This window comes from Toxorhynchites rutilus, chromosome 1, assembly GCF_029784135.1.
Source record: "Toxorhynchites rutilus septentrionalis strain SRP chromosome 1, ASM2978413v1, whole genome shotgun sequence".
NCBI lineage: Eukaryota > Metazoa > Arthropoda > Insecta > Diptera > Culicidae > Toxorhynchites > Toxorhynchites rutilus.
In genome coordinates, this window is record NC_073744.1 from 97,145,345 (window position 1) to 97,217,433 (window position 72,089).

At 43.4% G+C, this 72,089-nt stretch overlaps 5 protein-coding genes across 5 annotated transcripts; 4 read left to right on the top strand and 1 right to left on the bottom strand.

Annotated features, from left to right (window-relative positions):
- Positions 1–36,833: 36,833 nt before the first annotated feature.
- Positions 36,834–37,454, top strand: LOC129761218 (uncharacterized). The gene has a single exon (XM_055758933.1). It carries the CDS (start codon positions 36,834–36,836, stop codon positions 37,452–37,454), a length of 621 nt encoding a protein of 206 aa, XP_055614908.1.
- Positions 37,455–37,486: 32 nt separating this feature from the next.
- LOC129761219 (uncharacterized protein K02A2.6-like) lies at positions 37,487–38,247 on the top strand. Its single transcript, XM_055758934.1, has 2 exons — positions 37,487–38,120; positions 38,174–38,247. Exons 1-2 carry the CDS (start codon positions 37,487–37,489, stop codon positions 38,245–38,247), a joined length of 708 nt encoding a protein of 235 aa, XP_055614909.1.
- A 365-nt stretch (positions 38,248–38,612) lies between these two features.
- On the top strand, positions 38,613–40,658 carry LOC129761220 (uncharacterized protein K02A2.6-like). The gene has a single exon (XM_055758936.1). It carries the CDS (start codon positions 38,613–38,615, stop codon positions 40,656–40,658), a length of 2,046 nt encoding a protein of 681 aa, XP_055614911.1.
- Positions 40,659–47,244: 6,586 nt separating this feature from the next.
- On the top strand, positions 47,245–48,337 carry LOC129762974 (LSM12 homolog A-like). The gene is made up of 5 exons (XM_055761616.1): positions 47,245–47,529; positions 47,656–47,789; positions 47,842–47,961; positions 48,016–48,135; positions 48,193–48,337. The coding sequence occupies exons 1-5, from the start codon at positions 47,406–47,408 to the stop codon at positions 48,262–48,264; spliced, it is 570 nt and encodes a 189-aa protein (XP_055617591.1). The 5' UTR covers positions 47,245–47,405; the 3' UTR covers positions 48,265–48,337.
- A 10,505-nt stretch (positions 48,338–58,842) lies between these two features.
- LOC129761221 (uncharacterized protein K02A2.6-like) lies at positions 58,843–62,934 on the bottom strand. The gene has a single exon (XM_055758937.1). It carries the CDS (start codon positions 62,932–62,934, stop codon positions 58,843–58,845), a length of 4,092 nt encoding a protein of 1,363 aa, XP_055614912.1.
- Positions 62,935–72,089: the final 9,155 nt, after the last annotated feature.

Here is a 72,089-nt window from a genome sequence, read left to right on the forward strand (position 1 = left end):
ATTTCTCAATAGATCGCAAAGGTTTTTGCATCAATTGATAGGAAATATTTCTACGCATCTATCATAACGAATAACATTTCATTTTTCTTGAGATAAATAATTGAATAATTGTGAAATATCAAGCATTGTTAAAATGCACTATGTGCCCATTTTTGATTGGTCCATTTTTTGCTCCTCAAATCGTACCGACCAAAACGGGCAACCAGAGCAGCAGCGAAATAGAATGAAGCACGATTGGAAAGGAAAAAGAAAAAAAGAACGAAACATTGGTCGCAGTCTCACACATGCGTAATTCTCGAGCCAGCCAGTCAGCTTAAAAATCCCCGCTCCGCTGCCGTAACGATCATTCTCATTCAAACCGTACACCACATCGGTTCGCATCACAACACATCAACAAACCAACCCAAGCAGCCATGTCTGGACATGGTAAAGGAGGAAAAGTGAAGGGAAAGGCAAAATCCCGCTCGAACCGTGTTGATCTGGAGTTCCCCGCAAGGGTAGCTAGGCCGAGCGCGTTAGTACCAGTGCACCAGTCCACCTAGCCGGCGTTATATAGTTTCGGCCGCCGAAGTGATCGAGTTAGCTGGCAAAGCTGCTCGCGACGATAAGAAACCCCGCATTCGGAACAGAACACATTCGGTTCGGTGGACATCAAGACAACAGGCAGTTGCAGCGAGTGGCGAGTGGCAAACGCAATCGCAAAACGGCATCAGGTAGCAGAAGAAAAAAGTTTGTTCTTTATACAAACTGCTTTGGTGGCATATCCAGAACAAGGCGGCATCGAGGGCGTTCGAAATGGTTTTTTTTTCAAAACCACGAGTACTAAGTTTTCTAAATTGGAACCATTCCATAAAACAAGGCGCTTTTCAGGGCCATTAAACCTTCAAAAAAGAGTTTAGGAAATACAGTTCAATGCTTTCTAAAACATTATCCAAAATAATAATAAAACTGTTGTTGCGTAACTCCACTTTTTTCGGACTCCGAATAGCGAAACTCAATTTTGTTTTTAGAGCTTTCTTTCAGCTATAATTTAATTTCAGCATTTTCATAAACAATAAAGTACATTGATTAATTTACGCAAACTTACATTATTTAGTCTATTCGTGGCTTCGCACAACAACTCTAGTTTTTTATAATATTATTATATCCTCGGACTGCTTGCTTCGGATTTTCGCGAAAGAATGAGTGGAATGTTTCGTTTGCTGTAATGGTTGGCTGCGCTGAATTATTTCTGGAAGTTTCAAAACAAGCCACTACGTTGCTAGGTTATTCTATGCACATCAGTGCCACAGTTGACACTCAATGATGAGGGGTATTTTCAGAGGTGCTGTCCTGAATATTCTTCGGCCCGTATTGCTCGCAGTTTACTTCAGCTGTACGTTTTACTTCCAGGACTGCCAGTTTAACAACCGGTCGTTGGATTATTTTAGATGAAGTCTTCACCTCAACTCGCCGAACACGTCCGTCCCTTCCAGGAAAGACACGTAACACCTGTCCTCGTATCCTCCTGATCGCTATAGATCTCAATAGGAGCCCCCCTCCGTGCTATAAATCGCCGAATTGCCATTTTGCATGCCTCTGTTGTTAAGCTGGATACAACTTCTAGATGAACGGCTCTTACCGTCAAGCAGGTGAATAGTGCTACCCAACGTTTTACTTCTCTGCGGCCTTGCTTGATAAGCAGTGGTCCAAAGTAATCGAGACCTACGTAACTGAATGCTCTGATGTACGGATAAGTTCTCGCAGTTGGTAGCGGGGCCACACGCGGAGTCTTGGGCACCGCCTTGTAAACTCTACACCACATGCATTGTTTTCTTGCCTTTTTGAATGCAGCTCGTAGTTCCGACACATGATATTTCTGACGCATTTCGTTAAACGCCGTCTCGTGATTTTCGTGATGAAACTGTCGATGGTACCAATCTATCACCAGGTATGTTCCGTAATGATCCTTGGGAAGTATAACCGGACATGCATAGTTAAACATAATTTCTATTGATTTCCAAACTCTGCTTTCCATGCGCAGTACATCATCTTCATCCAAAAAGGGACACAATTTATACAACTTACTGGTTTTGGGAACTTGAGGTCGCAAATGGAGTGCTGCATTCCGGTGTTGACTCAATATAGCAATTTCTTCTTTGTATGATTCATTTTGTATAGACCGCCAAATAATGATCTCTGCCTTTTTGAGCTCATCTCGACTGATGCAATTAATCGATGCAGATTGTACTGTATTTCGTGGTATTTTGTGTATAAATCGATAAACGAAAGCCACTGTCCGCAATAGTCTTTTCCATTTCGAAAATCGTTCGAACTGCAGCAATTTAGACTCTGTTACCTCTTGATGAATTTGAATAGAACGGAGTTCTTCATCCGTTTCTGGTAATGTACATTTTTCTTCTGGCCACTCACTATGATGTTTTTTTTATCCCATTTATTTATTTCTTAGGCTCATTAGCATTTTATCAGTAACAGAGCCGGGTTTTTATCGTGTACATGTACATATGTTTATGTTCCTATAAATTGTAAATTACACATTAGTAGTAGTAGCCATTTAGGCGTGAGGTTTTTCTGTTCCATTACATTATGGTAAATTACACTGTAGTAACTATGATGATATAAAAATGGCGGACCAGTGAACCAACGGCTGCTCACGTCAAAAGAGGGACCTTTTCCCCATTTAGTTGCTTCATCAGCGACATTCAATCGAGTCGGGACCCATCGCCATTCATCCACGCTGGATGTTTCAAATATTTCTGCTATCCTGAAGGTTACTAATTGCCGATATTTACGTTTGTCAGACCTGAGCCAAGCCAGTACTGTGCTGGAATCACTCCAAAAAAATCTTCGTTTAATCTGTAGTGTGTGATTCTTCTCTACGGAAAGCGCTAGTCTTGCTCCTAAAACAGCAGCCTGTAATTCTAGACGTGGTATTGATAAAGGTTTTAAAGGAGCAACTTTGGTTTTGGATGATACCAGAACACAACGGATCTCATTTTTATCAATAATCCGGAAATATGCTGCACACGCATATGCTTCCTCGCTTGCATCCACAAAAACATGAAGCTCTAACGTATCGTAGGAATTGGGATCATAATCTGGGAAATAGCAGCGTGGTATCCGGATCTGGTCAAGTTGGTGCAAAGTTTCTATCCATCTTTTCCATTGTTGAAACAATACGTTGGAAATTTTTTCATCCCAGTCTGTTTTGTCTCTCCAAACATTCTGGATTAATATTTTGCCATGGATGACGAAGACAGACACGAGTCCAAGAGGATCAAAAATACTCATGACATACTGAAGCAACTGTCGTTTTGTTGGTGGCACACCACTTCTAATAATTGATTGAAGGTCCTCATTTAAATGTCCCGAGAAAGTGAAATCGTCTTTGTCGGGATGCCAAACCATTCCTAAAACTCGATGACTATTCATATGTTTATCGTCACAGAAAGATTTCATTGTCTCATCTTGAACCTCTCCTAATTGTGCCAGAACATCCTTGGAATTTGATAACCAATGACGAAGATCAAACCCCGCATGAGCGTGTATTTCTCGCACTTGCTCCGCCCGTTCCATTGCTTGTTGGATAGTATCCATACTGTCCAAGTAATTGTCCACATATTGGTTATACACAATAGAAATATTTTATCGAATTGTTTAGCGTTTAGATTTTTTATGTACTGAGCTATACATGGCGAACAGCTTGAGCCGAATATAGCGACATCTACAATAAATACATCGAGAGGATCATCTGGATGATTGCGCCACAAAAATCTTTGCACCTGTTTGTCTTCGGAACGGATTCCAATTTGCAGGAACATTTCTCTCACATCCGCACTGATTGCTACTTGACGCTGGCGATAACGGCAGAGAACAGAGGGAAGAGACGTTAGAAGATCTGGTCCTGTGAGCAGAACGGAATTGAGTGACATGCCTTGTACTGCAGCTGCAGCATCCCAAACCACTCTGATTTTATCGAGTTTTCTTGGATTTAAAACTATGCCTAGTGGTAAATACCACACGCGTTCTGGATTCGTGTTCTTAAGCTCATCGAATGTCGCTTTATGAATATAATCTTTATTCTGGTAATCTTCGATCTGCTTTCTCACACGTTCGTATAAGTCGGGTTGGGAAATCATTCGACGCTGTAAACATCGTAATCGGCGTTCAGCCATTGGTCTGCTGTTCGGAAATTGCACGTGATCATACTTCCATAGTAATCCAGTTTGGTATTTTCCCGTTGGAAGACGCACAGTTGTGCTATCTAAAATTTTTCGAGCGCGTTTATCATCTTCGTTTTCTAGTTGGGGAGTAATTGAAACTCCAACGTTTTCGATTGTAAAAAATTGTTTAACCAAATCATGGAGTTCATTATTAGGCTCGCAAACGCAGATGTGAAGTTGTTGGTGGACATCAGATGTAATTGGTCCACCAATTTTCCCGTAGACTGTCCATCCTAGTCTACTTTAGTAGCAACCGGTTCATTTATTTTCCCCTCTCTACTTCTCAACGGCACTTTCAAATGAGTATTATCGAGACCAATGAGAATGCTTGGAACTGCATTTTTGTAACTACGTACTGGTAACCCACGGAGGTACGGAAACTGATCACATAATTGTTCAAAGTTCAACGTCTGATTCGGGAGCCGTAAGTTGTTAACTGTATAAACGCGATTTAATCTATATTGTGTTGCATTCATATCGCACCCCGAAATATTAAGGTTAACGATCTGGGAATATTCTTCGGTTCTTTCTATATCGTTTGTCCATCTCAGGCAGAGAGGACGATTCTCACCAGCGAGACCTAATTTTTCCGCTATTCGTGCTTCCATAATCGTCGTTGAAGATCCTTCATCTAAAAATGCGAAGGTGTATAGAGATTTTCCATTCGCATAAAGGATTATAGGAATTATTCGAAAAAACAGGAAGTGGGTTATATCTATGGTATAACCGCAAGGGTGACGTAGGACTATCGTTGATTTAGAGATCATTTGTTTGAAGTTGAATCTGAATTCATTCTGAATGAATGAATATTTGGAGAACTTCGAAAACGAGAGCGTTACGTTGGAGCCACAAGGTTTTATGCATCCAATAATGGATACGGAAATATCCTACTGATGGGGAAGAATAATCTTCAGAAGCTATCCTGTTAATTGCGATTGATTGAAAAATCACAAAACCAAATGTATTTGGTCACAGTGTTACATGGATAGAAAACATTCAATTAAACTCTTTCACATGAATATATTTTGAAAATTCCCAAAGGAACTGGCAGATTATTTTCAGTAACGATTAGATATTTCCACATTTTCCTCGATACTGGAAGCCCACCAGTGGTTAATGCCAACTCGATAACCACCTGTTAATAGCACTTGATTGAAACATATTTGGTCACAGTGTAACATGGATAGAAAACATTCAATTAAACTCTTTCACATGAATATATTTTGAAAATTCCCAGAGGAACTGGCAGATTATTTTCCAGCAATGATTAGAACTCTTCCGGAACTTTCCCGATGCTGAATGGCATCCTAACGGAAAGCGTTCTGCGCGTGTATGTGTCGATCCTTCGCCGTCCACCTCCTCCAGCACGTTAGGCAACGATGTTGTCTTGTCGATGTTCTCACGAAAAATGAATGTGTCTCACCACCAGAATATCGCTTAAGTATGCTTTTTGTGTGTGATTGAATCGAGAGAAGGTGTGGTTTACGATGGCAATTTGGAAGGCAAACTAGAGGGGAATGAACTCTCTGAGCTCGGAACTTTCGGCGACTGAGCAATAATCGATTGCGGGCGCATACAATATTGGATACGGAAATATCCTACTGATGGGGAAGAATAATCTTCTGAAGCTATCCTGTTAATTGCGATTGATTGAAAAACCACAAAACCAAATGTATTTGGTCACAGTGTTACATGGATAGAAAACATTCAATTAAACTCTTTCACATGAATATATTTTGAAAATTCCCAAAGGAACTGGCAGATTATTTTCAGTAACGATTAGATATTTCCACATTTTCCTCGATACTGGAAGCCCACCAGTGGTTAATGCCAACTCGATAACCACCTGTTAATAGCACTTGATTGAAACATATTTGGTCACAGTGTAACATGGATAGAAAACATTCAATTAAACTCTTTCACATGAATATATTTTGAAAATTCCCAGAGGAACTGGCAGATTATTTTCCAGCAACGATTAGAACTCTTCCGGAACTTTCCCGATGCTGAATGGCATCCTAACGGAAAGCGTTCTGCGCGTGTATGTGTCGATCCTTCGCCGTCCACCTCCTCCAGCACGTTAGGCAACGATGTTGTCTTGTCGATGTTCTCACGAAAAATGAATGTGTCTCACCACCAGAATATCGCTTAAGTATGCTTTTTGTGTGTGATTGAATCGAGAGAAGGTGTGGTTTACGATGGCAATTTGGAAGGCAAACTAGAGGGGAATGAACTCTCTGAGCTCGGAACTTTCGGCGACTGAGCAATAATCGATTGCGGGCGCATACAATATTGGATACGGAAATATCCTACTGATGGGGAAGAATAATCTTCTGAAGCTCTCCTGTTAATTGCGATTGATTGAAAAACCTCAAAACCAAATGTATTTGGTCACAGTGTTACATGGATAGAAAACATTCAATTAAACTCTTTCACATGAATATATTTTGAAAATTCCCAAAGGAACTGGCAGATTATTTTCAGTAACGATTAGATATTTCCACATTTTCCTCGATACTGGAAGCCCACCAGTGGTTAATGCCAACTCGATAACCACCTGTTAATAGCACTTGATTGAAACATATTTGGTCACAGTGTAACATGGATAGAAAACATTCAATTAAACTCTTTCACATGAATATATTTTGAAAATTCCCAGAGGAACTGGCAGACTATTTTCCACCAATGATTAGAACTCTTCCGGAACTTTCCCGATGCTGAATGGCATCCTAACGGAAAGCGTTCTGCGCGTGTATGTGTCGATCCTTCGCCGTCCACCTCCTCCAGCACGTTAGGCAACGATGTTGTCTTGTCGATGTTCTCACGAAAAATGAATGTGTCTCACCACCAGAATATCGCTTAAGTATGCTTTTTGTGTGTGATTGAATCGAGAGAAGGTGTGGTTTACGATGGCAATTTGGAAGGCAAACTAGAGGGGAATGAACTCTCTGAGCTCGGAACTTTCGGCGACTGAGCAATAATCGATTGCGGGCGCATACAATATTGGATACGGAAATATCCTACTGATGGGGAAGAATAATCTTCTGAAGCTATCCTGTTAATTGCGATTGATTGAAAAACCACAAAACCAAATGTATTTGGTCACAGTGTTACATGGATAGAAAACATTCAATTAAACTCTTTCACATGAATATATTTTGAAAATTCCCAAAGGAACTGGCAGATTATTTTCAGTAACGATTAGATATTTCCACATTTTCCTCGATACTGGAAGCCCACCAGTGGTTAATGCCAACTCGATAACCACCTGTTAATAGCACTTGATTGAAACATATTTGGTCACAGTGTAACATGGATAGAAAACATTCAATTAAACTCTTTCACATGAATATATTTTGAAACTTCCCAAAGGAACTGCCAGATTATTTTCCAGCAATGATTAGATCTTTCCGGAACTTTCTCGATGCTGAATGGCATCCTAACGGAAAGAGTTCTGCGCGTGTATGTGTCGATCCTTCGCCGTCCACCTCCTCCAGCACGTTAGGCAACGATGTTGTCTTGTCGATGTTCTCACGAAAAATGAATGTGTCTCACCACCAGAATATCGCTTAAGTATGCTTTTTGTGTGTGATTGAATCGAGAGAAGGTGTGGTTTACGATGGCAATTTGGAAGGCAAACTAGAGGGGAATGAACTCTCTGAGCTTGGAACTTTCGGCGACTGAGCAATAATCGATTGCGGGCGCATACAATATTGGATACGGAAATATCCTACTGATGGGGAAGAATAATCTTCTGAAGCTATCCTGTTAATTGCGATTGATTGAAAAACCACAAAACCAAATGTATTTGGTCACAGTGTTACATGGATAGAAAACATTCAATTAAACTCTTTCACATGAATATATTTTGAAAATTCCCAAAGGAACTGGCAGATTATTTTCAGTAACGATTAGATATTTCCACATTTTCCTCGATACTGGAAGCCCACCAGTGGTTAATGCCAACTCGATAACCACCTGTTAATAGCACTTGATTGAAACATATTTGGTCACAGTGTTACATGGATAGAAAACATTCAATTAAACTCTTTCACATGAATATATTTTGAAAATTCCCAAAGGAACTGGCAGATTATTTTCAGTAACGATTAGATATTTCCACATTTTCCTCGATACTGGAAGCCCACCAGTGGTTAATGCCAAATCGATAACCACCTGTTAATAGCCGCGCGTGTATGTGTGTGTAGCGATGTCTTCCCAGGGAACCGTTTGTGGCATCACTCTCCTCCTGATAGATTCCCTTCTGGCCTAGGGTGCACAAACAGGCTCTTGGTGACACCGTTCATCCGCGCTTTCATGAAAAATAAAGAGCTTCACCGCAACAGCGACAACATGCTCCAATCGCTGTTCAATTAGAACTGAGTGGATTTCCGAGCGCCGCTCGCTTATATACCGATTGGTGATTTCAATAGCCTGTTTTGAAAGCAATTTTAAGACTATTGAAACAAGTTTTTGGATCAAAAAGTAACAAGTATATAACGCGTAGACATTTTATCTTTCGAATGAAGTGTTTATCATACCATTTCGTTCAGTTGTTTAGGAGCTATTAACGCTCAAAATCTCGGTCTCCGGCGTAACGCTTTCGTTTTCGAAACTTTGATTTTACACCCCGGTATAGAAATGAAAGACGTAGTCCTACGTCAAAAGGTTGAGGGTTGTATGTTACGATGAAGTGAAACTGTTCCTGTTGTTGTCGATGGCATGCTTACTTGCGGAAATAGCTGTGGTTTTCCCGGATGGAGTAATTTGTGATGACGTTGTATGCAATTTTCAACACCACATACATACGATGCTTTGCAGGGAAACTTGCCATGGGAATTCAAACACCTTCTGCACAAAAACCGTTCTTGTACTATTTTCCAACAATCGTTCAAATTCATTTCGAAGAAAACTCTACAATCTCTTATTTTATGGCCATCTATCTGACAGATGCAGCAAGGCTTTGGCACACTCATCTTCTGTGCGGTTTTTACATCTGATGTGCTGGATGCATGCGTGTTCAGATACAATTTCTCTTTTTGGTTTTGCTTAGCAGAATCGTTTGGCGGTTCGGTGTACACAACGTCACTCGCTGCAGATATGAGGTTTGACATAAACTTTCCAAATGTATCAAGGTCGACTGCACTGAATTGTCGTTTGTAGAAAGACCAATCGAGTTTTATGCTAGTGGGAAGTTTATCCACTAGTTCCTTAAGTAGGATTGGATTTGCAAGATGTGCATGTTGTTCAGCAGCGCGTAAATGTTCACAGAGATTCTGACAAGCAAGTCCGAAATTTATGAGGGTCTCTAGCTTATCAATCTTGGGTGGCGGAGTTGAACGAACTTTCCTTAGCAATGAATTAACTATCATTTCAGGACGACCGAATAATATTTTGAGAGTGTCTATAATTAGCGGTACCGACGATGGATGCATTAAATGGCTTCTAACGGCTTCTAATGCATTTCTCCTGAGATAGCGTTGCAATCGCATTAAGTTTTCTCCGTTTGTGTATCCGCACATCTGAGTAGAATTCTGGTAAAAGCTCAGGAACAGTGGCCAATCGATAGAATCGCCCGAAAAAAATGGGTAGTTCTTTGGGAACGACGTGTCTAGCAGCTAAATGTTGTGAATTCGGTCCAGTATTCATTTGTATCGGCGGTGGAGTTTCGTTCTGGGCAGAACTATACGGCGAAACGATGGGCGATAAATAGCTATTCACTGTATGCACGGAGGGGGATGAAGAATATGAAATAACTCGTAGGGCACTGTTCTGTCCACCTATGGTATCAATATTTGAATTGTGGAGATCGCTGATGTGTCATTCTTTTTCATGGAATGTGACATTTGTAACCGCTTGTCCTCATCTCTGGAATCACACAGTGGATTGGAGGCTTCCTTTGTCCTTACACCTGTCTGCTGCTTCGTTATTGCCCCAGTTCGGTGTTGAAATTTCGTGACATTACCATTGGTTGTTGGAGTACTGCATAGCGCTACAGATTGATTATTCAGCCAGTTTTGCACACTTCGCGTACTACGATTTGTTCGACGACTTTTAATGCTGTCTGCTTCATCTTGTTCGTCGATCTGAGCGTACAACAGATCATATTTCTTGCTTAGGAATTCCTCTTCCCTTTTCCTGCGCAGCCTTTTCACGAATCAGTTTTTCTTCCTCTAGACGCTGTAAGTCCAAGGCAAGCTTTGCAGCCTGGCTACTAGATGTTGATGATTTACCAGATTTTGATCGGGTTGTTCCTCCTTGGTTTTTCATACACGAAGTGCATATGAAATGTCGGTCATCTGCTTCGATGCTATCGTTGACGTCGGCACATGAAAAGTGGTGGTAACGGAGACATTCTTCGCACTGCACCATTTTGTTTTCCGCACTGTCTGGACGACCACATGGACATGAATAGTTATCCGCCATTGCAAATGGCTAATATAATTTGAATTTTCTCCGGAAACAATTCTTAGCATTTCCTACGCTTGATTCGCTATTACCTTTCAAGTAAATAATCTGAAAGATTGTTGTCGCGTAACTCCACTTTTTTCGGACTCCGAATAGCGAAACTCAATTTTGTTTTTAGAGCTTGCTTTCAGCTATAATTTAATTTCAGCATTTTAATAAACAATAAAGTACATTGATTAATTTAAGCAAACTTACATTATTTAGTCTAGTTTTTTATAATATTATTATATCCTCGGACTGCTTGCTTCGGATTTTCGCGAAAGAATGAGTGGGATGTTTCGTTTGCTGTAATGGTTGGCTGCGCTGAATTATTTCTGGAAGTTTCAAAACAAGCCACTACGTTACTAGGTTATTCGATGCACATCAGTGCCACAGTTGACACTCAATGACGAGGGGTATTTTCAGAGGAGCTGTCCTGAATAAAACACAAATTGATTTTTTCATAATTTGTTTGCCAGGATCTGATGAGTATGTGAATTTGGCAGTTGTTCTGAGCTTATTGATTTTCACCAACTCTTAAATTGCTTCTAGATTGAAAGTACAGTAATTTACACTTATCTCGACATTTAGCTGATTGGACGGACCTGTAATGCGACATATTTAGTTGGACATTTTTGTAAACATAGAGTTCGGGGTCCAAATTATGACTCCTCATTGAAAGCCGACACTGTACCACTGTCATCGCAAATGTTCAATTACAGGTTAAAATTACCTCCAATCCGATACTGAGTGGTGGTAATGCGACGTGCCATTGAATGTAATTTACTGTAAAATATGTCACAAGCTGGATGGGAAGAAATTTTCCAACTGTGAAAGCTGTGGCGAGTGGCAAATGCAATCGCTAAACAGAAAGGTTTAGCCGAACAAGATGGGGATATCGAGTGATAACAAAACAATAAACTCTTTAGATTGAAGATAATTTTGTGATCCTGAAAAGGACCCTTTTTAGCCTGCATGTGAATCCAACGAGCGAACAAATCGTAATGAATGTATTTTTTGCCATCGCTCCCTTTTAACGCTCATTCGTTCGTCTCGTTGGACTCGCCCCTCTGGCTGAGTCTGCCGATTTGTCTCTATCCTGTGAGTGTGTACCGCTAGAGTATAAAACACGCGGACCCCAAAAAAATATCTTATTTTCTTTCAAACCGTAAACCCGTGTGGTTGTACGGCATTGGCATCGTGGACGTAACAAAGGAGGACAAGTTAAGGGAAAGGCAAAGTCACACTCGAACCGTGCAGGTCTCCAGTTCCCTGTTGATAGCATTCACTGATTGCTCCGCTAGGGTAACTAGGCCGAACGGATTGGTGCCGGAGTACCAGTATACCTAACAGCGATTATAGAGTTTCGGCCGTCGGAGTGCTCGAGTTGGCTTGCAAAGCTGCTCACGACAATCAGAAAACCCGCATCAAGAACAGAGCAGGTTCGGTTCGGCGCTCATCAAGGCAACAATTAGTTTCAGTGAGTGGCAAAGTGTTTCTCCGGCATGTCGCATTAAATGTAATTTACTGAACAACATGTCACAAGCTGGATGGGAAGAAATTTTTCAACTGTGAAAGCTGTGGCGAGTGGCAAACGCAATAGCTAAACAGGAAGGTTTAACCGAACAAGATGGGAATATCGAGTGATAACAAAATCACAACACCAAAGGTTCTTCTCAGAACCATCAACATATGCATAAAGAGTAAACAGTAAACTAATCCATTTTTCAGGTAGATACGTAGGTATTAAAAAAAAAATAGGTAGGTAGGTAGAAGAAAATAAAACAATATATTTAAAATATATATTTAACAAAAGCTGTCCCCTTTGTATAGTCCTACGTCACTCCGGTTATGTCCCCGACATTACCCACCCGTCTTTTTTGCCAGACTTATCTCACTTCTTAACTAGGCGAACCTAGCCAGAATTTTCACCTGCCCCCGGGCTTCTGAATGCCAAAGGGGGACTAGGCTCTGCGGAATGCACGTATCTGCATGCTCGTGCTGTTTCAGTCCTGACCGAGGAATTGTCGGACAATCGCGCAGGTGCTTAGGATGACCGACTTTTGGATGCCGGCCAATTCCTTCTCGATGTTCAACACCTTTAGCGCTTCCAGAAGTGTCTTCGGGATAATTCCAGTTCCAGAGAGAACGACTGGAACAATTCTTGGGACCTCCCTTAGCCCCCACAGTTCCTTGAGCTCCACGGCCAATGGTCGGTACTTGCAGATTTTGCGACCGTGGGTCTCCTCCAGATTCTGGTTCAGTGGAATAGCGACATCGATGATGGTGACTTTGCGGTCGCTCTTGTCGTAAACCATTATATCTGGGCGGTTGTGGTGGATCGAGAGGTCGGTCAGAACAGTGCGATCCCAGTACAGCTTGAAACGGTCATTTTCCAGGACAGGTGCAGGCAGGTACCGGTAGTTTGGTACGTTGTCTTCCAGCAGAGCACATTGGAGCGCCAGTTGTCGATGAACAATACGGGCCACGTTGTTGTGGCGCTCGGTGTAGGCTGCGTTGGCCAAAACGGGACAGCCTCCCATAATGTGCTCTATGTTTTCACCTGGTTGATGACACATCCGGCAAATGTCATCAACGTCTTGATGCCAGACGTACCGCCTGCAGTTTCTCGTCGGCATTATCCTGTCCTGGATGGCTATCATGTCGGCTTTTACTACTGAAGAGAGTTCACCACGCGTTAGCCACAGATTAGATGCGGCCTTGTCGACGTGTGGCCGGTCCAGTTGATGGGGGTGGGCACCATGCACTGCCTTCTGCTTCCAAGCTGCAATCTTCTCCTCCACTGTCTGCAGATTGCAGTTGAGTTGGTACTCCGCTTGCGCCAAGTGCAGAGCGCTGTATCCTCTGTAGGCGGCGCAGACAGCCCGGTATAGCGCATTTTGGTTGGCGCGTTCTGCGAAGTACTCGCGCAGTTGTCGTACCTGGGCAACACACAGTGCAGAAATGTCGACGATTCCAAGTCCCCCTTCTTTGCGTGGTAGTGAAACTCTCTCCAGTGCCGATTGAGAATGGTGCATTCCGGCCTCTTTAAATGCTTTCCTCATCTTCCTCTCAAGGTCCTCTAGGTCAGTTTTGCTCCATTTGACTACACCAAAACTGAAGGTCAGCAGGGGAACCGCGAATGTGTTGATCGCGCGTACCTTGTTCCCCGCGTTGAGGAAAGTCCTCAGGACACAGTTCACTCGACTCAAGAACTTGTCTCGCAGCTCCGTCTTGATGTCGGAGTGGCGAATCCCGGTGAGCTGTCGGAATCCAAGATATTTATAGGATTCGCCACGAACCATGTCTCTTATAAACTCGCCGTCATAGACCTCGTAGCCTCCGGATTCGGTAAGTTGTCCTTTCAGCAGGTGGACACAGCGACACTTGTCGAGGCCGAACTCCATACAGATGTCCCTGCTTATTTCTTCGACAACCCGGATAGCTACACCTAGACGCTGACGTGAATCAGCGTAGACCTTGAGATCGTCCATGTAAAAGGTATGGGTCACTTCTTCGTGGGCGCCGTCGCCATACCTTATTTTATAGCCATGACCGTTTCTATTGAGCGTCCTACTGAGGGGGTTCAGTGCCAGACAAAACCAAAGCGGGCTGAAAGAGTCGCCTTGGAATATCCCCCTCTTTATCTGCAGCATTCTAGACTGCAACACATTTTCCCCATCACTGGTGCAGAGACGTGCTCCACTGCCTCATCGCATGCTGCAGGAACCTAACGACGACGGGATCAATTTTGTAGAGCTCCAATACCCGGACGAGAAACGAGTGAGGTATGGAGTCATAAGCCTTCCTGTAATCGATATAGGCCATGCTTAGGTTCCGCTGGTTATAAACCGCCTGGCCGACTATGGCTGCGTCGATGATGGCCTGGTCTTTGCAGCCATGCGTATTTTTTCTGCATCCTTTCTGCTCTTCTGCGATGATATGGTGTTGTTCGCAGTGGGCAGAAACTTTGGCGGTTATGATGCTGCTTAACATCTTGTACAGACTCGATAGGCACGTTATCGGCTGTACTTTGATGGGTTCAATGTGTTGCTGTCTTTCGGGAGGAGGAATGTGACGCCACGGGTGGCGAATTCAGGGAGGTTGTGTGGGTCACGTAGCACCTTGTTGAAGCACTCAGCTATCTTTTGATGTGCGACGGTCAGCTTCTTGTGCCAGAAGTTCTGAACACCATTTTTTTTTTTTTTTTTATAGAGGTGAGGATCGCTCTACCAGCCTTATCTGGGAAGGGTTAACCCAGACGTCGAGTGGGAATCGCACCCACAAAAACCAAGCCCTCTACTCGTTGCCTTATTCCCCCTGGGACCACATCTAGGCGACTACTTCAGGGGGCGGCTGTGCTCATGCACTCTTCGAGTTTTCAACGCTGACTAGCGTTGTCCTTCCCTTTTTCTCAACATTTTTTCTCTCTATTCGCTTTTCATTCCACTGCGCTTATGTCCTCTTCGCAGGCATCCATTTACCCGTCGAGACGTGTACCGATTAGGAATTGCCCTCCAACTTGACGCGCAACCCGTCACAGTCACCCTCGCGGGATTTCTCACCTGTCGAGACGTGCACCGATTAGGAAGCGCCCTCCAACTTGACGCGCGCCCCGTCACAATCACCCTCGCAGGATTTCTCTTCCCAGCAGAGTGCCGATTAGGTAATGCCCTCCTACATGACGCGCACTCCGTCACAGCTACTCTCGTGGGGTATGCACCATTTTGGTCATGGTTTCATCCTTGATGCTCGCTCCTTCGAGCGTTCGCGGTGTTCTTCCATCCAGGCCACGATCAGGCGTTGTCAGGCAGGCATTTTTCAGTCATTCGCGGCAGTATCCGATTACCTGTCGAGACGTGCACCGATTAGGAAGCGCCCTCCAACTTGACGCGCGCCCCGTCACAGTCACCCTCGCAGGATTTCTCTTCCCAGCGGAGCGCCGATTAGGTAGTGCCCTCCAACATAACGCGCACTCCGTCACAGCTACTCTCGTGGGGTATGCACCATTTTGATCATGGTTTCATCCTTGATGCTCGCTCCTTCGAAACGTTCGCAGTGTTTCTCCATCCAGGCCACGATCAGGCGTTGCCAGGCAGGCATTTTTGCTCTTCTCCGTGGCAGTATCCGGTTACCTGTCGAGACGTGCACCGATTAGGAAGCGCCCTCCAACTTGACGCGCGCCCCGTCACAGTCACCCTCGCAGGATTTCTCTTCCCAGCGGAGCGCCGATTAGGTAGTGCCCTCCAACATGACGCGCACTCCGTCACGGCGGCTCTCGGGGGGGGACTATTCGGTACTACAGCCGTCTCGATTGTTCATCTCTTATGGTCAGGCGTTATCCGCATGCTGGTCGGTCCTCCACTTCCGCTGTAGCTCGGACATGATATATACGATTGCACTGTTTACTGCGTTCCAGGTGCCTTCGTCACGACACATTTCCTCCACGATGTTCTCAGCATGAAGGGTAGGCAGCCCCTCGCGCACTGTGGTGAATCTGGGACATTCGAATACGATGTGTTCCGGTGTTTCCTCCACATTTCCACACTCCGGACAAAGAGGCGATCTTGCGTGTCCGAACCGGTGCAGATACTGCCTGAAGCAGCCATGACCAGACAAAAACTGCGTTAGATGGAAATTTACCTCTCCGTGTTTCCTGTTCACCCAGCCCATTAGTGTCGGTATGAGCCTGTGCGTCCACCTGCCGTTTTGCGCCGCACTCCACTCTTGCTGCCACCTAGCCATCGACTCCGCCCTCATTAGCTTCCGGATTCCTCTGGTTCCCCTCCTCCTATAGCACTCGCTGTCCTCCGCCAAGATGATGTCTATGGGGACCAACCTGGCTATGACGTAGACCGCTTCTGTTGACACGGTTCTGTACGCACTCGCGACTCGCATCGCCATGAGCCGGTACGTACTATTCAGCCTCTTCGTGTTCCGCTGAGTTTCTAACGCCGCGATCCAGGCTGGACAACCGTAACGTAGTGTCGATGAGGAGACACTAGCCAAGAGGTGCCTCTTGCTGCTGCTTGGGCCAAAGTTTTTTTTTTTTTTTTTTTTCCAAAATATATATTTTTATAAAGGCTCATATGGCGTTAGCCTCACGGGGCCGGGAGTTCAATACAAATTTTCTTATTATCTATGTTAGTAATATGTAACCGATTACTCGCGGTTGGCTCGAGGTTAGTATTACAAGTGTTTTCGTAATTCGGATGTTGCTGTCTCCAATGTTCTGTACGTGTGCCCGACACGGGATACTTCCTATTGGGATGCAGCTGACCATTAATCAGCAACGCCCCCCTAGTCTGTACCTCATATCTAGCGTGGTGCGTCTTTCTCGACTCGAGGAATCCAGGATAGAATGGTCACTAGCCGGCGCAATCATCAGTTCGTGTAGAGTTGTCATGAGCGGTACAACCTTTGGCTCTTGTTGAATGATCAGTGGACTGCACAACATTTGGCCCGTGCATCTGTAAAGAGTGTGTGTATGTATTGCCGCGACTAAGTAAAAGTTTATCGATCGGATAGGAGGGATATGAAACGGGGACACAACGAAGGAAACATCATTAAACGTTGACATCGGCGTTTCTGAGGAACAGGTATAGATGAAGCAGAAGATCAGGATCACGGCTACCTAAGATATCCCGGACGGGGATATCCAATTGTCTGCCTTGTGCTCTTAGTGCTCTAGAGAGCTGAGAGCGAGCAGCATGGAACCGGATACACGACCAGACAACATGCTCGATGTCGTGGTAGCCATCGCCACAATCACAAAGATTGTTTGCTGCGAGCCCAATGCGATAGAGATGCGCGTTTAGGTTGTAGTGATTGGACATAAGCCGAGATATCACGCGAATGAAATCACGACCTACATTCAATCCCTTGAACCATGCCCTCGTCGAGACCTTAGGGATAATCGTGTGTAACCAACGACCGAACTCATCTCCACTCCACATGCGCTGCCAACTTACGAGCGTATACTGACGAGGAATGTGGAAAAATTCATTATAAGCAATTTGCCTTTCAAAAAGAGTGCCTTCTAAAGCGCCCACCATAGCTAGCGAGTCCGCTTTCTCATTCCCCGGAATCGAGCAATGAGAGGGAACCCATGCTAAGGTAATCTTGAATAATTTTTCGACCAAAACACTCAATAGTTGTCTTATTCTTGTTAGGAAATAAGATGAGCGTTTATCAACCTTCATTGAGCGGATTGCCTCTAATGAGCTGAGACTGTCTGAAAAAATAAAATAGTGGTCGATGGGCAATGTTTCAATGATCCCCAGTGCGTAGTATATCGCACCCAGTTCAGCAACATACACGGAACAAGGATCTTTGAGTTTGAAAGAGGCACTGGAATTTTCATTGAAGATGCCAAAGCCAGTGGACCCGTTTATGAATGAACCGTCAGTAAAGAACATTTTATCAGATCTAACTATGCCCCCATATTCTGCCGAAAATATCGGCGGAATAGAATCTGAGCGTAGATGATCTGGGATTCCATGGATTTCTTGTCGCATGGACAGATCAAAAATGACAGAGTAATTGCAAAAGTATGGGAAGCAAACTTGGTTGGAGATGCCTGGTGAAGGGTGCACGTCGTGGGTAAGGTAATCATGGTATAAAGACATAAAACTTGACTGAGGAATCAGTTGGAGTAGATTTTCGAAGTTATCAATCACCAATGGATTCATGATCTTGCAACGGATGAGAAATCTGTAGGATAATTCTGTGAACCGAAGAGTAAGCGGGGGTACTCCTGCCAAAACTTCGAGACTCATCAACTCCTTGATGATGGCCAAAGTTTTTGGGCATGATTCGTGTCAGTGCATTGATTGCCTTCGTTGCTTTTTTACAAGCGTATTCGACGTGACTGTTGAAGTTCAGTCGATCGTCGATTTGCACCCCCAGGTATTTTAGGTCTCGCTTCGAGGTTATCGAGTGCTCTCCAATTGTGATTTCTGCACGTTGCACCGCCCTGCGGTTGCTGACAATCAGCATTTCCGTCTTGTGGTGGGCTATCTGTCGCGAGAATAACGATGTCAGCCGCGAAGCCAATGATCTCCACACCTCTGGGCAGATTCAGTTTTAGTACACCATCGTACATACTGTTCCAGAGCGATGGGCCCAGGATAGAGCCCTGCGGAACTCCCGCCGTAGTTTTAATCTGCGCCTGGCCCGTGTTTGTCTCGTACACCAGCACACGGTTCTCGAAGTAGCTTCTCAGTATTCTACACAGGTAGTCTGGGACTTTCATCGTGTGGAGCGCAGTCGCGATGGCCTCCCAGCTGGCACTATTGAACGCGTTCTTAACGTCGATCGTTATCACTGCGCAGTATCGATTTCCTCTGAGCTTCTGTTTGGATGCTCTGTTGGCTCTTTCGACCACTATGCGAATGGCATCTACCGTGGATCTCCCTTTCCGAAATCCGAATTGATTATCGGACAGTCCACGAACTCCCTCCGTGCATTCCGTCAGCCTATTAAGCATGATTCTCTCCAAAAGTTTCCCAAGAGTGTCCAACAGGCATATGGGTCTATACGATGCTGGACCACCCGGCGTCTTTCCTGGCTTGGGCAGTAGTACTAGCTGTTGTACCTTCCATCGATCCGGAAAGTAGCATTCGTCTAGACACTTCTGCATGGCTGTCCTGAACATATCAGGGAATGCTAGGACTGCCGCTTTCAAAGCTACGTTGGGGATTCCATCTGGGCCAGGCGCTTTCTTCGTTTTTAGGCGTTTGATAGCTGCAACTAGCTCATCGTTCGTCACATCTCTGCGTTCGATGCTATCCTCATCCTCTCCATATGGCGTGGGTGGCCAGGTCGTTGGGTCGTGCTGCGGAAATAACCCTTCCACGATAATTTTTAATTTTTCGGGACACATTTCGGACGGTGTCGTTGGGCCCCTGAGCTTCGCCATCACCATTCGGTAAGCATTGCCCCATGGATTGACGTCCACGTCCCGACATAACTCCCTGAAGCAATTAGATTTGCTCCGCTTAATCGCCCGTTTAAGAGTGGATCTAGCCTCTCTGAATTCCACTCTCCGCTCTTCTCTGGTGTCTATGCTTGACCGTTGGAAACGTCTTCTGGCGCTAAGGCAGTTGGCTCGAAGCACGCCAAGTGCCTCGCTCCACCAATAGGCTGAAGGTCGCTTATACCTGGGTTCCCTTTTTCTTTGCATTGTTATATCACATGCTGTTGCTAGCGTTTCCGTCAGTTCATCCGCGTTCATGTTCAAGACGTCGCTTTCCACGCGTAGTGCTTCGATGAAAAGGTCCTTGTCAAAGGTTTTTGTCTTCCACCTGCGCGGGCATGCCCTATTTATCCGTACTGCCACGGAGTTTCGTTGGCCAATGGTATAACGGATGGCTTGATGATCACTGTGGGTGTATCCTTCACATACTCTCCACCTCATTTTCGTCATTAACGACGGACTGCAGAAAGTCAAGTCGATGATGGACTCTCGACCCTCTCGGCGGAAGGTACTAGTGGTGCCCTCGTTGCACAGGGTAACATCCAACTTGGCTAGAGCTTCTAGTAAACTAGTCCCTCTCGCGTTGGTGCATCTGCTTCCCCACTCTTCTGCCCAAGCATTGAAATCCCCTCCTATAACGACTGGTTTTCGTTCGGCGAGCTCCTCGGTGAGGACATCCAGCATATAGTGGAACTGGTCCATCGTCCATCTGGGAGGTGCGTAGCAACTGCAGATATAAATTCCGTTGATCTTTGTGATCACGAAACCTTCGCGAGATCTCGAGACTACCTCCTGAATGGGATATCGGCCCATGACCTGGATGGCGGCCATTCGCACTTTATCCGTCACCCAATTGCCGTTACCGGGGGGAACGCGATACGGCTCCGCGATAATTGCGACATCACATTTTGTTTCTGTTGTTGACTGCCACAACAGTTGCTGTGCGATGTCACAATGGTTGAGATTAATTTGGGTTATCTCCATCACTGTTGGCTTGCCCTCGCCTGTTTGTACACAGGGCAATTAAAGCCTCCCGTCATATGGTCATTACTGTCCTCTTTTTCGCAGAGCATACACCTTGGTTTTCCCTTGCAGTCGCTGGCAAAGTTTCCCTCTATTCCGCATTTCCTGCACAGTTTGGATCTATCTGGCCCCAAGCAGCCTTTCGCCAGGTGGCCGAAGTTTAAACACTTGAAACATCGCTCCAGTTGCTTGGGAACAGGCGGAATGATTCTAAAACGACCCACAGCCCAGCAGACGTTTATACTCTCTAACTTCAGCAACTTGTTCGCTGCGTCCGTTGAGAGACGAATCGTTGCGGTCTGCGTCCCGCGATACGCCTTTCGTAGTCGGATTTTCATCGGAACTTTGCCCAGGATGTTTTCCTCCTCCAACTTCTGACGTAGGTCTATCTCGGTGGTGAACAGACTGGGGTTCCTGCATTCTATCGATGCCTCGGAGGATAAGGCCCTTACGTTCGCTCCATCGCCGAGAACCCTTTCTACAAGATCCTTGAATGCTGAGCTCCTGATTTCTGGGTCTCTCTTCAGCTCGAACAGCATTTCGCCGTTCTGGGTGCGCCTGGACTTCACCACGCTCTCCTCCAGTTTCTTGAGGCCAGGGTCCTCTCGCATTTTTTTTAAAGAGATCAGCGTATGATACGTTGCCCTTCGCTTCGACGAGGAGTGCATCGCCTTTGTCTCTCGCCCGCCGAGGATTAGGCTTCTTGTCTTTTGGCCCCTGCCACTTTTCATTCTCTTTCTTATTTTTTTCCACTATTTTCACTTTTCTCTCCCTCTCTTTTTCTTCGTTCCTTTGTTTTTTCGTGTTTCTTTTCGTAACCGTGCTCCAGTCGTTTCTCTTGCTATCGGTGCTGATCTGGTCATCGCTGTCACCCAGCTCTTCGCTGTCGCCCTGGGCGGCACTATCGTCTTGATCATCGTTGTCGTGATCGTCCTTGCGTTTTTTGAGCATTTCTTCTTCTGCTGGTGAATCCTTTTTTCTTTTTTCCGAACGGTTTCGACGAATCTTTGGTGCACCTGTCCAGCTGCAGCTCTTTGCAACGCTTCTGCGAGTGCCTTCTCGGCGGTTTTCGTCCTTTCGACGAGTCCATCGTGCTCCTTCAAAGCTCGTTCCAAGAGAGATCTTATACCCGACATCCTGATCTTGATCTCCTTATGCACGTTGGGTTTGTCCTGCACGAAGGTGTCGAGTTCTTTGACCCTCAAAATGATCGTGCTCAGGATGCTATCTCCAGTCAGCCCTCCTTCCTGGGTTAAACTACCGCTGGACTTTGGCAGGAACAGGGGATTGATCCCCCGACTTAGCTGGGTCTCAGGTATTCCTCCATTACTGCCGCTAGGGCCTGGTGTTTCCACTTGTTTGAGTATTGGCGATCGCAGAAGCTTTTTACTACGAATGAACGCGTTGGCTTGGTCACCTGTATCCATCATACTCTCTCTTCGTTCTTCGTTGGTTTTGTAGGTTGTCTCCATTTTGGTTGGGTCCCAACTTCGGGCCGCTATCTCCGCTCGTTGTACATAGTCACCTTTTTGTGATCCCATGGTTATCTATGCAAGCAGTGAGGCCATGCAGGGGTTGACACGGTCCTTCATGGGGACCGTGTTCAGAGCCGGATCAGCGCAAGTCAGGAATGTGACATCTGATGCCTAGTACCTAGTGCCAAGGCCTAGACGAGCATCGAACGTACCCGAAGACTTGCCAAGTTGTTACCGGGACGGGGGCAACCGTACTATTAACCCACACGCCATTTCAGGTAGGTGTCACCCTTCCTTACTCAGGGAGCAGAATAGCACGACTGTCGGCTTTTAGCATCGCATGTTATCCGTTTTCGTGTCTTGTCCGTTTTCCACGTCATACCAGTATGTCGTAATCAGGATCTTACTGGCGTCGATCCTGATGTGCTCGGCACTCCTCTCGTTGCTCCTGTACACGGTATTTCCCCCGTGCATTCTCCATAGGCTTTACCGCGCCCTTACTCGCGTTGTCACCCGATTAGTCGCCTTCTACGACAGGGACAGGGACGTAGACCCGAAGTGCTATTCTAGGCCGGCAGCTTCACGGCAAAAAAAGGGAAGGGGGCCTATCCGAGCGTCTGTTCACCATGGAGGTGCGGCTCAAAACAGCGTCTGATCCCCATGTTAGGGGCGGCTGATCACTGTCTTCGTGCCAGCGGGGACTCTAAAAAGAGCTGTGCACGACGGTCCTCCGGCGAGACAGGGGGTTGGTGCAGGCCCTGCAAGCCATCCGTAAAAATAAAACGCACAGGAAAATTCACAAAGAAATTCGAGACAGGACAATCGGACTAGACCTACGCAAAGAACACGGACTAGAGATTGGAAACTCGGAACATGGAACTGCAAGTCTCTCAATTTTCTTGCGAGTACCCGAATTCTTTCGGAAATATTGAGAGCCCGCAATTTCAACATCGTAGCGCTGCAGGAGGTGTGCTGGAAAGGTTCGATGGTGCGATCGTTCCATGGTGGATATACCATCTATCTAGAGCTGCGGCAACACACACGAGCTGGGTACAGCTTTCATCGTGATGGGGGAGATGCAAAAACGGGTGATTGGTTGGTGGCCGATCAATGAAAGAATGTGCAGATTGAGGATGATAGGCCACTTCTTCAATATCAGCATTATCAACGTCCACAGCCCCCATCTAGCTAGCACCGATGACGATAAAGAAGAATTCTACGCGCAGCTAGAGCGTGAATACGATCGCTGCCCAAAACACGACATCAAAATCGTCATCGGTGATTTGAACGCTCAGCTCGGCCAGGAGGAGGAATTCAGACCGGTAATTGGTAGGTTCAGCGCCCATCAGCGAACCAACGAAAACGGCCTAAGACTTATCGACTTCGCTGCCTCCAAGAACATGGACATACGTAGCACCTTCTTCCAGCACAGCCTCCAATACCATTACACCTGGAGATCACCACAGCAAACAGAAACACAAATTGACCACGTTTTGATCGACGGTCGGCACTTCTCGGATATCATCGACGTCAGAACCTATCGTGGCGCTAACATCGATTCAGACCACTACTTGGTGATGGTCAAACTGCGTTCTAAACTGTCAGTCGTCAATAACATAAGACACCAGCGCTCACCACGGTACCACCTATGACGACTACAGGAGCCGAACGTTGCTGCAACATATTCGCAGCGTCTTGAAGCTGCGTTACCGGGGGTAGACGAACTGGATGCTGTTCCCCTCGATGAATGCTGGAACTCCTTAAAATCAGCAATTAGCAGCACAGCAGAGACCGTCATCGGGTATGAACAACGAGGACAACGGAACGAATGGTTTGACGACGAGTGCCGAGCGCTCCTGAACGAGAAGGATGCAGCACGCGCAGCCATGCTGCAACGAGCGACTTGACAAAACGTGGAACGATACAGACTGAAACGAAAGCAGCAAACACATCTCTTTCGGGAAAAAAAGCGCCGCCTGGAAGAGAAAGAGTGTGAGGAGATGGAGCTGCTTTATCGTTCTCGAGAATCGCGGAAGTTCTTCAAGAAACTAAACGCCTCGCACAAAGGCTTTGTGCCGCGGGCCGAAATGTGCAGAAACAAGGAAGGAGGCATCTTGACGAACGAACGCGAGGTGATCGAAAGGTGGAGGCAGCACTACGATGAACACCTGAACAGCGCGCAGACAGGAGACCTAGACTGCGTTGAGGAGGACTACACCGGTGCAATGAACAACGACGACGTACCACCCCCGACGATGGGTGAAGTTAAGGAGGCCATTAGCCAGCTCAAGAACCACAAAGCAGCTGGTAAGGATGGCCTCGTAGCGGAGCTCTTCAAGGGAGGTCCGAGAAAACTTGTAGAGTGTATGCACCGGTTGATAGTCAGGATCTGGGACACAGAACAGCTACCGGAGGAGTGGAAGGACGGGGTAATCTGCCCCATCTATAAAAAAGGCAACAAGTTGGATTGTGGGAACTATCGTGCCATCACAATCCTGAATGGTGCCTACAAAATTTTGTCTCAGATCCTCTTCCGCCGCCTATCGCCAATAGTAAGTAGATTTGTGGGAAGTTATCAGGCCGGATTCATGCCCGGTTGCTCGACGACGGACCAGATTTTTACACTGCGGCAGATCCTCCAAAAGTGCCGCGAGTATCACTCACAGGGGACTTCGACAAGGCGATGGAATCTCCTGTCTGCTCTTCAACGTGGCGCTGGAAGGTGTTATGCGGAGAGCGGGCTTCAACATGCGGGCCACGATTTTCAACAAGTCTAGTCAGTTTATCTGCTTCGCCGACGACGTGGACATAATCGGAAGAACACATGCGACGGTAGCCGACTTGTATACCCGACTGAAACACGAAGCAGGGCTGATTGGGCTTGGGATCAATGCGTCTAAGTCTAAATACATGCTAGCTGGAGGGACTGATCGCAACAGAGTTCTTCTTGGTAGTAGTGTTGTGATCGACGGCGACGAGCTCGAGGTGGTAGAGGAATTTGTCTACCTTGGCTCGTTGATAACAACTGACAACAACAACAGCCGTGAAATTCGAAGACGCATTGTCAATGGAAGTCGTGCCTACTATGGGCTCCGCAAATCCTTGAGGTCCAACAAACTCCGACCCCGTACGAAGTGTACCATGTACAAATCCCTAATTCGACCGGTTGTTTTCTATGGGCACGAAGCATGGACGATGCTTGAAGAGGACTCACAAGCGCTTGGAGTTTTCGAACGCCGAGTGCTCAGAACAATATACGGTGGTGTACAGGAAAGCGGAGTATGGAGAAGGAGAATGAACCACGAACTGGCGCAACTCTACGGCGAACCCAACATTCAGAAAGTCGCCAAGGCTGGACGAGTGCGATGGGCAGGGCATGTTGCAAGATTGCCGGACAGCAGCCCTGCAAAGATGGTGTTCGCATCGAATCCGGTAGGAACAAGAAGGAGAGGAGCCCAGCGAGCGAGGTGGTTGGACCAGGTGGAGCAGGACTTGGCAAGAATCGGTGCAGCCGGGAGTTGGAGAACTGCAGCCATGGATCGGGACTATTGGCGAAAAATTGTGAAGAAGATCTAATCTCTCAATGGGATGTAGTATCATTATAAATAAATAAATAGATATTGAGAAGAATTGGTCCCAAGATGGATCCTTGAAGAACACCTGCATTCACAATGAATTTCTCCGATGAAATATTGTTTATAGAAACATTGAACGTTCTATCAGAAAGATAATTTTTGATAATTTTTATCAAGTATGTAGGAAAACCAAAGTTCTGAAGCTTGTAAATGAGACCATTATGCCAAACATTATCAAATGCTTTTTCAACATCAAGAAGTGCCATGGCAGATGATTTGTTTCGTTTGATTATGTTGTATACTCTACGAAGCTGGTGAATGGTAGAGTGGCCTTTTCGGAATCCAAACTGCTCATCCAAAAATATATTGTGCTCATCTGCAAAAGCAAGAATGCGCGTTAATATAATTTTTTCGAATACTTTCGAATATGCTGGGAGTAGGCTAATTGGTCGATAGCTCTTTGAAGAAGAAGGATCTTTTCCGGGTTTTAGTATCGGGATCACTTTTGCCAACTTCCAACTCGAGGGGAAGTAGCCAAGTGATAGACATCTGTTGAAGACAGAAGTCATAATTTCATATAAGTTGTTACTAAGATGTTTCAACTCAATGTTAAATATACTATCGAAGCCGGGGGCCTTCATATTCTTCAACGAGCGTATAACCGAGATAACCTCTGCAGTCGAGATGATTTCATTCTCTTGAGGTACAGAATGAATATTGTCAATAGCCCTTACAGTATCATTCGCCGAAGCTTCAAATGGACTTGTAATGTTCTGGCCAAGATTGTGTGAACTAGCGAAATGCCAGTACGTTGGTACTGTCTTCGATAGAGGTTCCGAATTCTAATCAAATGTTTAGTAATTGGATCAATTTGAACAGAGTCACTCACCTGAATCGTTTCTGGGATGTGGTTTTGGCGAGCCTCAATAACTGCAGTTTGAATATAGCTGACTGTTGTTTCGATATCTTCGGGAGATTCAAGAGGCTGATCGAGATCAATATTGTTGTCGATAAGCTGCTGGAATTCCACCCAATTCGCACGATGATAGTCTCGTCTACATTGTGGCCTCCTGACTACGACATTCACTCCCAATTCAACCATCACTGGGAAGTGATCCGAACTCAACTCGTTAAGGGCAATAGGATCACCGATGTGGCGATCCATGTTGGCAATGAAGAAATCAATGATGGAATGTACTCCAGAACGAGAAATTCGAGTGGGGGTTGCTGTACTAAGAATCCTGTAGTGCCCACACTGTAGCTCATCGTTTAGAGTCACTCCATTTTGATTCCTCCTTTGGTTTCCCCAGGACTGATGTCGAGCATTAATGTCCCCGCCGATAACGTATTTCGACTGCCTTCGTGTTAGCTTGATGATATCGTTTTTAAGAAGCAACGCCGAGCCATCTCTGATTGACGTCTGCTTGGGATAGTAGACCGCAATCACGATAATAGGCCCAATCGATGTTGTGATTTCCGCTCCTATAGCTTCGATGATGTTGAGTTTCAGGCACGGCAAAAGTCGATATCTGATGTTATTTCTGATGGCTAGGGCAACACCTCCTCCACCAGAACTAGTACGATTCATTCTCAATAGACGGTAATTCGGAACCCGAAGGTTTACATTCGGTTTAAGATGCGTCTCGGTAATGATAGCTACGTCGATGCTGTTTGTCACTAAGAAGTCAGTGAATTCAATGACCTTACTCTTGAGAGAGCAGGCATTCCAATTAATAAGCCTGAGAGATGACCGATCCATTTTTTTTTTTTTCCAAAATATATTTTTTATTAAGGCACATGTGGCGTTAGCCTGACGGGGCCGGGAGTCCAATATTTTGACAATTTTTGTCTTACAACTATGTTAGTAATATGTAACCGATTACTCGCGGTTGGCTCGAGGTTAGTATTACAAGTGTTCTCATAATTGGTATGTTGCAGTCTTCGATGCTCTATACGTGTGCCCGACACGGGCTACTTCCTATTGGGATGCAGCTGACCATTAATCAGCAACGGCCCCCTAGTCTGTACCCCATATCTAGCGTGGTGCGTCTTTCTCGACTCGAGGAATCCAGGATAGAATGGTCACTAGCCGGCGCAATCATCAGTTCGTGTAGAGTTGTCATGAGCGGTACAACCTTTGGCTCTTGTTGAATGATCAGTGGACTGCACAACCTTTGGCCCGTGCATCTGTAAAGAGTGTGTGTATGTATTGCCGCGACTAAGTAAAAGTTTATCGATCGGATAGGAGGGATATGAAACGGGGACACAACGAAGGAAACATCATTAAACGTTGACATCGGCGTTTCTGAGGAACAGGTATAGATGAAGCAGAAGATCAGGATCCCGGCTACCTAAGATATCCCGGACGGGGATATCCGATTGTCTGCCTTTTGCTCTCAGTGCTCTAGAGAGCTGAGAGCGAGCAGCATGGAACCGGATACACGACCAGACAACATGCTCGATGTCGTGGTAGCCATCGCCACAATCACAAAGATTGTTTGCTGCGAGCCCAATGCGATAGAGATGCGCGTTTAGGTTGTAGTGATTGGACATAAGCCGAGATATCACGCGAATGAAATCACGACCGACATTCAATCCCTTAAACCAAGCTTTCGTCGAAACCTTAGGGATAATCGTGTGTAACCAGCGACCGAACTCATCTTCACTCCACATGCGCTGCCAACTAACGAGTGTGTCCTGACGAGGAATGTGAAAAAATTCATTATAGGCAATTTGCCTTTCAAAAAGTGTGCCTTCTGAAGCGCCCACCTTAGCTAGCGAGTCCGCTTTCTCATTCCCCGGAATCGAGCAATGAGAGGGAACCCATGCTAAGGTAATCTTGAATAATTTTTCGACCAAAACACTCAATAGATGTCTTATTCTTGTTAGGAAATAAGATGAGCGTTTATCAACTTTCATTGAGCGGATTGCCTCTATTGAGCTGAGACTGTCTGAAAAAATAAAATAATGGTCGATGGGCAATGTTTCAATGATTCCTAGAGCATAGTATATCGCACCCATTTCTGCGACATACACGGAACAAGGATCTTTGAGTTTGAAAGAGGCTCTGGAATTTTCATTGAAGATGCCGAAGCCAGTGGACCCGTTTATGTATGAACCGTCAGTAAAGAACATTTTATCAGATCCAACTTTCCCATATTTTTCCGAAAATATCGACGGAATAACATTGGAGCGTAGGTGATCTGGTATTCCATGGATTTTTTGTCGCATGGACAGATCAAAAATGACAGAGGAATTGCAAAAGTATGGGAAGCAAACTTGGTTGGAGATGCCTGGTGAAGGGTGCACGTCGTGGGTAAGGTACTCATGGTATAAAGACATAAAACTTGACTGAGGAGTCAGTTGTAGTAGATTTTCGAAGTTATCAATCACCAATGGATTCATGATCTTGCAACGGATGAGAAATCTGTAGGATAATTCTGTGAACCGAAGAGTAAGCGGGGGTACTCCTGCCAAAACTTCGAGACTCATCGTATGTGTCGAATGCAAACACCCCATGGCTATACGCAAGCAACGATATTGTATTCTCTCCAGCTTGAGAATATGAATCCTGGCAGCTGATCGGAAGCAAAAACTGCCATATTCTAACACTGATAATATCGTTGTTTTGTACAACAGAATGAGGTCTCCTGGATGGGCACCCCACCATGTTCCGGTTATTGTTTGGAGAAAATTGATTCTTTGCTGGCATTTCTGTTTCAAATACGCAATGTGTCTCCCCCAGGTACATTTAGAATCAAAATATACACCCAGGTATTTGAAAAACATAGAGTGTTGGATCGTTTTGCCGGATAGATAAAGCTGGAATTGGGCGGGTTCGTGCTTCCTAGAAAAAACGACCATTTCAGTTTTCTCCGTAGAGAATTCGATACCCAGCTTGAGGGCCCACGTGAACAGATTGTTCATGGTATCTTGCAACGACTTTTGCAGAGCGACGGGATTAGTACCCGTGATGGAAATAACTCCATCGTCTGCAAGTTGTATCAGCGTGCAGTCTCTAGTTAGACAATCATCCATATCATTGACGTAAAAACTGTACAAGAGGGGGCTTAGGCAGGAGCCTTGCGGTAGGCCCATAAAACTGTAACGAGAAGATTTTGAGTTGCCATGAGAGAAATTCATGTGCTTTTCTGACAGTAAATTGTACATGAAATTATTCAGAATTGGTGAAAGTCCACGATTATGAAGCTTCTCTGAGAGAATTTCCATGGAAACTGAATCAAATGCCCCTTTGATATCGAGAAAAACGGAAGCCATTTGTTCTTTGCGAGCAAATGCGATTTGGATTTCAGAAGATAGCAGCGCGAGACAATCATTCGTCCCTTTACCTCGGCGGAAGCCAAACTGCGTATTTGACAGCAAATTGTTCGTTTCGACCCACTTGTCTAAACGAAGTAGAATCATTTTCTCTAACAATTTGCGAATACAGGATAACATTGCAATCGGCCTATACGAGTTGTGATCGCAAGCCGGCTTGTTGGGTTTTCGTATGGCTATCACTCTCACTTGTCTCCAGTCATGCGGGACAATATTCAGCTCCAGAAACTTGTTGAACAAGTTCAGCAAACGCTGTTTTGCCAAGTCGGGAAGATTCTTCAACAAGTTGAATTTAATCTTGTCCGACCCCGGAGCTGAATTGTTACATGAGAGGAGGGCAATTGAGAATTCTACCATCGAAAAATTCTCATAATCGCATTGGAGCGGAATATCGCGTACGACGCTTTGTGCAGGAACAGAATCGGGACAAACCTTCCTTGCAAATTTGAAAATCCAACGGTCAGAGTATTCCTCGCTTTCATTGGTATGGTTCCAGCCACGCATTCTCCTAGCCGTATTCCAAAGAGTACTCATAGCGGTCTCCCTTGACAAACCATTGACGAACTTCCGCCAATATCCACGCTTTTTTGCTTTAATCAGACCTTTTAGTTTGGCTTCTAGAGCTTGGTACTTTCGAAACCATTCCACTAATCCAGTTTTCCTGAATTTTTTGAAAGCGGATGATTTTTCAAGGTAGACCTTTGAACATTCCTTGTCCCACCAAAGTGATGGAGGACGACGTCGGAAAGTGGTAGCAGGAACACGTTTCTTTTGAGCTTGAAGTGCGCTATCGTAAATCAAACTTGATATAAAATTATACTCTTCAAGGGGAGGAAGTTCATGCATCGAAATGATTGCTTCAGATATTAATTCTGCAAATTTTCTCCAGTCAATATTCTTCGTGAGGTCATACGCAATATCGACTGACTCACTAGATTTTGATTCATTGGCGATCGATAAAATTATTGGTAGGTGATCACTACCGTGGGGATCTTGGATTACCTTCCATGTGCAATCCAGGGATAATGAAGAAGAGCAGAGAGATATGTCTAGCATGCTTGCCCGTGCAGGAGGGTTGGCTATCCTAGTTGCTTCCCCAGTATTTAAAACTGTCATGTTGAAGTTGTCGCACAGATCATAAATCAACGTGGCACGGTTGTCATCGTAGAGTGACCCCCATGCTGTTCCATGGGAGTTGAAGTCACCTAAGATTAACCGCGGCTCCGGCAATGCCTCGATAATATCAAAGAACTGATGGCGGCCTACCGTAGTCCTGGGAGGAATATATATCGAAGCAATGCAGAGTTCTTTGCCATTGATTTGTATCTGGCAAGCGACAACTTCAATAGAAGGAGTGACGTTTTTTGATCCCCAATAGTACGCCACCAAACGAGTCGTTACGATCTAGGCGAATAATGTTGAAATCGTGAAAATTCAGCTCGTCGGCTGAACAAAGCCATGTTTCACAGAGAGAAAATACATCACAGTTAGAACTGTGAACTAAAAATTTAAATTGGTCTAGTTTAGGGATGATGCTTCTGCAATTCCACTGTATGACAGTGGTCAAATCCTTGACCTCTTGCGCTGAATTAGGCATCGAGGGAAATGAACGCTGCTAAAAAGCCACATTTTTCTTTCAAAAATGTTCTCACAACCGGAAGCAAACATAATACTATGCTTTTAAGAGGATCATTTATATTTAAAGCATTTAAAATGTTATCCACAAGGTCTGAAAGCGCAAGCAGGCCAGGTAGTGGCTGTTGCTTCGACCGCGAAAATGGAACAGACGTGTTCGTTGTTGTTCCGGGAAGTGCTGAGGACCCCTGGTTGGTAGCATGACCACGTAAACCGGGAGGTACTTGCTTCGGCCTATTCTCAGCAGGTTCAGTTCGAGGCTTCATTCCAACTTGGGAAGTTTCGGTATTCTTTCTGGGGAGTGATGGAAAAGAAGTAATTTTTCTTTTCCTGATGGCACCCTGCGATGTACCGGAACATCCGGCATTGGGAGCGTCAGCAACAGGCTCGTCGTTCTGCAGAATGGAGTAGGGATTGTCCTGTGTCGTTGGCACGGAACTCTTAAGCATTTCTGCAAAAGTCCGCTTGGAACGTTCCTTTAAGGAACGCTTGAGTTTTTCCCCTCGTTGTTTGTACACCGGGCATTGAATAAGATCATGAGGAGTCCCGCCGCAATGAAGACACTTGTGCTCTTTCGCGCAAGGATTCTCATCATGGCTCTCTCCACAATCTGCGCAACGTTTTTTATTGCAACAATAGGCGGCCGTGTGACCGAGTTGCATACATTTGTTGCATTTCATTACCCGGGGTACAAACAATCGAACAGGTAAACGAAGTGCCCCTATTGCAACGTAATTTGGAAGGGCGGAACCCTCAAAAGTCACACGAAAAGAGTTTGTCCGATTGAGAATTCTTTTGTCATTTTTATGTGACACAGATTTCAGTCGATCGCATGCAAGAATCTTCACAGTTTTTAGTGTGGAGTTCTTGAAGCGACCGACACCATCGATTATCTCTTTTCGGGTCAAACCCTTTTCGGTTATTACGCCGTCTATTTCGACGTTGCAACAGGGTACGTATACACGATACTCAATCGCAAAGAGGTCGCAGCGCGTTATTTTGTTCGCTTGGGTCCTGCTTGAGACGACAACTCGTAGTTTGTCTGGCCCCATCCGTGTAATTTCGGTAACGTCAGAAAAATGTTGAGTTAGTTCCTTCGAGATACGAATGACATTGAGAGGTTTGGATTTTCGTCTAAAGTACACAATGAATGGGCCTTTGGAGCCTTCAGGGTATTCTTTAGGACGAAAATCCAGTTTCTCGTCGATTTCCTCATCTTCGGAACTATCAACTTCGTAAACAGAATTTTCTACCTCAATTTCTGCTTCATCCTCCTGCACTTCAGGAGGAGGTTCGGTATCAGAAATATTCAATTGCGTCAACGGGGGGTCCTTTCCGCCCTCAGCCATATTAGAAAAATCGGCCAACTGTTCGATATGAACAGAATATAATAATTATCAAAATGAATAAGTAAAAAAAAATATTATAAGGTTATGCTGCGGATAATATTTAAATTAATTTATTTTATTTATATAAAATTCTAAAATGAAAAAAAGTTCCAATAAAATTTCAACGGTAATGTAACCAAGAAAAAATAGACACCCCTAATGCCAACGTTTGCCGATTTGGTAAACACACAGATGAACAATGGTGTAAATCGAGCACAGGTGGTAGAAGGAATGATAGGAGGACAAAAGAAAAATAAACTTATACTTGCCGCTGCTGTGTGGCGTGTGTGATAAATCTGTCTGAATTGTATCCTCTGCGTCTCGGTCGCGCACCACTTTGAGCTTCGTTCTACTCGCAAGCGCAACCGATGAAAAAAAACACAGTCTGATTCGATGTGGAAAAAAACACCTTTGTTGGATCGTTTCGAAAACCTATCCGATCTACTTGCGAGTTATCGAACGAATGATCCATGCCATGGTTATAATAAACCGATCCATGGTTATAATAAAAGTGTAGCATGACTTGCACTTGTTCCTGTTGGTTGCGACAACTTCTAGTCTGTCGATCTAGTTCAAGAAACAGGGTTGCAAGTTCCTGCATGCTATAAAGCTCCTCAGTAGAAGAGGAATGAGGTGAAGGTTTTGGTGTAGGTGGTAAACCAATAGCTGCAACCTTATTATAGCTCGGTTGCTCCTTTTTTGGCTTTTCGCTAGAAGAGGCCGTTTGGGGACGACCTGTAGGAAGTGGAAGAGGAGGAAGAACAGGAATCGTGCGAGAAACCATTGGAGGGAACTCCTTGTCAGTAAGTTCTGGAACCTTCTTCCTATTCTGTGTTTTATCCGTAGCTTGCTTCCGGATACGTTTAAAATCCGCACGTTTTGTGCAGCTACGGCTGGTGGCTTGGTGACTTTCGCCACAGTTAACGCACTTGCGAGGTTCTTCCTCTGGAAGGCTGCAAGTGCTTGTTAAGTGGTCAGCAGCACACTTGCCACAACGAGTTTTCATGTGACAGTTTCTTGTTCCGTGTCCAAAACCAAGGCAATTTGAACATTGCGTTACATCCCGATGTTGAGGTTTGTATCGGTCCCATTGTACCGAGATGTTGAAGATCTCACTGATTTCTCTTAGGCGAGTTATGTGGGCTGATCCTTTCTTGAAGTGGATCAGGTACAAAACATTGGAATACCCATTGTCTGGTGTCTTATGCCGAGTCATCCGATATACAGCCAACGGCTGAATATTGTATGATTGTTCCAGATCTTTTTTAATATCCTCCAACTCAATAGCAGGAAGACCTCGCAACACCACCTTAAATGGTTTTTCAGACGGCGTATCGTGAGTGTAAAACTCATGATTTTTTGATTTCAGGTATGATCCAATTATTTTATATTGCTCCAGGTTGGGACTAGTGATTTTAATCCCGATGCCAGCAGTTCAGACCTCAAAGTTCCTATATCTCTCGATGTTGTAAAATAAGGTGGTACTTTCACCTTTTTCTCAACATTTACTTTCCTGGTAGTTGGTTCCTCCTCGGTATGGCCATCCAATAAAGCATAGCGGTTCCTTTCTAATATTGGCTCCTTGCCGGTGTCCAATCGATGTCGTTTGTTGGTGCCATGTGGTATGCCTGGGTCGGGTTTTCCCCATTGTTGTAGTCCTCAAGGGCAGACAGGTAGTTGATGAATCGCAGGTAGACAATCTGAAAAGAGAAATTAATAGCTTTTTTAAAAATCAGGTAATGAATGGAGCTCCAAACACGTCCGTCTCTGTCGACGGTCGGAGTGGAATCATGAAAGTTTTCCTCAGCGAGATCCACTGTTTATACTCTAGGCAAGTATTCCCCTTCATTCTTCTACTTTTCCTTCGTTCACGGAGACTTGCAATCCTACGATTTCCCCTCCATTAGTCATCGATAAGTTGCTCGTTATTGACATCTCTGTTCGGGAATGCAGAGATGTTGCACACAAATGGACAGAACAAATGTATGGGAGAATTGAAACGCTTAAAGTTTTCATGAATTTAAACCATTTACAAACCAGGGGATTCTAATGTATAGCATAATAAACAAATCTTACGGAATTTTCGATTAGTTCAGTGTGTAAATCGTCAAAATCCGTTCGCGGCAAAAAAAGTTATTAACGTTAACTTTATTTCATAAAAACGTGACCTGTTTTCTGATTTGGCACCATTAATGAAAGACGTAGTTCTACGTCAAAACAAGAATATAGCTATGGTTTGTACCCAGGGGTCCAGTGTATGTACGGGAACCAGCTCAGCAACAGAACGGTCATTTTTTGTCGTATATTGTACCATTGGCATACGCAAAATCATACCGTTAGGTAGGCCATGATTTGTAGCCATGGTACGACAGTAACAAAATGAAAAAAGTTATAGTTTAGTTCCAACCACCAAACAGAGAAGTCGAAATAAATCAAGCTATTAACATTAAAAATTAATTTCATTCTTTGGAAGAACTTAACAATTTTGGCGACGAGGAGAAATTCTTGCCATTTTCCGGAAGCAACGTCAAGCTTGTTCCTGTTCCTATTCAAGTTCAAATTCCGTTCCGATTCTGAAGCCCTCAAACCGTCACGAATTCAAGAATGGCCGACGCAGATTTGAAGCAAGCGATTCTCCGGCTGACTGATCTCATCGCAAACCAGCAGCAGCAGATTGCAGCTCTCCAGCAGGGTAACGCCAATCAAGTTGGAAGCGAGAAGATCATCGAGTCACTCTCAACGGGAATCGACGAGTTTCAGTACGATCCAGACGGCGGCATCTTCTTCGATTCGTGGTATGCTCGATACGAGGACGTGTTCAAGGAGGACGGAAAGCATTTGGATGACAAAGCAAAGGTCAGGCTACTTCTGCGGAAAATCGGCACGCAATTCCACGAACGCTACGTGAACAGTGTTTCGCCGAGTCATCCGCGGGATTTTTCATTCGAAGACACCGTCAAGAAGCTGAAGAAACTTTTTGGACGCCAAAAGTCACTCTCAACGCGCGCTACCAGTGTCTTAAATACGTGAAAAATGAAGTCGACGATTTTTCGTCTTACTCAGCATCGGTGAACAAGCACTGCGAAGCGTTCCAGATCGAAAAGCTATCCAGCGACCAATTCAAGACGCTCAGGTTCGTATGCGGTCTCCAGTCACCACGCGATTCGGATATCCGGACCAGGCTGATCGGGAAGTTGGAAACTGAAGAAAACGCGCCGCCCGCCGACGGTGTCAACCTCAAGCTTGAAAACCTGGTTGAGGAGTGCAACCGCATCATCAACCTTAAGCAAACACACTCTTTACAGACACACGAGCCAAAGGTTGTGCAGTCCACTGATCATTCAACAAGAGCCAAAGGTTGTACCGCTCATGACAACTCTATACGAGCTGATGATTGCGCCGCCATTCTATCCTGGATTCCTCGAGTCGAGAAAGACGCACCACGCTAGATATGGGGTACAGACTAGGGGGGCGTTGCTGATTAATGGTCAGCTGCATCCCAATAGGAAGTATCCCGTGTCGGGCACACGTACAGAGCATCGAAGACTGCGACATACCAATTATGAGAACACTTGTAATACTAACCTCGAGTCAACCGCGAGTAATCGGTTACATATTACTAACATAGTCTAAGCAAACATTGTCAAAATATTGAACTCCCGGCCCCGTTAGGCTGACGCCATATGAGCCTTAATAAAATATATATTTTGGATAAAAAAAAAAAAAAAAAAAACCTTAAGCAAGACACGCAAATGATCGAGAAAGGTTGTACGGACCAGTCTAAAGTCAACGCAATCTCTCGTCATCGTACTTCAAACGGAAAGGAGAAGAAGTCACCAAAAACACCTTGCTGGTTCTGTGGGGATCTTCATTATGTCAAGGAGTGCCCCTACCAGACACACACATGTTCAAAGTGTAAACGGAAGGGCCACAAGGAAGGGTACTGCTCCTCATCCGAGAAGAAGCCAACAAAGCAGATCGATAAACCCAAACCTAAGGACATCGTCAAGTCTAAAGGTATTACGGTTAAGCGAGTTGATCTGAAGGCAAAGCGGAAGTTCGTGAAAATCGACATCAACGGTGTACCAGCAAAGTTGCAGCTCGATTGTGCATCTGACATCACCATCATCTCCAAACGAACTTGGACATCGGTGGGTAAGCCTGTCATCGAGACAACGGATGTCGCTGCTGTGAGCGCCTCGGGTGACGGCATCGACATCGTAGGTGAATTCAACGCTGAAATCACCATCCAAGACGTGATGAAAGTGGGTCGCATTTTCGTTACAAATAATCCGGATCTCAACGTTCTGGGAATTGAAACGATCGATCAGTTCGATCTCTGGTCGGTTCCCTTCAACTCAATTATTCATTAGTCAACTCAATCCAACAAAACTCAAACGCAACAATGCAGAAGCTGCAAGCGAAGTTTCCTGAAGTGTTCCAACCAACCCTCGGATGCTGCACCAAAGCTAAGGTAACGCTCTACCCGAAGCCAGATGCACGACCTGTGTACTGCCCCAAGCGACCGGTTGCCTACGCTGCCCTTCCGAAGGTTGATGCTGAGCTGCAGAGACTTCAAAACAACGGCATCATCTCGCCAGTCCAGTTTTCTGATTGGGCTGCACCTATCGTCGTGGCTCGTAAATCTGATGTCTCCGTTCGCATTTGTGGTGACTATTCCACAGGTCTCAACAATGCACTAGAATCAGATCGCCATCCACTGCCTCATCCGGACGATATCTTCGGTGAACTCGCCGGTTGCCGTTTCTTCTCCTGTATCGATCTTTCGGATGCCTATCTCCAGGTCGAAATTGAAGAAGCTTCTCGGAAACTGCTAACGATAAACACACACAAAGGTCTGTTCCTGTACAACCGATTGCCACCCGGAGTCAAATCCGCACCAGGTGCATTCCAGAGGATCATCGACAGTATGCTAGCCGGAATTCCTGGAGTGAAACCGTACCTGGATGACATTCTAATTGCTGGAAAGACCCAAGAAGAGCACGATCGTAGTCTGAATGATGTGCTCCAACGTATTCGTGAGTATGGATTCCATCTGCGCATCGAAAAGTGCCGTTTTTCACATCCACAGATCAAGTTTCTGGGTCACATCGTCGACAAGGATGGTCTCCGCCCGGATCCAACCAAAACAAGAGCAATCTCTGAGATGTCAGCACCAACGAATCTGTCGCAACTGCGTTCATACCTGGGTGCGATTAACTATTATGGACGGTTCGTTGTGTGCTCCCTTGGCCGAGTGGTTAGCGTCATAACTAACATGCCGGGTGTTCGGGTTCGATTCCCGTTCTGGTCGGGGGAATTTTTCGTCAAAGAAATTTCCTCCGACTTGCACTGTGATCACGCGTATTCTAGAGCTTTGCCACTCAGAATGCATTCAAGGCGTGTTATTTGGCATAGAAATCTCAACTAAGTACTAATAAAAATGACGCAAGTAATACTACGTTGAGACGGCGAAGTTCCTCTAGGAACGTTAGTGCCATTGAAGAAGAAGAAGACGGTTCGTTGGACAGATGAAGGAACTCCGAGCGCCACTGGACTGTCTACTGAAGAAAGACGCTGCTTGGAAGTGGACTGCCGATTGTCAAAAGTCGTTCGATCGGTTCAAATCCATTCTGGTCTCCAATCTCTTGCTGACACACTTTGATCCTAACAAGGAAATGATCGTGGCTGGAGACGCTTCCAAGAATGGGCTGGGCGCCGTCATTCTACACCTTTTCTCCGACGGGTCTGTCAAGGCTATCGCTCATGCTTCAAGGTCACTCACTCCTGCGGAAGAAAATTATGGTCAAATTGAAAAGGAAGCGCTCGCGTTGGTGTTTGCAGTAACACGCTTCCACAAAATGATTTTCGGTCGCAAATTCGTACTGCAAACTGACCACAAGCCACTCCTCAAGATTTTTGGCAGCAAAAAAGGAATCCCCGTCTACACAGCCAATCGACTTCAGCGTTGGGCACTAACGATGTTACTTTACGACTTTGATATCCAGTTCATCCCAACAGCAAGTTTTGGACACGCTGACTTGTTATCACGTCTAATGAGCAGCCACAACAAGCCTGACGAGGAGTACGTGATCGCTGCTCTCCAAACGGAAACCGACGTAAAGTCAATTCTCGAAGATTCCATCTCCAACTTACCTGTCACGTCAGAAATGATCGCCAAGGCAACTCAAGACGACCCAGTGCTTCAAGAGGTTATCACCTTCATCAGCAATGGCTGGCCTAACAGAGCAAGCGATATCCGCACTCCAGCTGTTCATCCGTTTTTCTCAAGACGCGAGGGTCTTCAAGTTAGCCAGGACTGCGTGATGTTCTGCGATCGAGTCGTGGTCCCTGAACGGTTCCGCAAACGCATCATCCGACAACTCCACCGTGGACACCCTGGAATCGATAGGATGAAGTCACTCGCTAGAAGCTCCGTATACTGGCCCAACATCGACGATGACGTTGAATCGTTCGTGCGTCAATGTTGTTCCTGTGCCACTGCTGCGAAATCACCTCGCAAAACTACTCTTGCGTCCTGGCCGATACCAACAAAACCGTGGGACAGAGTTCATATCGACTACGCTGGTCCAGTTGATGGTTACTACTACCTTGTGGTGGTTGACGCCTATTCAAAGTGGCCAGAAATCTTCAGAACGCGAACCACAACAACCACGGTGACGCTGGAGATTCTACAAGAAACAATCGCAAGATATGGCAACCCGCATAGTCTTGTGTCCGATAACGGTACCCAGTTCGTTAGTAGCCGTTTCAAGCAATTCTGCAAAGAAAATGGCATCCAGCACCTGACGACAGCCCCGTACCATCCCCAATCCAACGGACAAGCCGAACGTTTCGTTGATACTCTCAAAAGAGGACTGAAGAAACTTGTCGAAGGGGAGAAGGCAGTAATGTTCCAGGATCTGCAGACGTTTCTATCGGTTTACCGATCAACACCAAACAGAAGCATAGATGGTAAGACGCCAGCTCATCTATTTCTAGGTCGACCGCTACGAACGACACTGGATCTGCTGAAGCCGTTTCCTCCAAGTCCAACGCTGGTCAACGAAAAGCAAAATTCCCAGTTCAACAGACGACACGGTGCGATGAAACGAACCTTTGATGCTGAAGAAATGGTCTTTGCCCAGGTTCATTATCGTAACACAACAGAGTGGGTTCCAGGTCAAATCATCGAGCGCAAGGGTAACGTAAACTACACAGTGTTGCTCGAGAACGGACGACTCATTCGAGCACACACAAACCAACTTCGACAACGATATGGAAGCGATGCCGATGCTGATTCTACACCTCAAAATCAACTTTCTTTTGCATTGCTGATCGATGAATTCAATCTTCAAGATATGAAACCTCCGGGTCCAGTAGTTCCTCCAAAAGAAGATGAGCAACCGATTCCTGATGATGAGCCGATGCCTTTCGATGATGAACAAGAAGTTGTTGAAGACGACGTTAACGACGATGAATCTGATGTTCCTATTGAAGACTCTCCACAACCCGTCAGGCCAGAAGGAAGACTTCGTAGGCTCCCAGCATGGCTTGCACCGTACGATATTTTCTAAAAAAGGAAGATGTACCATTGGCATACGCAAAATCATACCGTTAGGTAGGCCATGATTTGTAGCCATGGTACGACAGTAACAAAATGAAAAACAGGAAGTGGGTTATATCTATGGTATAACCGCAAGGGTGACGTAGGACTATCGTTGATTTAGAGATCATTTGTTTGAAGTTGAATCTGAATTCATTCTGAATGAATGGATATTTGGGCGACTTCGAAAACGAGAGCGTTACGTTGGAGGCACAAGGTTTTATGCATCCAATATTGGATACGGAAATATCCTACTGATGGGGAAGAATAATCTTCAGAACCTATCCTGTTAATTGCGATTGATTGAAAAACCACAAAACCAAATGTATTTGATCACAGTGATACATGGAAAGAAAACATTCAAATAAACTCTTTAACATGAATATATTTTGAAAATTCCCAAAGGAACTGACAGATTATTTTCAGTAACGATTAGATATTTCCACATTTTCCTCGATACTGGAAGCCCACCAGTGGTTAATGCCAACTCGATAACCACCTGTTAATAGCACTTGATTGAAACATATTTGGTCACAGTGTTACATGGATAGAAAACATTCAATTAAACTCTTTCACATGAATATATTTTGAAAATTCCCAGAGGAACTAGCAGATTATTTTCAGTAACGATTAGATATTTCCACATTTTCCTCGATACTGGAAGCCCACCAGTGGTTAATACCAACTCGATAACCACCTGTTAATAGCACTTGATTGAAACATATTTGGTCACAGTGTAACATTGATGGAAAACATTCAATTAAATTCTTTCACATGAATATATTTTGAAAATTCCCAAAGGAACTGGCAGATTATTTTCCAGCAATGATTAGATCTTTCCGGAACTTTCTCGATGCTGAATGGCATCCTAACGGAAAGAGTTCTGCGCGTGTATGTGCCGATCCTTCGCCGTCCACCTCCTCCAGCACGTTAGGCAACGATGTTGTCTTGTCGATGAATGTGTCTCACCACCAGAATATCGCTTAAGTATGCTTTTTGTGTGTGATTGAATCGAGAGAAGGTGTGGTTTACGATGTGCTCCCTTGGCCGAGTGGTTAGCGTCATAACTAACATGCCGGGTGTTCGGGTTCGATTCCCGTTCTGGTCGGGGGAATTTTTCGTCAAAGAAATTTCCTCCGACTTGCACTGTGATCACGCGTATTCTAGAGCTTGCCACTCAGAATGCATTCAAGGCGTGTTATTTGGCATAGAAATCTCAACTAAGTACAAATAAAAAAAAATGACGCAAGTAATACTACGTTGAGACGGCGAAGTTCCTCTAGGAACGTTAGTGCCATTGAAGAAGAAGAAGAAGAAGAAGTGGTTTACGATAGCAATTTGGAAGGCAAACTAGAGGGGAATGAACTCTCTGAGCTCGGAACTTTCGGCGACTGAGCAATAATCGATTGCGGGCGCATACAATATTGGATACGGAAATATCCTACTGATGGGGAAGAATAATCTTCTGAAGCTATCCTGTTAATTGCGATTGATTGAAAAACCACAAAACCAAATGTATTTGATCACAGTGTTACATGGAAAGAAAACATTCTAATAAACTCTTTTACATGAATATATTTTGAAAATTCCCAAAGGAACTGGCAGATTATTTTCAGTAACGATTAGATATTTCCACATTTTCCTCGATACTGGAAGCCCACCAGTGGTTAATGCCAACTCGATAACCACCTGTTAATAGCACTTGATTGAAACATATTTAGTCACAGTGTTACATGGATAGAAAACATTCAATTAAACTCTTTCACATGAATATATTTTGAAAATTCCCAAAGGAACTGGCAGATTATTTTCAGTAACGATTAGTTATTTCCACATTTCCCCCGATACTGGAAGCCCACCAGTGGTTAATACCAACTCGATAACCACCTGTTAATAGCACTTGATTGAAACATATTTGGTCACAGTGTTACATGGATAGAAAACATTCAATTAAACTCTTTCACATGAATATATTTTGAAAATTCCCAAAGGAACTGGCAGATTATTTTCAGTAACGATTAGATATTTCCACATTTTCCTCGATACTGGAAGCCCACCAGTGGTTAATGCCAACTCGATAACCACCTGTTAATAGCACTTGATTGAAATATATTTGGTCACAGTGTTACATGGATAGAAAACATTCAATTAAACTCTTTCACATGAATATATTTTGAAAATTCCCAAAGGAACTGGCAGATTATTTTCCAGCAATGATTAGATCTTTCCGGAACTTTCTCGATGCTGAATGGCATCCTAACGGAAAGAGTTCTGCGCGTGTTTGTGTCGATCCTTCGCCGTCCACCTCCTCCAGCACGTTAGGCAACAATGTTGTCTTGTCGATGTCCTCACGAAAAATGAATGTGTCTCACCACCAGAATATCGCTTAAGTATGCTTTTTGTGTGTGATTGAATCGAGAGATGGTGTGGTTTACGATGGCAATTTGGAAGGCAAACTAGAGGGGAATGAACTCTCTGAGCTCGAAACTTTCGGCGACTGAGCAATAATCGGTTGCGGGCGCATACAATATTGGATACGGAAATATCCTACTGATGGGGAAGAATAATCTTCTGAAGCTATCCTGTTAATTGCGATTGATTGAAAAACCACAAAACCAAATGTATTTGGTCACAGTGTTACATGGATAGAAAACATTCAATTAAACTCTTTCACATGAATATATTTTGAAAATTCCCAAAGGAACTGGCAGATTATTTTCAGTAACAATTAGATATTTCCACATTTTCCTCGATACTGGAAGCCCACCAGTGGTTAATACCAACTCGATAACCACCTGTTAATAGCACTTGATTGAAACATATTTGGTCACAGTGTTACATGGATAGAAAACATTCAATTAAACTCTTTCACATGAATATATTTTGAAAATTCCCAAAGGAACTGGCAGATTATTTTCAGTAACGATTAGATATTTCCACATTTTCCTCGATACTGGAAGCCCACCAGTGGTTAATGCCAACTCGATAACCACCTGTTAATAGCACTTGATTGAAACATATTTGGTCACAGTGTTACATGGATAGAAAACATTCAATTAAACTCTTTCACATGAATATATTTTGAAAATTCCCAGAGGAACTGGCAGATTATTTTCAGTAACGATTAGATATTTCCACATTTTCCTCGATACTGGAAGCCCACCAGTGGTTAATGCCAACTCGATAACCACCTGTTAATAGCCGCGCGTGTATGTGTGTGTAGCGATGTCTTCCCAGGGAACCGTTTGTGGCATCACTCTCCTCCTGATAGATTCCCTTCTGGCCTAGGGTGCACAAACAGGCTCTTGGTGACACCGTTCATCCGCGCTTTCATGATAAATAAAGAGCTTCACCGCAACAGCGACAACATGCTCCAATCGCTGTTCAATTAGAGTTGAGTGGATTTCCGAGCGCCGCTCGCTTATATACCGATTGGTGATTTCAATAGCCTGTTTTGAAAGCAATTTTAAGACTATTGAAACAAGTTTTTGGATCAAAAAGTAACAAGTATATAACGCGTAGACATTTTATCTTTCGAATGAAGTGTTTATCATACCATTTCGTTCAGTTGTTTAGGAGCTATTAACGCTCAAAATCTCGGTCTCCGGCGTAACGCTTTCGGTTTCGAAACTTTGATTTTACACCCCGGTATAGAAATGAAAGACGTAGTCCTACGTCAAAAAGTTATAATTTAGTTCCAACCACCAAACAGAGAAGTCGAAATAAATCAAGCTCTTAACATTAAAAATTAATTTCATTCTTTGGAAGAACTTAACATATATCAATAATCTAGGTAACAGCCTAATCATACAACACTGGCAGCTGGCAGTGGTAGTAATAATGCTACCGAATAGCCTCAAGTGCTGAACTCAGCAATGTTTCATTTGTTGTTCTCTTCCTCGGAAAACTTTAACCGTTTGTTTTTAACTACGTTTGGCCGCTGTCAATTCGAACTGAAGTAATGGCTGAACGGCAATTCTAACATAGGGCCCTATTCCAGAAAACGAGACGAGGAGACGAGCGCTCGTCTCGTTTGTTTTCATATTCCAAAAGCCGAGCTCGACTAAAAACAGACGAATAGCTCGTCTGGTTCGACGACCGTTTGGCCGCGCTCGTCAATGAATCAGTCGAAACGTCTAGTTTGTTTGATGTGTTTGTTCACCTTGTTGATTGAAAGCATCGGTATTCTTCTGCTCCGCCTTTATCTTCAAAAATTGTTACACGGCTAAACTAGTATTGCATAAGGCTAAGGTTACTTTGGATAGGAGTACGCACGAAAATTTGATTGTACGAATAGAAACAAACAATTTTGTTCGATAGAAGCTGACGAATACGAACGAAGCAAGGGGGAAGCAATGTAACCACACCAATACAACTCAATGTGGTTGTTTAGCTTCACTATTGCATACAATTCGTACGACCACTTTTCTGCATCCAGTGTCACCGCCGCCTAAGCAATGTATGCTGCAACTGCAACCATCAATTTCAATTCAGTAATTGCAAGATTTTACAGATTTTCAAATGGGTCTCTTCCAAACAACACAACCAAATGTAAACATTGAACTCATATCAAGGTATGTTAGATGACTGTTTTGAATATATTAACACGGCACGAAAAGGGTCTTCACATATTGGACGAAAATGAGTAATTAAAAACAAATACTTAATTGGAAATGCATATATATAGATTTAAATTTTTTCTTGATAAATCGTTGATTGGGGGTCTTCGTAGCCACTTGGTTACGCGTTCGCTTACCAACGATTCGATCGTGAGTTTCAAACTCAGGGCCCTCAATTGACCATCTTTGTGTTGTTATAGAATAACTACGTCCACGCAACCATCATCAGCGATGGAGATCGATCCACGGTCGAAATAAGATCGATGCATCCATACAACTGCTCTGCTCTGCAAGAAACATCGGGCTACTGTTGTATAAATAACCCAACAATGATCAATATCAACTGTCTCCGCTGTCCGGTCTGCTGAACAATGGAAGAACAGATAGAATACCCTTACGTCTAAATGGCTACTACTAACTACTGTGTAATTTACAATTTATAGAAACATAAACATATGTACATGTACACGATTAAAACCCGGCTCTGTTACAGCTGAAATGCTAATGAGCCTAATAAATAAATAATTGGGATACAAAAAAAAATCGTTGATTAGGTGAACAAACATTACCCCCAATAAATCCATAATAACAAAACGTCTCAAGGTGGCCGTACACTGTTTGCCCGGAGGTCAAATATTTGATATTTTTTGACATATAAGGTTTGATTTGATATTTGTACAAACACTATTTTGTTTGCCACTCTTCAATTTTCAACAGTAGTAAACAATATCAAACACCGAACATGGAAAAAATCAACTGAAATATTCAAGGTAACCTAACCATATACCGACAGGTTCGAAGAACAGACTGAAAAAATATTTTAGGCATCCAATAATTGAATATTTGCTTGTCGTGTTTTGTGTACAATATATTTGATCAGTACACGTTGGATAAAATTTATCTGTCAAAAAGAGTCAAATATTTGGCTTCGGTCAAACAGTGTATGAGCACCCTCAGTGATGAAACCATATGCTCGAGGAAAAATATCAATCAAACCGAAAGATATATGAAACTTATTCTTTTTTGTTATGTTTTTGAAATATTTTGGCACTGAGAGAAGAGTATCGATTGAACAGTTTCAAAACTGTTTGTTGTTTTTCTCAAAACAAAAACATGTCTTCTCATCTGACATCACTGATCATACCGAGAAAAACTAACTGAAGTCTCTGGAGTCTACCAAATAAAACATTACAATGAAACTCGTGTACTGGAATGGGATATTTTGCTCGTCTCGACATTGACTGAAGCCGAGACGAGACGAGACGAATTGCTCGTCTCGTTTTATGGAAGTTGTTTAAGCCAAGATGCTCAACTATAGGTGTTTCGTTCTTGGTACTTTCAGGACATGACGTGAGACGAGTAGCGAGACGTAACTTTCAGAATTATTTACTTTTTGTTTGGGTGTGTGGTTATGATTTCAATGTCAACTCGCTAAGGAAAATAATTGAAGGAAAAAATAAACAAATATATATTCGTGGAATATAGTGCACAACCTCCTTTTGCTCTAGCCAATTACTTGTAACGGCCCTTTCCGGATCTCCTTCCCGGTATATGCACAGCATTCTCCTCCTCCCTGAGCGAAATCAGTGGAGCCACAATCAGCGTTATTTTTTGTCACCATCGCCGTAAGCTGATAGTACTCTTTTCCCCGCCGATGGGAGCCAAACAGAAGTACATTTTGCTTGGAAAGAAAGGCGAAAAGATATACTAAAACATCCTTCTTCACTGTTATGATTCGACAATAAAGCGCGAGCAGCTATTTTGCCAACGAATGCATTTGTCACCAAAAGATACGACTTGTTTTGTCAACAAATTTGTTTTTTCCATTGCTCGCGAACAGCAATTTTGACATTGCGGTCCACCTATAGTACAACGCCTTGGTTTAAGCAAGTTGGCCCACCTTAGGATATACTTCTAGACGACATGCCTGAAATAAAAACTTATTTGCTGCTGTCAAAACTGTTATTCTCTTGTCGTCGCAGCTGGCAATCTGCGAAAAGTATTAAATCAATTAGAAGTTTTTCTACAAATTTCTCGGTTCGTTCAATGAATGCTCGATTTACTGTGTTCGAATAGAAGCGGAGAATAACAAAAAAGACATGGCAGGTTTAGTTCAAGACTGCTTTTCAATCGGAAGTACTGTATCTTGTACAACATGTTACAGCCAAAATATAGAAGGCGAAGTACTGGCATTTGATCAACTCACAAAAATGTTGATCTTGAGTATCCTTTTCAACATCGTTCTAATATTTATCTATCAGCAATGACAACAATTCACATATGTTGGCAATAATTTTATATTTCAGTTCATTGCATTACACATCGATTTTCCTTAATAAGATTCCACAGAATGTTCTTCGGCAAGCGAAACATCCTCGTTAAATGACGTATACATCGTTAATTTAGCGCTTTGCAGCGATGTTCAAGTTAAGAAGGAAGTTAACACTATACCTGATCCCCCACAGTCACTAAATCTACAACGCGTAACACGATACAAACGCTTCTCTGGTCAAATTATAATCTAGTCCTTTTCAGTTAAGCACACGTGTTCGAAATCAAGTTGAACGTAAAAAACGACAGGTTTCAGCCCTGGCTGCGGGAGTCAGTCAAGAAGGACAAAACCTATTTCTTGCGATAGCGCGAACGATAAATCAGGTTTGTATTGAATCGCTTACCGAAGCGCAGTAAATCTTTAAATGCTTCATTTAGGTAACATGGTCAGGACCGAATATAGTGGTGTTCCAAGATGTTACTATTGCGCCCCCATATAAGATAGATAATGTAAATGGATCTCCCGATTCCCGACAGTTGACCTACGTGAAAAAGATTGTGAGTATGTGTGAAAATATCTCGATTGTCTTACCGCAATATTTTAATTTATTTTAGGTCGAAAAACATTTGAACGATCAAGCATCTGCCAACACGAATTTGTCATCTACTGTTACTACAAAACAGTAATTTATGCGATTGTGTGTATTTGTTTGAACATCATTGTATTTCCGAATGACGCAAAATAAATCTGTGAAATCAATTCGTTTATTTGTAAGGCTCAATCGCATAAGCTTTGCGGAGCCGCTAACTCAAGTTTTGTTTATACAAAAATTTCATCTTAAATCTATGTTTAGTAGGTTTCGACCGATTACTCGCGGTTTACTCGAGGTTAGAGGGGCAACAATTTTTGTGGGACGGGTCGGGTTAGGGATATGGATATGAGGTATCATTGTCTCAACCGAGGGTTGCCGCACGCACTGTAGCATTGTACATAATGACCAGGGATAGCATCTGGTGTTCGACTAGCTGTCGAGGGTGGGCGACGGTGAGATGAGGGGACAAGACAAACAAACTAATAACGAAAAAGAAAAAAAAAAACACAAAAGCATTAAATTCTTATACTAGACCGTTTCACAAACATATAGATCAACTGCATATAGCAGATGTCGCGAGTTCCCAACACGTCTCTAACAGGAACATAGGGTTGTCTTCCTTGGACCTCAAGGGCATTCAAAAGGTACTCTCTGGCTGCGTAATTATCCGTACATTGCCAAACTGCGTGATCGAGTCATCGTAACCGTTTCCACACCGACAGACATTGTTTTGAACAATATTTATTCTGTGGAGGTGCATATCTAGTGAGTAGTGGTTGGACATAAGTCTACTCATTACACGAATGAAGTCACGACTTACGTCCAAACCTTTGAACCACGCTCTCGAAGAAACATTTGGAATAATTGAATATAACCACCGCCCAAGACTTCCAGTGTCCCAATCGGTTTGCCAACTCAAGAGGGAACTCTGACGCAGTAATTGGAAAAATTCATCGTATGAAATCTGTCTATCAAACAATTCGCCTTCCTGGGCACCCACCTTTGCTAGAGTGTCCGCCTTCTCATTGCCAGGAATTGAGCAATGAGAGGGGACCCATACAAAGGTTATCTTATAAGATCTTTCGATCAGTGCACTCATCTGCAGTCTCACTTTTGTGAGGAAATAAGATGGGTGCCTACTAGTTCTCATCGACTGGAGAGCCTCAAGCGAACTGAGACTATCCGAGAAAATGAAGTAATGGTCTGCAGGCTTGTTGGAGATCATCCCCAATGCGAAGTCGATTGCTGCCAGCTCAGCAACATAAACGGAACAAGGTTCCTGCAGTTTACGGAAGGCGCTCGAATTTTCATTGAAACCACCGAAGCCAGTGGATCCATTGAGGCGAGACCCATCAGTGAAGTATCTTTTCATGCAATTGACTTTTGAGTACTTTCGGTTAAAAATACGGGGAATGTAAGTTGATCGAAGCTGATCTGAGATTCCAAGTATTGCTTGTTTCATCGACAGATCGTATTCAATTGAGGAACTGCTGATGGTGAAGTGAGCACGGTCTGGAGTAAACGATGGAAGACAAATATCTGACGAAATATAGTGGTGGTAAATTGTCATAAACCGAGATTGTATATTTAGATGAAGAATTTTTTCAAAGTTTTCAATCAAAAGTGTGTTCGTGACTCCGCATTTCACCAGTATTCTGAGAGAAAGTTCCCAGAATCGGTTCTGTAGAGGAGTTACTCCTGCCAGAACCTCGAGACTCATGTTATGCGTTGAGCGCATACAGCCAAGAGCTATACGCAGACAATGATATTGAATTCGTTCCAGTTTTAGAAGGTGACTTTTAGCTGCTGAGAGAAAGCAGAAAGAGCCATACTCCAGAATGGATAGAATAGTTGTTTTATAAAGTGTTATGAGATCTCCCGGATTAGCTCCCCACCACGTGCCGCAAATCGAGCGGAGGAAGTTGACTCTTTTTTGACATTTTTGCTTCAAATACGTAATGTGGGTATTCCAAGTGCATTTAGAATCAAACCAGACACCAAGGTGTAGAGACGTAATAGTTTGAGCAATTCACCATACCTTGCAAATAGTAAACATTGCACTAAGAGATATCATACCTTCCCATATCAATGTATATTGACCTATGAAAAAGCAATCCAAAAAATAAACAAAACGTATTAAATTGCAGTCCGAGTATTTTTCGCGTTTTTAATCGAAACATCGTATAATGTTGACTGTCCCTATCCCGGGATCGATTAATAAGTAACTACAGGTTATGGACCCGCACGAAATGGCCGAAGAAAGCGTCGAAAGAATTGGAATCCGGCAGTTTGCAGGAGCTGGCTATGCGGAATGGAGTTATCGAATGGAGGTTATGCTCGACGAAAAAGGTTTGCTGGAACATGTGAAGGGGGAACAGCCGGAGGAGCCGGAGGATGAATGGAAACGGGATGACAAGAAGGCAAAAGGCTTGGTCATACGGTGTATCCATGACGATCTTCTCGACATGACTCGTGACTGTACCACGACCTTCGATGTGTGGAAGGTCTTGAAGGACACATTCAACCGGTCGAGTGTAGCCAAACGTTTGTTGTTGGAAATGGAGCTACATAACCTCAAACTTCGTGAAGATGAAAAACTGCAAACATTCTTCATGCGTTTCGAAAAAATCATCCGGGAGCTGCGCGACGTTGGGAAAGAGTTCGATGAAATTGATAAGGTGGTGCGATTGTTGATGTTGTTGTCGGAAAAGTTTCGACCGGTCATTGCTGCGTTGCAAACTATTGACGAAGAAGCTTTGACTTTGACGAAGGCAAAATCTATTTTCTTGGAGGAGGAACTCCGTATGAGCGCTGCTAGTTGTTCGATATCGGAAGATGCATCGTCGCAGGCGACTTCATCAGCTATGAGCCTACAAGGACGAAAGCAGAAAGTGGTAAGACAGAAACGCAAGTGCTTCATCTGTGAATCTGAACAGCATCTGATGGCAAATTGTCCGCAAAAAGCGAGTACCGGCACAGACGGCAGAGCAGCAGTTGTCAAAAGCGAGGATAGAGCATTTGCCATGGCAGTCCACAGTTCCAGCTTCTCGCAGGTGAGCGAAACTTGGTTCATTCTCGATTCAGGGTGTTCTGAACACCTCGTTAACGATGTAACGCTGTTTTCCGGTGTGGCGGAGTTGACGTCACCGTTTCAGATCACCATCGCTATGGATGGTGTAAAGATGTGTGGCACCATGGGTGGCCACATAGTGGGATGCATAGCGGATGGAGAGGAGGAAGTAAAGGTGACTCTTCACGACGTGATTTATGTTCCGGAATGCAGGGATAACTTGTTGTCGGTGCAAAAACTGATAGAACGTGGCAACAAAGTCGTCTTTGACAGGCAGGGCGCTAGTATTTCGAAAAACGGAGTGGTGTTTGCTCGAGCTGTTGTGAAGAACGGCATCTACTGGTTGAGGATTAAAGCACAGCGGCGATTATCAGCGCAAGCAGCTGTGGCCGAAGTGAACGTCAATTCCATATGGCATCGTCGTCTAGGACATCTCAACATGGAGAGTGTCTGCTCACTTGTTCGACACGGCATGGTCACTGGTGTAGAAGACAAGTTGTCTGAAAAGTTGGATTTTTGTGAGGATTGTGCCCGCGCAAAGCAGACGAGAGCACACATCGGTGGTACACGAACCAGAGCCACAAAACCGCTTGAGCTAGTACACAGTGACGTGTGCGGTCCAATCACGCCCACCACCTATGATGGGTATAAATACTATATAACGTTTACCGATGACTGGACGCACATGGTTGTTGTGTATCTGATGAGGACGAAAGATGAAACTTTTTCGAAATTGAAGGAATTCCACGCAATGGCAACGACGCATTTTGAGACCAAAATGAAGCGAATCCGGTGCGACAATGGCGGAGAATACCGAAGCAGAGAGATGAAGGAATTCTGTGTTGCTGAGGGTATTACGCTGGAATTTGTGCCACCTTACACTCCAGAGTTAAACGGTGTGGCTGAGCGAATAAATCGCACCCTCTGCGAAAAGACTCGTGCGATGTTGATCGATGCCGCCTTGGACAAAAGGCTGTGGGGTGAAGCAATGAACACCGCTGTTTATCTCACCAATCGGAGCCCAACCCGAGCTGTGCAGGGAAAGACACCATTTGAAGGTTGGTTTTCAAGAAAGCCGGACTTGTCGAATCTCAGAATTTTTGGATGTCAGGCGTTCTCGACGATCCCGAAGGAACAAACGAAGAAACTCGACGATCGCTCCGTGGAATGTGTTTTTCTCGGTTACGGGGTGAATTGTTGGAGACTGTGGGATGCCGCCAGGCAGAAAATCATTTGTTCGCGGAGTGTAAAGTTTAACGAGCTGAAAAAAGGTGCGATCAGAAATCAAGTTCATGAAGAACTATCTCTTGTGGTTGACGTGAGTGACATTGAAGCTAGTAAGAGACCTGAAAACGAAAATCAAGATCCGGACGAATTTTTGTCAGTTGGGGATGGGTTTGATGATATGGAAGACGTTTTTCCGGAAGAAGTGCAATATCCAGAGGAGGAGCCACCGGAAGATAGCCAAAATCCAGGACGAAACCGTCAGCCGCCTGCCTGGATGAGAAGCGGGGAGTACGATCTTTCGGCGAACCTTGCAATGGCCCTTGAATGCTTCGTTTCGGATGCACCGGAATCATATCAGGACATTAAAGGTCGAGTGGATGAAGATCAGTGGATGCAAGCGGTCAAATCGGAGATGGAAGCATTGGAAATGAATGAAACGTGGACGGTTGTGAAAGATCCGGGAAACGTAAAGGTCATTAGCTCAAAGTGGGTGTTTAAAAGAAAGGACCCAGGTGATGGAAATCTAAAGCAATGCAAGGCGCGACTGGTGGCACGTGGATTTCTGCAGAAACGTGGAGTGGATTTTGCAGTATCGTATGCACCGGTAGCTCGTCTTCCCACGATACGATTTGTGTTGGCTCTTGGCGTGCAAAACGTTTTTCACTTCCGACATCTTGACGTTAAAACTGCGTTTCTCAATGGAATGCTCAAAGAAGACGTGTATATGCACCCACCCGATGGAACGATCTTGAGGCCGGGGTGTATTTTGAAGTTGCGTCGCTCATTGTATGGCTTGAAGCAGAGCCCAAAATGTTGGAATGATCGGTTCCATGACTTCATCACCAGCTTAGGCTTCCGGCAGTCAGCAGCAGATGTTTGTCTATACTATAAAATCAATGGGGATACTGTTGTTTACTTGGTAATATATGTGGACGATATGTTGTTGTGCGGAAGCAATGCAGCGGTAGTAGATGAAGTACGTGACAGTCTTGCTGGAGAGTTTCGTATGACGGATCTGGGGGAACCAAGCAACTTCATGGGACTTTGTATTCGTATGTATCCAGAGAAAGGAGTTTTGCAGATCGATCAAGGAGCTTATACCGAGCGGTTGCTGGAGAAATTCGGAATGTCTGGATGCAATACCGCAGCGACCCCAATGGAACAAAACCTGAAGCTAAAGCCTGGCGTTGGAGATGATAAAGTCGACGAGCCCTACCGTGAACTGGTAGGCAGTCTGATGTACCTTATGTCAGGTACCCGACCCGACATATGCTTTGCGCTGACGTACCTATCTCGTTTCCAGGAGAACCCGACGCAAGAGCATTGGCAGTGTTTAAAGCGAATTTTGCAGTACCTTAGTGGGACTATCAACGTTGGCCTTCTCTACACAAAACATCAAGACGATCCGGCAATCAGCTGCTACGTTGACGCAGATTGGGCCAACGGCCTTGTGGATCGAAAATCAACAACTGGATTCTTCATTAAGGTTTATGGAAACATCGTACAATGGTGCAGCCGTAAACAGGCCATTGTAGCTCTCTCTAGCTGTGAAGCCGAGTATGTTGCAGCTTGCGACGCCGCAAAGGAAGTGCTGTGGCTACTTAAAGTCATGGCTGATTTGAATCTCCAGGTACAGCTTCCGGTGAAAATGTACGAGGATAATTCCGGATGCATTAATGTTTCGGAAAATCCTGAAACACGACGATCAAAGCATTACGATGTGCGCTACCATTTTCTGCGAGAAAAAGTACACGAAAAAATCCTAAAGCTAGTGAAGGTTTCATCCCAGAGTCAGGTGGCAGATACATTAACTAAAGCCTTAGGCAAAGTCTTGTTTGTTGAACATCGTAGAGGATTAGGACTGGTGAACTTGAGAGGAGGTGTAGAGACGTAATAGTTTGAGCAATTCACCATACCTTGCAAATAGTAAACATTGCACTAAGAGATATCATCCCTTCCCATATCAATGTATATTGACCTATGAAAAAGCAATCCAAAAAATAAACAAAACGTATTAAATTGCAGTCCGAGTATTTTTCGCGTTTTTAATCGAAACATCGTATAATGTTGACTGTCCCTATCCCGGGATCGATTGTTAAGTAACTACACAAGGTACTTGAAAGTCAATGATTGGGTAATGCTTCTGCCCAAAAGCTTAAGTTGCAATTGGGCTGGGAACCGCTTTCGAGTAAACACTACCAGTTCGGTTTTCTGCGGCGAGAATTCGATCCCTAAGTTCCTTGCCCAAGAAGACAAGTTATCTAAGGAATTTTGCAATGGTCTTTGCAAATTTTCGGCATGGAGACCTCTGACGGAAACCACACCATCATCTGCAAGCTGTCTAAGCGTGCATTGTTCTGCCAAACAACTGTCAATATCTTTCACATAAAAATTATAAAGAAGGGGGCTCAGACATGAGCCTTGGGGTAGACCCATATAACTATTTCTGGAAGTTGTCAGTTGTCCAAGGGTGAAGTTCATTCGCTTTTCTGACAACAAATTGTACAAAAAGTTATTAAAAATTCCAGGAAGTCCACATCTGTCCAGATTGTCTGACAGAATTTCTATGGTAACCGAATCAAAAGCTCCCTTAATATCCAAGAATACTGAAGCCAATTGCTCCTTGTGCGCAAAGGCCAGTTGAATATCTGTAGAAAGCAACGCTAGACAATCGTTTGTTCCTTTGCTCTTGCGAAACCCAAATTGTGTACTTGATAGCAAATTATTTGTCTCGATCCATTCGAGTCTTCGAAGGATCATTTTCTCCAACAATTTTCTAATGCACGAGAGCATAGCAATCGGACGGTATGAGTTATGGTCAGACGCTGGTTTGCCAGGCTTTTGAATTGCTATTACTTTGACCTGTCTCCATTCGGGTGGCACAATGTTGTTTTCTAGTAGGGTATTGAATAAGTCTAGCAAGCGTCTTTTCGCGATATCGGGAAGATTGTTTAGAAGAACGAATTTAATCATATCGCTTCCGGGTGAAGAGTTGTTCGATGAAAGAAGAGCCATAGAAAATTCCAGCATTGAGAATGGTCCGTCCAGAGGTCCACTGCTCGGAGACGTTTCTCGAAGAGTATGTTGGGCTGGAACTGAGTCTGGACAGACCGTTTTCGCGAAATCGAATATCCATCGGTTGGAGTATTCTTCACTCTCGTTGGTAGATGAGCGGTTACGCATGTTGCGAGCTACCCTCCACAAGGTACGTATTGAGGTTTCACGAGAAAGACCTTCAATGAAATTGCGCCAGTAACCGCGTTTTTTTGCTTTAATTAATTGTTTCAGCTGTATTTCAAGCTTTGAATATTCCTCGAAGTGTGTGGATGTTCCATGTCTACGAAAAGCTTTGAAAGCATCAGATTTTTTCAAATACAATTTTGTGCATTCATCGTCCCAGCCAGGAGTGGCTGGTTTTCTTTTAAACGGAGCACTTGGAACTTTTCTTTTTTGTGCTTCCAGTGAGCTTTTATACATCAAATCGACAAAGAATCGATATTCTTCCAATGGTGGAAGTATATCTATTGATTCGACACCGATTGTTACCGCCGTTGCAAATTTTTGCCAGTCGATGTTCCTTGTTATATCAAATGGAACTCGAGATGGTTCAGTGGATTGCGGGCTACACTTGATTGATATACTGATTGGCAAGTGATCGCTACCATGGGGATCATTGATGACCTTCCACTGACAATCTAATGATAACGAGCTTGAGCAAAAAGAAAGGTCGAGACGACTTTCTCGAGCCGGAGGTTTTGGAATTCGTGTCGCTTCACCAGTGTTCAAGATAGTCAAGTTGAAATCGTCACATAAATCGTAAAAAATAGCCGCTCTGGCGTCATCATAAGGATCACCCCACCCAGTACCATGAGAGTTCATATCACCCAGAATTAGAACTGGGGATGAGAGAATCGAGACTAGATTCCAAAGATGACTACGGCTAATATTAGTATTTGGAGGAACGTATACTGAAGCTATGCAAAGTTCTTTATTCTTTGCAGTTATTTGACACGCGACAATTTCGACGTCTGATAGAGCTGGGAGAGGAATTTTATAGAAAGAGTAGTACTTTTTGATCCCCAAAAGTACTCCTCCATAAGAATCATTTCTATCCAGGCGAATAATGTTAAAATCGTGGAATATAGTTCAGTGTCCGAAGAAAGCCATGTTTCAGAGAGGGCAAATATATCACAATCATAATTTTGAAGTAAAAATTTGAACGAATCTAGTTTTGGCACTAGACTACGGCAGTTCCATTGTAGCACATTGATCATATCTTCTATTACGCTAGGGAAATTATCCATCGAATGATATGATTGATGCAAGGAGGGGCCATGAAGCAGTCAATTGCTTAAGATAAGACTTTAAAGATGGAAGCAAGGCAGAAATAAAGCTTCTGAGGGGGTCTTGAATTTTTAACGTGTTTAGAATGAAGTCCACAATGTCCGAAAAAGCTATCAATCCTCGATTAGACGCGAATTTTCTACGAGAAGATCGAGGAGCAGCGTTTTTATTTCTCTCTTCTCTGGGTAATGACGTAAAATCCTTGCTGAGAACTGGCTGAGAAGGAGCCTTCGGATCCGTTTTTTTTATTACTATTACCCTTGGAATTAGACAATCTTCCGAGGGTCACTTTAGGTTTCTTACGGTGTACCGTTGGTGAAGAGAGCTTTCTTTTTGATGATTCATCCTTTATTGAAGATTCTGGTGCAGCCGTAGTATGACCCTCATCAGAATCAGAGTCCGATTCTTGAGATGACAAAACCGAAAATTGGTTTTCATCTTGAGCGGCTGATGCGGTTTTTAGCATTTCAGCATAAGTCCGCTTGGAGCGTCCAGCGATAGAACTCTTCACTTTATCGGAGTGCGGTTTGTACCTCGGGCACTCCTGTAGAGGGTGAGGATTCTCGCCACAGTGGATACATTTTTCCACTGTTTGTGTGCAAGAATCCTCACTATGTTTCTCGCCACATTTTCCGCAACGAAATTTGTTGCCGCAGTGGCTAAACGAGTGTCCCAACTTTTTACAGTTGGTACAATTATAAACCCGTGGTACAAACAGGCGCACTGGGAAAACAATATTTTCTACTTTCACATAGTTTGGGAGAACAGAACCTGCGAAAGTAATCCGAAAAGAGTGCGAGGGCTTATAAACTTTTTTGTTTTCTTCCAAAGATGCTGAATGCAGGTTTCTAACATCCAGGATCTTTACAAGATCACCTATCATCGAGTTTTTGAAAGAACCCGAAGCTTTTTTCAATTCATCGACACTCAGACTCGCGTCGGTTACTACGCCTTCTATCTCCACCTCTCGAGAAGGGATGTAGATGTGATACTCCCTGTTAAAAACTTCGTGGTCAACAATCTTGTTGGCCACATCAAAAGTCGGTGCTTCTACACGCAGTTTGTCCGGTCTCTCTTTATGTATCGAGACGCCCTTATAATTACGCAGCAAATCTCTTGAAATATCAAGAGTTCTCAAAGCTTTTTCCTTGGGCCGAAAGAAAACAACCCATGGTGCCTTCGAGGACTGTTGATAATAACGCGTCCGCGCAACATTGGCATCAGCAGATGTCATAACGGTTGCGCAGACGGTGCGCAACCGCCTCTGAAAACGAAAAAAAAACTCGCACGCACACACACAACTCACACGCACACACTCGCGCAAAAACTCAACTTAAAACTAACTTAGACTAAAAACTAACTTAAACTAAAAACTAGCTCAAATCAAAAATCTTCTTGAAAAAGACGGGTGGGTAATGTCAGGGACATAACCGGAGTGACGTAGGACTATACAAAGGGGACAGCTTTTGTTAAATATATATTTTAAATATATTGTTTTATTTTCTTCTCCTACGTGAATACCTACCTATCTACCTGAAAAATGGGTTAGTTCACTGTTTACTCTTTATGGATATGTTGATGGTTCTGAAAAGAACCTTTGGTGTTGTGTTTTTGTTATCACTCGATATTCCCATCTTGTTCGGTTAAAACTTCCTGTTTAGCTATTGCGTTTGCCACTCGCCACAGCTTTTACAGTTGGAAAATTTCTTACCATCTGTAGGGTTTTACTGGCTATTTTTATTTAATTATACTTTATTTTATTTGAACTGAAAGTCACTCTTTATCACTGCACACCGTGTCCATCCGTGTTGCTCCGTAGCTTTTTCAACGTACTCTCCTTCTCGCCTCGTTGATTTCCTTCATTCTCAGCCAGGTTGCCAGCTATTCCCCTCAGTCTATCTGTCATACAAGATCTGTAAAATATATAGGTAAGTATATTCCAATATAAACAAATCCATAATGTAAGGTAAGATTCCAACACTGAACCCTACATCCCTACCTTTCATTAAAATGGACAATAACAAAAGGATGTTAGTACGCTACATAATCCTCAAACCGACTCGGCTCTGCTCTTAGCCTCTTTGATCGCTCCTTTGTAGAGATTTCCGGTAGAGGGGGCGCAGATTCCGTTGTTGTTGGGTTTGTATCCATTACGTTCTGGTTTTCCACATTTTCATCAAGATCATCGCTTTCGAAAGTATTCTGTGATATTCGTTTCAGATGAGTTACGCTTCTTCTAAATTCTTTCCCTGATGACTCTGAACGAATTGTAACATCTGTTCCATTCTTTTTAATTACGATGTATTCTTCAGGGGAAAAGTCAGAGCTCAGTTTGTTCTCTTTTATGGTACGTTTCGCTAATACACGATCACCGATCTCGATGCTACTGGATCTTGCTTTCCGTCGACAGTCGGTATACACTCTCCCCTTTTCCTTCTGAATCCTATCGTAATCTCTCACTTCCTCATCATTACTGACTGCAGCAGGAATACATGGTAACTTGGTGCGTAAACGCCGACCGAACATCAACTCTGCTGGAGATTTTCCTGTCGTAGGATGTACTGCTGAGTGATATGTAAGTAGATATTGATGTAATTCTCTTCGCCAATTATGTCCCAATTCTTGCGCAATCCGAAGACGTTTCAAGATAGACCGATTCTGGCGTTCTACCTCTCCATTCATTTGGGGCCAGTAAGGAATACAATTCTCCAGATCAATACCTTGTTCCTCACAAAATGCTTTAAATTCTTCTGATGAAAATTGCGGTCCGTTATCTGCACGAAGCGAATCAGGTAATCCATATCGTGAAAAAATTGTCAAGAGTTCATCAATTGTGGATGCAGTGGTCATATCACGCATTTCAATAACTTCTAAATACCTAGTGTAATAGTCAATGCATACAAGTAGATTCTTCCCATCAGGAAGCGGTCCCAAAAAGTCGATCGCAATTTGCTCCCATGGCCGAGAAGGAAGTTCTTTGCGGATAATTGGTTCTGGTGGATTTGGTGCAGACACTAACGTACATCCACGACATGCTTTAACAAATTGTTCTATGTGCTGGTCCATTTTTGGCCACCAAACATTGGCACGCAAATGCCCTTTCATCATCCTAATCCCCGGATGACCCTCGTGAGCTAGGTTTAATACTCGTTGCTGAAGACCGTGGGGGATTATGATACGATCACCTCTGAGCAAGACATTGTTGATGGAACATAACTCTGATGATATCACCCTGTAGCTCAAGGGAAGTTCATTAGTTGTGCCTGAATTCAACGCCTCAATAACCTGGCGTATAATTTCATCCTCTCTACTAACGCTTTCGATTTCTTCCCACTTCAAAGCAACCGTTGATGCTCCAGCTATAATAATTTCTTGTACTACAAGTTCCTCTGCTTCATCGAATGGTTTTGGAGCGTTGGTAGAAAGTCGCGATAGGACATCAGCAATATTAGATTGTCCAGGGATGTGAATTATCTTGTATGTAAAACTCTGAAGGCGTAGAACCCATCGTTCAATCCGTGCACAAGGTCGAGAAGCTGGGGCGAACAGGAACGTAAGAGCTTTACAATCGGTGAGCAGACTGAACTCTCTACCTATGAGACAGACTTGAAACTTCTCCACACTCCATACTAGAGATAGAGCCTCCTTTTCAGTCTGGCAGTATCTTTTCTCGGTATCTGTGAGAGATTTTGAAGCGTAACACACAACTCTTGTGTCTCCATGATCATTTGTTTGAATTAATACTGCACCTAAAGCGACAGGACTGGCGTCCGCAAACAACGAAGTGTTATCTTTTGCTCTGAAGAATCCCAAGCAACTAGCTTCCGACAAAGAAGATTTAATAGCAGTGAACGCAATCTCTTCTGCTTCACCCCATCGAAACTTGTTTCCTTTTTGTATCAATCTTCTCAAAGGTTCATCTATTTCTGCTAAGTTAGGTATGAATTTGCCCATATAGTTAGCCAGCCCTAAAAAACTTCGAACTTCACTCTCGTTTGTTGGACGACGAAAATCTAACACAGCATCACGTTTGATATCTGAAGGCATGATACCATCCGAACATATTTTGTATCCCAAAAATTCAAATTCGGTAACACGGATTCTGCATTTTCCCCAATTGAGTACTACTCCTCTGTTCTTGAATCTTCGAAGAACTTTGTTCAACCGTTGATCATGCTGTTCTATAGTGCTGCCCTCGACACCTACATCATCAAGGTACCAGTAGGCGCCCTCGCAGTCTGCCAATATTTCGTCCATCGTACGCTGAAAAATTTCAGGCGCCGAAATTAAACCAAACGGAAGACGTTTGAATCGGTAGAGTCCTCGATGAGAGATGAACGTCATAATATCCTTCGTTTTATCATCAAGTTCCAGTAGGAAAAATGCATCCATGACATCCAAAATACTCCAAATTTTTCCTCTACCAATCCTTGCTAGAACGTCTTCAATTATTGGCATAGGATGACGTTCCCGGATAACCGCCTGATTCACGCGTCGCAAATCCACGCAAAGCCTTATCGAACCATTGGTCTTATTTACCACTACTAGGGGTGACACCCACGTTGCTGGGCCTTTTTTCTCTTCGATGATGTCTCGTTTTAGTAGTTCATCTAACTTTCTGTTGACAGCATTTTCGAGGTGAATGGGTACACGCCTCAATGGCTGAAAAACCGGAACCACGCTGGGGTTCATTAGAATTCGCACTTGAACGCCGGAAATTTTAGGAAACGGAGAACACTGCATTTTAGAACTGTCGAATACTTGATTTACTTCCAAACCGATTTTCAGAATGCCCAATTCCTTCGAAGTTTTGTCACCCAACAAATTTCGTTGCCCATCCTCAACAACGAAAAATTTGGATATAGTCGATCGTTTCCCTATTTCAACAACTGCATCGAAGGTTCCCAAAATCGTAAGTGGTTTATTATTGCCGTAGGCTTTGAGAACCACAGCGCTTCCTTTCTCGCATCTTGCAATAATAGTTTTCTGAGCTTTCATAAAATCCCATGATTTTGAAGTTATTATATTCACATCAGAACCCGAATCTACGAATACATCCACTTCAACACCACCTATTTTGCATTGAAACACGTTTGCTTGACTTCCTGTATAAAACGTGTAGTAGACCTTTTTCTCCGCTTCATGAGAGCATAAAACTGTATCCTTTTGGACGCTTGGTATGTTTTGGTCACTATCTTCAATTGCTTGCACTTTCTTCGGAAGAAATGACGGTGGAGGATTGAAAGGACGTTTGCGACAAACTTTTTCGAACTGTCCGGTTTTACGACACCTGCGACATTGCTGCCCTCTTGCCGGGCATGAAGGTGCTTTCGAAAAATGACCATATTGTCCGCAACCGTAGCAAATGATTTGAACCTCATTATTCACTGCTTTGTGGGACCCGGATGCAAAACGTTTCAAGATCCGACTTTGTTGTCGTTCACCCTTTGTTGTTATTTTACATATTTCTGATTGTCCACCTAGACTAGTGTAAACTCCGATTTTCAATTCCTTCTCTTGTTGGCGAACGCTCTCCAAAGAAGTTCCCAAGGCTTCAATGTCTGATAAAGATTGATCTTTCTCAAGAATCTTTCGTCGAAGTTCCGGTAAATTACATCCCTCCACAATTACATCAATCAGCATAATTTCCTCTAAAATATTTCGAATATCTCTTTGATATTTTTCAAACCCACAGTCCATTAACTGTTGGCGTAAGCGCAAGACAAAATGGGCGAAACTCTCATTACTTTCTTGTTTCATTTTCCGCAACTTATGTCTTTCCAGAACATTTTGTTGGCGTGGTTTAAAATAAGCATCCAGTCGATCAATAGCTATATCGTACCAATTCCTATCTAACATGACCAATGGGAAATCTTCGGTGCCTTCCAAACTCTTGAATACTTTCTGTAACTGAGGACCACCAAAATGAAGCATTTTAGAACGTTTGATCTTCTGGTCGGTAATCTGATAAGAGTCAAAATAAAACTCCAAAGAATCCTTCCATTCACGCCATTCCTTCGCCAATTTACCGCTTTCGATTTGATCACATCGAAACATCGGCAACAGTCGACTTTCATCCATCTGCAACCGTAAATAAAGAAAACTTGTATTGGTTTTCCTCATTATTGAAATATTCTATCTTATTAAATCATCACTGGCATAAATAAGTGTTTTCAATTTATATACATAATGTAAATGTGAATTATTATAAAGAAAATATATTTCATTTACACCAAAAATGTAAATATCGTTAAATACAACAAAATAAATACATAAATAAACCCATATCTGCTTCCACTTCAGTTCACACAGTTAATCATGATAGCATTTAACATGTTGAATATAACCAATGAGTTAAAATCGACACTATAGCTCCCTGCTGCATTTTTTTTTTTTTTTTTTTTTTTTTTTTTTTACAATGATTCGCTCCCTGCGAATACTACATTGCTTTTCATTGAATTTGAGTTTCTTCTAGGCTCCCTGCTCTAGAGCATAGCACCCTGCTATGGTCGCCGTTTTCCTTAAAGCTCCCTGCAGTAGGAAAACACAGTGTAGTTCTTCACTACGACTTCTACGAGCTCCCTGCTCTAGAAACAAAAAAAAAACATAGCTACCTGCTACGTAACAACTCTTCCACTTATCGAGTACCAAGTACATACCTGTGCTCCCTGCATCGTTTGTCTTCCAGGCTCCCTGCACTGGACAAACAACATGTAACCTCCTGTTACTCTGATAAATAATCGTCTAGGCACCCTGCGCTAGAGAATAATATCGTGACGTAGCTCCCTGCTACGCTCTTTCTCTTCCTTCAAGCTTCGTTAGATCCAGCTACCTGTAATGATTTTCACAGTTATAATACCACGCATAACCTTCTTTTTTCTTTTTTTTTTTTTTTTTTTTTTACAGGAACAGTATGAATCATCCGTCACCATCACAGTCTAAACATATTTCGTTTTTTTTTGACGTAGGACTACGTCTAACCGGAAGATATAGGGGGTGAAATGGAAATCTAGGCACTGAACAAGTAGGAAAAAATGCAAGATTTGGAACGTTTATAACTCGAGCATTTCTCAATAGATCGCAAAGGTTTTTGCATCAATTGATAGGAAATATATCTACGCATCTATCATAACGAATAACATTTCATTTTTCTTGAGATAAATAATTGAATAATTGTGAAATATCAAGCATTGTCCAAATGCACTATGTGCCCATTTTTGATTGGTCCATTTTGTGCTCCTCAAATCGTACCGACCAAAACGGGCAACCAGAGCAGCAGCGAAATAGAATGAAGCACGATTGGAAAGGAAAAAGAAAAAAAAAGAACGAAACATTGGTCGCAGTCTCACACATGCGTAATTCTCGAGCCAGCCAGTCAGCTTAAAAATCCCCGCTCCGCTGCCGTAACGATCATTCTCATTCAAACCGTACACCACATCAGTTCGCATCACAACACATCAACAAACCAAACCAAGCAGCCAAATCTGGACATGGCAAAGGAGGAAAAATTAAGGGAAAGGCAAAACCCGCTCGAATCGTGTCGGTCTGGAGTTCCCCGCAAGGGTAGCTAGGCCGAGCGCATTAGTACCAGTGCACCAGTCCACCAAGCCGGCGTTATATAGTTTCGGCCGCCGAAGTGATCGAGTTAGCTGCCAAAGCTGCTCGCGCCGAAAACAAAACCCGCATTCGGAACAGAACACATTCGGTTCGGTGGACATCAAGTCAACAGGCAGTTGCAACGAGTGGTGAATGGCAAACGCAATCGCAAAACGGCAGCTGGTAGCAGAAGAAAATAGTTTGTTCTTTATACAATCTGCTTTGGTGGCAAATCCAGAACAAGGCGGCATCGAGGGCGTTCGAAATGGTTTTTTTTCAAAACCACGAGTACAAAGTTTTCTAAATTGAAACCATTCCATAAAACAAGGCGCTTATCAGGGCCATTAAACCTTTCAAAAAAGAGTTTACGAAATATAGTTCAATGTTTTCTAAAATAATATCCAAAATAATAATAAAAAACAATTTGATTTTTTCATAATTTGTTTGCCAGGATCTGCTGAGTATGTGAATTTGGCAGTTGTTCTGAGCTTATTGATAGTTGGGGACTTTCCTGATTATTCAATTTACACCAATTCTTAAATTGTTTCCAGATTGAAAGTACAGTAATTTACAATTAGTTCGACATTTAGCTAATTGGACGGACATGTAATGCGACATAATTAGTTGGACATTTTTGTAAACATAGAGATCCAAATTATGACCCCACATTGAAAGTCGACACTGTACCACTGTCATCGCAAATGTTCAATTACAGGTTAAAATCGCCTCCAATGCGACACTGAGTGGTGCTTCGGCACGTCGCATTGAATGTAATTTACTGTGCAACATGTCACAAAGCTGGATGGGAAGAAATTTTCCAACTGTGAAAGCTGTGGCGAGTGGCAACAAATCGCTAAACAGGAAGGTTTAGCCGAACAAGATGGGGATATCGAGTGATAACAAAACAATAAACTCTTTAGAATGAAGATAATTTTGTGATCCTGAAAAGGACCCTTTTTAGCCTGCATGTGAATCCAACGAGCGAACAAATCGTAATGAATGTATTTTTTTGCCATCGCTGCCTTTTAACGCTCATTCGTTCGTCTCGTTGGACTCGTCCCTTTGGCTGAGTCTGCCGATTTGTCTCTATCCTGTGAGCGTGTACCGCTAGAGTATAAAGCGCGCGGATCCAAAAAAAATATCTCATTTTCTTTCAAACCGTAAACCAGTGTGGTTGTACGGCAACGTTTAGTATCGCATCGCATCACATCATAAAAAGAAAACAAGCAGCAACGTGGACGTGTTGACGTAACAAAGGAGGACAAGTTAAGGGAAAGGCAAAGTCTCACTCGAACCGTGCATGTTTCCAGTTCCCTGTTGGTCGCATTCATTAATTGCTCCGCAAGGGTAACTAGGCCGAACGGATTGGTGCCGGAGCACCAGTATACCTAACAGCGATTATAGAGTTTCGACCGTCGGAGTGCTCGAGTTGGCTTGCAAAGCTGCTCACGACAATCAGAAAACACGCATCAAGAACAGAGCAGCTTCGGTTCGGCGCTCGTCAAGGCAACAACTAGTTTCAGCGAGTGGCAATCGCAATCGCAAAACGGCAGCAGGTAGAAGAAAGAAAAAGTTTGTTTATACAGACCGCTTTGGTGGCAAAACCAGCCACCGTAAAACACAGCGCTTTACAGGGCCATTAAACCATTCAAAAAAGAGTTATTAAAAGTTTTTCACAATACCAATGCATTCTAAAGTGACATAATATGACATATAATATAAACTGTTTTGTTTTGTTTATGCTTGTTCTTGAACTGGTTGGGGTTTTTTAAATTGATCATTCAGTTTTCACAAACCCATGTATAGTTTCCGAATTAAAAGTGGCTTCAAATTACAACACATTGTATGCAGGATGGCATAAACGAATTTTCTCGGTAGCAAGAACTGCTTTCTTTGGTTGACTGACTGACGTTACATCTGCATTGTATAGGAAAATAACTAAGGAGCAACATGATGAGCTATGTATTTCCTGCTGCTCTGTTCTTATTTTAAGTTCTTATAGTTCGTTTATTTTTCAACAGATCGTCTCCAAAACCTCAGTTCTTTTTTATTTTTATTTACTTTGTTTACGGATACTACAAATCTTACAATTCATTCGTCTCCGAAACCACAGTTTAAGGTACGGTAATGTGCTCAATAATGAAATATATGGTAGTGAATGAGTTGATGACTACCTATGCATTCCCTATCACAGCCATCATTTTGATTGTACGATATATGCATACGCCGAAAGATGCCCGGCGTTGAGCATTTAATAAGTACAAAGCCTTTAGAAAAAAATCAAGAATCAAGTTTGTAAAAAAAAACGCAAAAACACAACACCAAAGGTTCTTTTCAGAACCCCCAACATGTTCATAAAAAGTAAACAGTAAAGTAATTCATTTTTCAGGTAGATAGGTAGGTAGAAGAAAATAAAACAATATAATTAAAATATATATTTAGCAAAAGCTGTCCCCTTTGTATAGTCCTACGTCACTCCGGTTATGACCCCGACATTACCCACCCGTCTTTTTTTTCTCTTTCTGTTTTCGTTCTACTACATCACATCAAACACGCTGCCATTTTGTTTTATTGATTTGGGGCCCAGACTTCGCCACCGTTTATTTCGTTGAACAATCGGATAAATTTTAGATTTCGAAACTGAAGTAATTTCAAAAAAAAAAAATATTCGTACCTTGAATTACTGTGGGTATTTTCGTCCGATCGTCGCCAATTGTAGGGTTTTACAGCCAGTATTTTTATTTAATTATACTTTATTTTATTTGAACTGAAAGTCACTCTTTATCACTGCACACCGTGTCCATCCGTGTTGCTCCGTAGCTTTTTCAACGTACTCTCCTTCTCGCCTCGTTGATTTCCTTCATTCTCAGCCAGGTTGCCAGCTATTCCCCTCAGTCTATCTGTCATACAAGATCTGTAAAATATATAGGTAAGTATATTCCAATATAAACAAATCCATAATGTAAGGTAAGATTCCAACACTGAACCCTACACCATCCAGCTTGTGACATGTTGTTCAGTAAATTACAATTTAATGCGACGTGCCGGAGAAACACTTTGCCACTCACTGAAACTAATTGTTGCCTTGATGAGCGCCGAACCGAAGCTGCTCTGTTCTTGATGCGGGTTTTCTGATTGTCGTGAGCAGCTTTGCAAGCCAACTCGAGCACTCCGACGGCCGAAACTCTATAATCACTGTTAGGTATACTGGTGCTCCGGCACCAATCCGTTCGGCCTAGTTACCCTTGCGGAGCAATCAGTGAATGCGACCAACAGTGAACTGGAGACCTGCACGGTTCGAGTGAGACTTTGCCTTTCCCTTGACTTGTCCTCCTTTGTTACGTCCACGATGCCGATGCCGTACAACCACACGGGTTTACGGTTTGAAAGAAAATAAGATATTTTTGACGTAGGACTACGTCTTTCATTTCTATACCGGGGTGTAAAATCAAAGTTTCGAAAACGAAAGCGTTACGCCGGAGACCGAGATTTTGAGCGTTAATAGCTCCTAAACAACTGAACGAAATGGTATGATAAACAATTCATTCGAAAGATAAAATGTCTACGCGTTATATACTTGTTACTTTTTGATCCAAAAACTTGTTTCAATAGTCTTAAAATTGCTTTCAAAACAGGCTATTGAAATCACCAATCGGTATATAAGCGAGCGGCGCTCGGAAATCCACTCAGTTCTAATTGAACAGCGATTGGAGCATGTTGTCGCTGTTGCGGTGAAGCTCTTTATTTATCATGAAAGCGCGGATGAACGGTGTCACCAAGAGCCTGTTTGTGCACCCTATGCCAGAAGGGAACCTATCAGGAGGAGAGTGATGCCACAAACGGTTCCCTGGGAAGACATCGCTACACACACATACACGCGCGGCTATTAACAGGTGGTTATCGAGTTGGCATTAACCACTGGTGGGCTTCCAGTATCGAGGAAAATGTGGAAATATCTAATCGTTACTGAGAATAATCTGCCAGTTCCTCTGGGAATTTTCCAAATATATTCATGTGAAAGAGTTTAATTGAATGTTTTCTATCCATGTTACACTGTGACCAAATATGTTTCAATCAAGTGCTATTAACAGGTGGTTATCGAGTTGGCATTAACCAATGGTGGGCTTCCAGTATCGAGGAAAATGTGGAAATATCTAATCGTTACTGAAAATAATCTGCCAGTTCCTTTGGGAATTTTCAAAATATATTCATGTGAAAGAGTTTAATTGAATGTTTTCTATCCATGTAACACTGTGACCAAATACATTTGGTTTTGTGGTTTTTCAATCAATCGCAATTAACAGGATAGCTTCAGAAGATTATTCTTCCCCATCAGTAGGATATTTCCGTATCCAATATTGTATGCGCCCGCAATCGATTATTGCTCAGTCGCCGAAAGTTCCGAGCTCAGAGAGTTCATTCCCCTCTAGTTTGCCTTCCAAATTGCCATCGTAAACCACACCTTCTCTCGGTTCAATCACACACAAAAAGCATACTTAAGCGATATTCTGGTGGTGAGACACATTCATTTTTCGTGAGGACATCGACAAGACAACATCGTTGCCTAACGTGCTGGAGGAGGTGGACGGCGAAGGATCGACACATACACGCGCAGAACTCTTTCCGTTAGGATGCCATTCAGCATCGAGAAAGTTCCGGAAAGATCTAATCATTTCTGGAAAATAATCTGCCAGTTCCTTTGGGAATTTTCAAAATATATTCATGTGAAAGAGTTTAATTGAATGTTTTCTATCCATGTAACACTGTGACCAAATATGTTTCAATCAAGTGCTATTAACAGGTGGTTATCGAGTTGGCATTAACCACTGGTGGGCTTCCAGTATCGAGGAAAATGTGGAAATATCTAATCGTTACTTAAAATAATCTGCCAGTTCCTTTGGGAATTTTCAAAATATATTCATGTGAAAGAGTTTAATTGAATGTTTTCTATCCATGTTATACTGTGACCAAATATGTTTCAATCAAGTGCTATTAACAGGTGGTTATCGAGTTGGCATTAACCACTGGTGGGCTTCCAGTATTGAGGAAAATGTGGAAATATCTAATCGTTACTGAAAATAATCTGCCAGTTCCTTTGGGAATTGTCAAAATATATTCATGTGAAAGAGTTTAATTGAATGTTTTCTATCCACTGTTTTCTATAACACTGTGACCAAATACATTTGGTTTTGTGGTTTTTCAATCAATCGCAATTAACAGGATAGCTTCAGAAGATTATTCTTCCCCATCAGTAGGATATTTCCTTATCCAATATTGTATGCGCCCGCAATCGATTATTGCTCAGTCGCCGAAAGTTCCGAGCTCAGAGAGTTCTTTCCCCTCTAGTTTGCCTTCCAAATTGCCATCGTAAACCACACCTTCTCTCGATTCAATCACACACAAAAAGCATACTTAAGCGATATTCTGGTGGTGAGACACATTCATTTTTCGTGAGGACATCGACAAGACAACATCGTTGCCTAACGTGCTGGAGGAGGTGGACGGCGAAGGATCGACACATACACGCGCAGAACTCTTTCCGTTAGGATGCCATTCAGCATCGAGAAAGTTCCGGAAAGATCTAATCATTGCTGGAAAATAATCTGCCAGTTCCTTTGGGAATTTTCAAAATATATTCATGTGAAAGAGTTTAATTGAATGTTTTCTATCCATGTTACACTGTGACCAAATATGTTTCAACCAAGTGCTATTAACAGGTGGTTATCGAGTTGGCATTAACCACTGGTGGGCGTTAGGGAGCGATGGCAAAAAAATACATTCATTACGATTTGTTCGCTCGTTGGATTCACATGCAAGCTAAAAAGGGTCCTTTTCAGGATCACAAAATTATCTTCAATCTAAAGAGTTTATTGTTTTGTTATCACTCGATATCCCCATCTTGTTCGGCTAAACCTTTCTGTTTAGCGATTGCATTTGACACTCGCCACAGCTTTCACAGTTGGAAAAATTCTTCCCATCCAGCTTGTGACATATTTTACAATAAATTACATTCAATGGCACGTCGCATTACCACCACTCAGTATCGGATTGGAGGTAAATTTAACTTGTAATTGAACATTTGCGATGACAGTGGTACAGTGTCGACTTTCAATGTGGGGTCATAATTTGGATCCAAAACTCTTTTTTGGAAGGTTTAATGGCCCTGATAAGCGCCATGTTTTATGGAATGGTTCCAATTTAGAAAACTTAGTACTCGCGGTTTTGAAAAACAGGAAGTGGGTTATATCTATGGTATAACCGCAAGGGTGACGTAGGACTATCGTTGATTTAGAGATCATTTGTTTGAAGTTGAATCTAAATCCATCCTGAATGAATGAATAAATAAATATTTGGGTGACTTCAAAAACGAGAGTGTTACTTTGAAGACTCAAGGTTTTATGCATCCAATATTGGATACAAAAAACCTTGTTCTGAAGAATAATCTTCAGAAGCTTTCCTGTTAACTGCACTTGATTGACAAATCACAAAACCAAATGTATGTGGTCGCAGTATTATATGGATAGAAAACATTAGAATAAACTCACTTGAATGTAATTTTCAATTCCAAGGGGAACTGGCAGATTATTTTTCAGCAACGATCATTTCTTTCCAGGTTTCCTCTCGATAACCAGCAAACGAAAAGAGTTGCGCGCGTGTATATGTGTGTGTGGCGGCTGCTTCTATGTCTTCCCGAGGAACCGTATTTCGATGCTGATACTCTCTTCACCTTCTCTTCTCCTTCTGATCGATCGGCTTTTCTGCGCTTCCTCACAGTTAAAACAAACTGATTGCATTTCAGGTCATGTCAAGCCAGGTAATGAATACCTCGATCCCTCGCCGTTCAGCTCGTTCAGTAACGATGTTGTCTTGTCGATGTCCTCAGGCGTCGTGCACAAATTACGTAACACAAAAATCCGGATTTTGAACCTCCCCCTCTTTCGTAACGCAATTTCCTATCTCTAATAAACAGAAAGTAACGCAACATCTACCCCCTCCCCCCTTATCGCGTTACGTAATTTGTGCACGACGCCTCACGAAAAATGAATCGGTTTCACCACCACAATATCATTTCAGTATGCTTTTCGTGCGTGATTGAATCGAGAGAAGGTGTGGTTTACGATGGCAATTTGGAAGGCAAACTAGAGGAGAATGAACTCTCTGAGTATGAAAATTTCGGCGACTGAGCAATAATCGATTGAAAATTATATAATTTTGGCGATACGAAACATTTTCCGTTTTTCATGTTATGCATCCAATATTGGATACGAAAATATCCTACTGATGGGAAAGAAGAATCTTCAGAAGCTTTCCAGCTAATTACACTTGATTGAAAAATTACGAAATCAAATGTATTTGGTCGCTGTGTTCGCCATATAATTAGAAAACATTAAAATAAACTCTTTCGCATGGATGTATTCTTCAATTCCCAGGGAACTGGCAAATTATTTTTCAGCAACGATTAGATCTTTCCGGAATTTTCTCGATGCTGTATGGCGTCCAAATGAAAATTCTCATTTCAGTTTGGCCTGCAACAAACTTTTCTGAACTCTAATCCATCAGATTTGGAGCCCTGAAAAGGGCCGTTGATTATATGCTAAGCTAATATAGCACCCTCTCCTTGGATTCGACGGGCCAGCTGAATGTCCTTGGGCATGATGTGACGCGTTTTACGTGGATAGCAC

Bases quoted from the DNA above. Each gene is read 5' to 3' on its own strand.
- LOC129761218 (XM_055758933.1), top strand. From the start codon at position 36,834: ATGATCGAGAAAGGTTGTACGGACCAGTCTAAAGTCAACGCAATCTCT.
- LOC129761219 (XM_055758934.1), top strand. From the start codon at position 37,487: ATGCAGAAGCTGCAAGCGAAGTTTCCTGAAGTGTTCCAACCAACCCTC. The intron at 38,121-38,173 runs GTGAGTATGGAT...TCACATCCACAG, and splicing joins TGATGTGCTCCAACGTATTC to ATCAAGTTTCTGGGTCACAT.
- LOC129761220 (XM_055758936.1), top strand. From the start codon at position 38,613: ATGAAGGAACTCCGAGCGCCACTGGACTGTCTACTGAAGAAAGACGCT.
- LOC129762974 (XM_055761616.1), top strand. From the start codon at position 47,406: ATGGCAGGTTTAGTTCAAGACTGCTTTTCAATCGGAAGTACTGTATCT. The intron at 47,530-47,655 runs GTATCCTTTTCA...AAGATTCCACAG, and splicing joins CACAAAAATGTTGATCTTGA to AATGTTCTTCGGCAAGCGAA. The intron at 47,790-47,841 runs GTAACACGATAC...AGTCCTTTTCAG, and splicing joins AGTCACTAAATCTACAACGC to TTAAGCACACGTGTTCGAAA.
- LOC129761221 (XM_055758937.1), bottom strand. From the start codon at position 62,934: ATGAGGAAAACCAATACAAGTTTTCTTTATTTACGGTTGCAGATGGAT.